This window comes from Hydractinia symbiolongicarpus, chromosome 7, assembly GCF_029227915.1.
Source record: "Hydractinia symbiolongicarpus strain clone_291-10 chromosome 7, HSymV2.1, whole genome shotgun sequence".
Lineage (NCBI taxonomy): Eukaryota > Metazoa > Cnidaria > Hydrozoa > Anthoathecata > Hydractiniidae > Hydractinia > Hydractinia symbiolongicarpus.
The window spans coordinates 29,905,905-29,977,993 of NC_079881.1; the positions used below are offsets into that span (position 1 = coordinate 29,905,905).

The 72,089-nt window shown below is 36.2% G+C and overlaps 1 protein-coding gene across 1 annotated transcript; it reads left to right on the plus strand.

Moving 5' to 3' along the window:
• Nucleotides 1–23,695: 23,695 nt before the first annotated feature.
• Nucleotides 23,696–44,355, plus strand: LOC130648649 (uncharacterized). The gene is made up of 5 exons (XM_057454705.1): nucleotides 23,696–23,738; nucleotides 23,795–24,143; nucleotides 24,342–24,535; nucleotides 42,296–43,982; nucleotides 44,088–44,355. Exons 1-5 carry the CDS (start codon nucleotides 23,696–23,698, stop codon nucleotides 44,353–44,355), a joined length of 2,541 nt encoding a protein of 846 aa, XP_057310688.1.
• Nucleotides 44,356–72,089: the final 27,734 nt, after the last annotated feature.

The following is a 72,089-nucleotide window of genomic DNA, read 5'->3' on the forward strand; positions in this document are numbered from 1 at the left end:
TACAACGCATGAGACTTGTAGTTTTTAAAAATGTTTTCATTTTTGATGAGACGCTGAATAAAAGAAGTTTAATCGCCGGCAAACAAAAATCCACGATTTCCCGTAAATCCCGGGCTTGGCCCGTATAGTCGAATGTATACAAAGAAAGTACCCAGGGAGTAAACTCATTTCCCGAACGATTTTTTAAATTATTTTTTCACCACTAAAACGCATGAGACTTGTAGTTTTCAAAAATGTTTTCATTTTTGATGAGACGCTGAATAAAAGAAGTTTAATCGCCGGCAAACGAAAACCTGCGATTTCTCGTAAATCCCGGACTCGGCCCGTATAGTCAAAAGTATCCAAAGAAAGTACCCAGGGTGTAAACTCATTTCCCGAACGATTTTTTAAATTGTTTTTTCACCACTAAAACGCATGAGACTTGTAGTTTTTAAAAATGTTTTCATTTTTGATGAGACGCTTAATAAAAGAGGTTTAATCACCGGCAAACGAAATCCCGCGATTTTCCGTAAATCCGGGGCTTGGCCCGTATAGTCGAATGTATACAAAGAAAGTACCCGGGAAGTAAACTCATTTCCCGAACGATTTTTTAAATTGTTTTTTCACCACTAAAACGCATGAGACTTGTAGTTTTTAAAAATGTTTTCATTTTTGATGAGACGCTTAATAAAAGAGGTTTAATCGCCGGCAAACGAAATCCTGCGATTTCCCGTAAATCCCGGATTCGGCCCGCATAGTCAAAAGTATACAAAGAAAGTACCCGCGGTGTAAACTCATTTCCCGAACGATTTTTTAAATTATTATCTCACAACTAAAGCCCATGAGACTTGTAGTTTTTAAAAATGTTTTCATTTTTGATGAGGCGCTTAATAAAAGAGGTTTAATCGCCGGCAAACGAAATCCCGCGATTTCCCGTAAATCCCGGGCTTGGCCCGTATAGTCGAATGTATACAAAGAAAGTACCCAGGAAGTAAACTCATTTCCCGAACGATTTTTTAAATTTTTTTTTCACCACTAAAACGCATGAGATTTGTAGTTTTCAAAAATGTTTTCATTTTTGATGAGACGCTTAATGAAAGAGGTTTAATCGCCGACAAACGAAAACCCGCGATTTCCCGTAAATCCCAGGCTTGACCCGTATAGTCAAAAGTATACAAAGATAGTACCCAGGGAGTAAACTCATTTCCCGAACGATTTTTTAATTTATTTTTTCACCACTAAAACGCATGAGACTTTTAGTTTTCAAAATTGTTTTCATTTTTGATGAGACGCTGCATAAAAGAATTTTAATCGCCGGCAAACGAAAACCTGCGATTTCCCGTAAATCCCGGACTCGGCCCGTGTAGTCAAAAGTATACAAAGAAAGTACCCAGGAAGTAAAATAATTTCCCAAACGATTTTTCAAATTATTATTTCACCACTAAAGCCCACGAGACTTGTAGTTTTTAAAAATGTTTTCATTTTTGATGAGACGCTTAATAAAAGAGGTTTAATCGCCGGCAAACGAAATCCCGCGATTTCCCGTAAATCCCGGGCTTGGCCCGTATAGTCGAATGTATACAAAGAAAGTACCCAGGAAGTAAACTCATTTCCCGAACGATTTTTTAAATTTTTTTTTCACCACTAAAACGCATGAGATTTGTAGTTTTCAAAAATGTTTTCATTTTTGATGAGACGCTTAATGAAAGAGGTTTAATCGCCGACAAACGAAAACCCGCGATTTCCCGTAAATCCCGGGCTTGACCCGTATAGTCAAAAGTATACAAAGATAGTACCCAGGGAGTAAACTCATTTCCCGAACGATTTTTTAATTTATTTTTTCCCCACTAAAACGCATGAGACTTGTAGTTTTCAAAATTGTTTTCATTTTTGATGAGACGCTGCATAAAAGAATTTTAATCGCCGGCAAACGAAAACCTGCGATTTCCCGTAAATCCCGGACTCGGCCCGTGTAGTCAAAAGTATACAAAGAAAGTACCCAGGGAGTAAACTAATTTCCCAAACGATTTTTCAAATTATTATTTCACCACTAAAGCCCATGAGACTTGTAGTTTTTAAAAATGTTTTCATTTTTGATGAGACGCTGAATAAAAGAAGTTTAATCGCCGGCAAACGAAAACCCGCGATTTCCCGTAAATCCCGGACTCGGCCGGCATAGTCAAAAGTATACAAAGAAAGTGCCCAGGGAGTAAACTCATTTCCCGAACGATTTTTTAAATTATTTTTTCACCACTACAACGCATGAGACTTGTAGTTTTTAAAAATGTTTTCATTTTTGATGAGACGCTGAATAAAAGAAGTTTAATCGCCGGCAAACAAAAATCCGCGATTTCCCGTAAATGCCGGTCTCGGCCCGTATAGTCAAAAGTATACAAGGAAAATACCCAGTGAGGAAAATCATTTCCCTAACGAATTTTAAATTATTTTTTCACCACTAAAACGCATGAGACTTGTAGTTTTTAAAAATGTTTTCATTTTTGATGAGACGCTGAATAAAAGAAGTTTAATCGCCGGCAAACGAAAACCTGCGATTTCCCGTAAATCCCGGACTCGGCCCGTATAGTCAAAAGTATACAAAGAAATTACCGGGGTGTAAACCCATTTCCCGAACGATTTTTTAAATTGTTATTTCACCACTAAAGCCCATGAGACTTGTAGTTTTTAAAAATGTTTTCATTTTTGATGAGACGCTTAATAAAAGAGTTTAATCGCCGGCAAACGAAATCTCGCGATTTCCCGTAAATCCCGGGCTTGGCCCGTATAATCGAATGTATACAAAGAAAGTACCCAGGAAGTAAACTCATTTCCCGAACGATTTTTTAAATTTTTTTTTCACCACTAAAACGCATGAGACTTGTAGTTTTCAAAAATGTTTTCATTTTTGATGAGACGCTTAATGAAAGAGGTTTAATCGCCGGCAAACGAAAACCCGCGATTTCCCGAAAATCCCGCGCTTGGCCCGTATAGTCGAATGTGTACAAAGAAAGTACCCTGTGAGTAAACTCATTTCCAGAACGATTTTTTAAATTATTTTTTCACCACTAAAACGCATAAGACTTGTAGTTTTCAAAAATGTTTTCATTTCTGATGAGACGCTGAATAAAAGAAGTTTAATCGCCGGCAAACGAAAACCCGCGATTTCCCGTAAATCCCGGTCTTGGCCCGTATAGTCAAAAGTATACAAAGATAGTACCCAGGGAGTAAACTCATTTCCTGAACGATTTTTTAATTTATTTTTTCACCACTAAAACGCATGAGACTTGTAGTTTTCAGAAATTTTTTCATTTTAGATAAGACGCTTAATGAAAGTGGTTTAATCTCTGGCAAACGAAAACCTGCGATTTCCCGTAAATCCCAGACTCGGCCCGTATAGTCAAAAGTATACAAAGAAAGAACCCAGGGTGTAAACTCATTTCGCGAACGATTTTTCAAATTATTTTTTCACCACTACAACGCATGAGACTTGTAGTTTTTAAAAATGTTTTTATTTTTGATGAGACGCTGAATAAAAGAAGTTTAATCGCCAGCAAACGAAAATCCGCGATTTCCCGTAAATCCCGGTCTCGGCCCGTATAGTCAAAAGTATACAAGGAAAGTACCCAGTGAGTAAACTCATTTGCCTAACGAAGTTTTAAATTATTTTTTCACCACTAAAACGCATGAGACTTTTAGTTTTCAAAAATGTTTTCATTTTTGATGAGACGCTGAATAAAAGAAGTTTAATCGCCGGCAAACGAAAACCTGCGATTTCCCGTAAATCCCGGACTCGGCCCGTATAGTCAAAAGTATACAAAGATAGTACCCAGGGAGTAAACTCATTTCTCGAACGATTTTTTAAATTATTTTTTCACCACTACAACGCATGAGACTTGTAGTTTTCAGAAATCTTTTCATTTTTGATGAGACGCTGAATAAAAGAAGTTTAATCGCCGGCAAACGAAAATCCGCGATTTCCCGTAAATCCCGATCTCGGCCCGTATAGTCAAAAGTATACAAAGAAAGTACCCAGGGTGTAAACTCATTTCCCGAACGATTTTCTAAATTATTTTTTCACCACTACAACGCATGAGACTTGTAGTTTTTAAAAATGTTTTCATTTTTGATGAGACGCTGAATAAAAGAAGTTTAATCGCCGGCAAACGAAAACCTGCGATTTCCCGTAAATCCCGGACTCGGCCCGTATAGTCAAAAGTATACAAAGAAAGTACCCAGGGTGTAAACTCATTTCCCGAACGATTTTTTAAATTATTTTTTCACCACTAAAACGCATGAGACTTGTAGTTTTTAAAAATGTTTTCATTTTTGATGAGACGCTGAATAAAAGAAGTTTAATCGCCGGCAAACGAAAACCTGCGATTTCTCGTAAATCCCGGACTCGGCCCGTATAGTTAAAAGTATCCGAAGAAAGTACCCAGGGTGTAAACTCATTTCCCGAACGATTTTTTAAATTGTTTTTTCACCACTAAAACGCATGAGACTTGTAGTTTTTAAAAATGTTTTCATTTTTGATGAGACGCTTAATAAAAGAGGTTTAATCGCCGGCAAACGAAATCCCTCGATTTTCCGTAAATCCGGGGCTTGGCCCGTATTGTCGAATGTATACAAAGAAAGTACCCAGGAAGTAAACTCATTTCCCGCACGATTTTTTAAATTTTTTTTTCACCACTAAAATGCATGAGACTTGTAGTTTTCAAAAATGTTTTCATTTTTGATGAGACGCTGAATAAAAGAAGTTTAATCGCCGGCAAACGAAAACCTGCGATTTCCCGTAAATCCCGGACTCAGCCCGTATGGTCAAAAGTATACAAAGAAAGAACCCAGGGTGTAAACTCATTTTGCGAACGATTTTTTAACTTATTTTTTCACCACTACAACGCATGAGACTTGTAGTTTTTAAAAATGTTTTCATTTTTGATGAGACGCTGAATAAAAGAAGTTTAATCGCCGGCAAACGAAAATCCGCGATTTCCCGTAAATCCCGGTCTCGGCCCGTATAGTCAAAAGTATACAAGAAAAGTACCCAGTGAGTAAACTCATTTGCCTAACGAAGTTTTAAATTATTTTTTCACCACTAAAACGCATGAGACTTGTAGTTTTCAAAAATGTTTTCATTTTTGATGAGACGCTGAATAAAAGAAGTTTAATCGCCGGCAAACGAAAACCTGCGATTTCCCGTAAATCCCGGACTCGGCCCGTATAGTCAAAAGTATACAAATATAGTACCCAGGGAGTAAACTCATTTCTCGAACGATTTTTTAAATTATTTTTTCACCACTACAACGCATGAGACTTGTAGTTTTCAGAAATCTTTTCATTTTTGATGAGACGCTGAATAAAAGAAGTTTAATCGCCGGCAAACGAAAATCCGCGATTTCCCGTAAATCCCGATCTCGGCCCGTATAGTCAAAAGTATACAAAGAAAGTACCCAGGGTGTAAACTCATTTCCCGAACGATTTTTTAAATTATTTTTTCACCACTACAACGCATGAGACTTGTAGTTTTTAAAAATGTTTTCATTTTTGATGAGACGCTGAATAAAAGACGTTTAATCGCCGGCAAACGAAAACCTGCGATTTCCCGTAAATCCTGGACTCGGCCCGTATAGTCAAAAGTATACAAAGAAAGTACCCAGGGTGTAAACTCATTTCCCGAACGATTTTTTAAATTATTTTTTCACCACTAAAACGCATGAGACTTGTAGTTTTTAAAAATGTTTTCATTTTTGATGAGACGCTGAATAAAAGAAGTTTAATCGCCGGCAAACGAAAACCTGCGATTTCTCGTAAATCCCGGACTCGGCCCGTATAGTCAAAAGTATCCAAAGAAAGTACCCAGGGTGTAAACTCATTTCCCGAACGATTTTTGAAATTGTTTTTTCACCACTAAAACGCATGAGACTTGTAGTTTTTAAAAATGTTTTCATTTTTGATGAGACGTTTAATAAAAGAGGTTTAATCGCCGGCAAACGAAATCCCGCGATTTTCCGTAAATCCGGGGCTTGGCCCGTATAGTCGAATGTATACAAAGAAAGTACCCAGGAAGTAAACTCATTTTCCGAACTATTTTTTAAATTTCTTTTTCACCACTAAAATGCATGAGACTTGTAGTTTTCAAAAATGTTTTCATTTTTGATGAGACGCTGAATAAAAGAAGTTTAATCGCCGGCAAACGAAAACCTGCGATTTCCCGTAAATCCCGGACTCGGCCCGTATAGTCAAAAGTATACAAAGATAGTACCCAGGGAGTAAACTCATTTCTCGAACGATTTTTTAAATTATTTTTTCACCACTACAACGCATGAGACTTGTAGTTTTCAGAAATCTTTTCATTTTTGATGAGACGCTGAATAAAAGAAGTTTAATCGCCGGCAAACGAAAATCCGCGATTTCCCGTAAATCCCGATCTCGGCCCGTATAGTCAAAAGTATACAAAGAATGTACCCAGGGTGTAAACTCATTTCCCGAACGATTTTTTAAATTATTTTTTCACCACTACAACGCATGAGACTTGTAGTTTTTAAAAATGTTTTCATTTTTGATGAGACGCTGAATAAAAGACGTTTAATCGCCGGCAAACGAAAACCTGCGATTTCCCGTAAATCCTGGACTCGGCCCGTATAGTCAAAAGTATACAAAGAAAGTACCCAGGGTGTAAACTCATTTCCCGAACGATTTTTTAAATTATTTTTTCACCACTAAAACGCATGAGACTTGTAGTTTTTAAAAATGTTTTCATTTTTGATGAGACGCTGAATAAAAGAAGTTTAATCGCCGGCAAACGAAAACCTGCGATTTCTCGTAAATCCCGGACTCGGCCCGTATAGTCAAAAGTATCCAAAGAAAGTACCCAGGGTGTAAACTCATTTCCCGAACGATTTTTTAAATTGTTTTTTCACCACTAAAACGCATGAGACTTGTAGTTTTTAAAAATGTTTTCATTTTTGATGAGACGTTTAATAAAAGAGGTTTAATCGCCGGCAAACGAAATCCCGCGATTTTCCGTAAATCCGGGGCTTGGCCCGTATAGTCGAATGTATACAAAGAAAGTACCCAGGAAGTAAACTCATTTTCCGAACTATTTTTTAAATTTCTTTTTCACCACTAAAATGCATGAGACTTGTAGTTTTCAAAAATGTTTTCATTTTTGATGAGACGCTGAATAAAAGAAGTTTAATCGCCGGCAAACGAAAACCTGCGATTTCCCGTAAATCCCGGACTCGGCCCGTATAGTCAAAAGTATACAAAGAAAGTACCCAGGGTGTAAACTCATTTCCCGAACGATTTTTTAAATTATTTTTTCACCACTAAAACGCATGAGACTTGTAGTTTTTAAAAATGTTTTCATTTTTGATGAGACGCTGAATAAAAGAAGTTTAATCGCCGGCAAACGAAAACCTGCGATTTCTCGTAAATCCCGGACTCGGCCCGTATAGTCAAAAGTATCCAAAGAAAGTACCCAGGGTGTAAACTCATTTCCCGAACGATTTTTTAAATTGTTTTTTCACCACTAAAACGCATGAGACTTGTAGTTTTTAAAAATGTTTTCATTTTTGATGAGACGTTTAATAAAAGAGGTTTAATCGCCGGCAAACGAAATCCCGCGATTTTCCGTAAATCCGGGGCTTGGCCCGTATAGTCGAATGTATACAAAGAAAGTACCCAGGAAGTAAACTCATTTTCCGAACTATTTTTTAAATTTCTTTTTCACCACTAAAATGCATGAGACTTGTAGTTTTCAAAAATGTTTTCATTTTTGATGAGACGCTGAATAAAAGAAGTTTAATCGCCGGCAAACGAAAACCTGCGATTTCCCGTAAATCCCGGACTCGGCCCGTATAGTCAAAAGTATACAAAGAAAGTACCTGGGGTGTAAACTCATTTCCCGAACGATTTTTTAAATTATTATCTCACCACTAAAGCCCATGAGACTTGTAGTTTTTAAAAATGTTTTCATTTTTGATGAGACGCTTAATAAAAGAGGTTTAATCGCCGGCAAACGAAATCCCGCGATTTCCCGTAAATCCCGGGCTTGGCCCGTATAGTCAAAAATATACAAGGAAAGTACCCAGTGAGTAAACTCATTTCCCTAACGAATTTTTAAATTATTTTTTCACCACTAAAACGCATGAGACTTGTAGTTTTCAAAAATGTTTTCATTTTTGATGAGACGCTGAATAAAAGAAGTTTAATCGCCGGCAAACGAAAACCTGCGATTTCTCGTAAATCCCGGACTCGGCCCGTATAGTCAAAAGTATTCAAAGAAAGTACCCAGGGTGTAAACTCATTTCCCGAACGATTTTTTAAATTGTTTTTTCACCACTAAAACGCGTGAGACTTGTAGTTTTTAAAAATGTTTTCATTTTTGATGAGACGCTTAATGAAAGAGGTTTAATCGCCGACAAACGAAAACTCGCGATTTCCCGTAAATCCCGGGCTTGACCCGTATAGTCAAAAGTATAAAAAGATAGTAACCAGGGAGTAAACCGATTTCCCGAACGATTTTTTAATTTATTTTTTCACCACTAAAACGCATGAGACTTGTAGTTTTCAAAATTGTTTTCATTTTTGATGAGACGCTGAATAAAAGAATTTTAATCGCCGGCAAACGAAAACCTGCGATTTCCCGTAAATCCCGGACTCGGCCCGTGTAGTCAAAAGTTTACAAAGAAAGTACCCAGGGAGTAAACTAATTTCCCAAACGATTTTTTAGATTATTATTTCACCACTAAAGCCCATGAGACTTGTAGTTTTTAAAAATGTTTTCATTTTTGATGAGACGCTGAATAAAAGAAGTTTAATCGCCGGCAAACGAAAACCCGCGATTTCCCGTAAATCCCGGACTCGGCCGGTATAGTCAAAAGTATACAAAGAAAGTACCCAGGGAGTAAACTCATTTCCCGAACGATTTTTTAAATTATTTTTTCACCACTACAACGCATGAGACTTGTAGTTTTTAAAAATGTTTTCATTTTTGATGAGACGCTGAATAAAAGAAGTTTAATCGCCGGCAAACGAAAACCCGCAATTTCCCGTAAATCCCGGTCTCGGCCCGTATAGTCAAAAGTATACAAGGAAAGTACCCAGTGAGTAAACTCATTTCCCTAACGAATTTTTAAATTATTTTTTTACCACTAAAACGCATGAGACTTGTAGTTTTCAAAAATGTTTTCATTTTTGATGAGACGCTGAATAAAAGAAGTTTAATAGCCGGCGAACGAAAACCTGCGATTTCCCGTAAATCCCCGACTCGGCCCGTATAGTCAAAAGTATGCAAAGAGAGTACCCAGGGTGTAAACTCATTTCCCGAACGATTTTTTAAATTATTTTTTCACCACTAAAACGCATGAGACTTGTAGTTTTCAAAAATGTTTTCATTTTTGATGAGACGCTGAATAAAAGAAGTTTAATCGCCGGCAAACGAAAACCTGCGATTTCCCGTAAATCCCGGACTCGGCCCGTATAGTCAAAAGTATACAAAGAAAGTACCCAGGGTGTAAACTCATTTCCCAAACGATTTTTTAAATTATTATTTCACCAGTAAAGCCCATGAGACTTGTAGTTTTTAAAAATGTTTTCATTTTTGATGAGACGCTGTATAAAAGAAGTTTAATCGCCGGCAAACGAAAACCCGCGATTTCCCGTAAATCCCGGACTCGGCCCGTATAGTCAAAACTATACAAGGAAAGTACCCAGTGAGTAAACTCATTTCCCGAACGAATTTTTAAATTATTTTTTCACCACTAAAACGCACGAGACTTGTAGTTTTCAGAAATGTTTTCATTTTTGATGAGACGCTTAATGAAAGTGATTTAATCGCCGGCAAACGAAAACCCGCAATTTCCCGTAAATCCCGGGCTTGGCCCGTATAGTCGAATGTATACAAAGAAAGTACCCTGTGAGTAAACTCATTTCCAAAACGATTTTTTAAATTATCTTTTCACCACTAAAACGCTTGAGACTTGTAGTTTTCAAAAATGTTTTCATTTTTGGTGAGACGCTAAATAAAAGAAGTTTAATCGCCGGCAAACGAAAACCCGCCATTTCCTGTAAACCCCGGACTCGGCCCGCATAGTCAAAAGTATACAAAGAAAGTACCCAGGGAGTAAACTCATTTCCCGAACGATTTTTTAAATTATTATTTCACCACTAAAGCCCATGAGACTTGTAGTATTTAAAAATATTTTCATTTTTGATGAGACGCTGAATAAAAGAAGTTTAATCGCCGGCAAACAAAAACCCGCGACTTCCCGTAAATCCCGGACTCGGCCCGTATAGTCAAAAGTATACAAAGAAAGTACCCAGGGAGTAAACCCATTTCCCGAACGATTTTTTAAATTATTTTTTCACCACTAAAACGCATGAGACTTGTAGTTTTCAAAGATGTTTTCATTTTTGATGAGACGCTGAATAAAAGAAGTATAATCGCCGGCAAACGAAAACCTGAGATTTCCCGTAAATCCTGGACTCGGCCCGTATAGTCAAAGGTATACAAAGAAAGTACCCGGGGTGTAAACTCATTTCCCGAACGATTTTTTAAATTATTATTTCACCACTAAAGCCCATGAGACTTGTAGTATTTAAAAATATTTTCATTTTTGATGAGACGCTAAATAAAAGAAGTTTAATCGCCGGCAAACGAAAACCTGCGATTTCCTGTAAATCCGGGCTTGGCCCGTATAGTCGAATGTATACAAAGAAAGTACCTAGGGTGTAAACTCATTTCCCGAACGATTTTTTAAATTATTATTTCACCACTAAAGCCCATGAGACTTGTAGTTTTTAAAAATGTTTTCATTTTTGATGAGACGCTGAATAAAAGAAGTTTAATCGCCGGCAAACGAAAACCTGCGATTTCCAGTAAATCCCGGACTCGGCCCGTATAGTCAAAAGTATACAAAGAGAGTACCCAGGGTGTAAACTCATTTCCCGAACGATTTCTTAAATTTTTTTTTCACCACTAAAACGCATGAGACTTGTAGTTTTTAAAAATGTTTTCATTTTTGATGAGACGCTGAATAAAAGAAGTTTAATCGCCGGCAAACGAAAACCCGCGATTTCCCGTAAATCCCGGACGCGGCCCGTATAGTTAAAAGTATACAAGGAAAGTACCCAGTGAGTAAACTCATTTCCCGAACGATTTTTTAAATTATCCTTTCACCACTAAAACGTATGAGACTTGTAGTTTTCAAAAATGTTTTCATTTTTGATGAGACGATGAATAAAAGAAGTTTAATCGCCGGCAAACGAAAACCTGCGATTCCCGTAAATCCCGTACTCGGCCCGTATAGTCAAAAGTATACAAAGAAAGTACCCAGGGAGTAAACTCATTTCCCGAACGATTTTTTAAATTATTATTTCACCACTAAAGCCCATGAGACTTGTAGTTTTTAAAAATGTTTTCATTTTTGATGACACGCTGAATAAAAGAAGTTTAATCGCCGGCAAACGAAAACCCGCAATTTCCCGTAAATCCCGGTCTCGGCCCGTATAGTCAAAAGTATACAAGGAAAGTACCCAGTGAGTAAACTCATTTCCCTAACGAATTTTTAAATTATTTTTTTACCACTAAAACGCATGAGACTTGTAGTTTTCAAAAATGTTTTCATTTTTGATGAGACGCTGAATAAAAGAAGTTTAATCGCCGGCAAACGAAAACCTGCGATTTCCCGTAAATCCCCGACTCGGCCCGTATAGTCAAAAGTATGCAAAGAGAGTACCCAGGGTGTAAACTCATTTCCCGAACGATTTTTTAAATTATTTTTTCACCACTAAAACGCATGAGACTTGTAGTTTTCAAAAATGTTTTCATTTTTGATGAGACGCTGAATAAAAGAAGTTTAATCGCCGGCAAACGAAAACCTGCGATTTCCCGTAAATCCCGGACTCGGCCCGTATAGTCAAAAGTATACAAAGAAAGTACCCAGGGAGTAAACTCATTTCCCAAACGATTTTTTAAATTATTATTTCACCAGTAAAGCCCATGAGACTTGTAGTTTTTAAAAATGTTTTCATATTTGATGAGACGCTGTATAAAAGAAGTTTAATCGCCGGCAAACGAAAACCCGCGATTTCCCGTAAATCCCGGACTCGGCCCGTATAGTCAAAACTATACAAGGAAAGTACCCAGTGAGTAAACTCATTTCCCGAACGAATTTTTAAATTATTTTTTCACCACTAAAACGCATGAGACTTGTAGTTTTCAGAAATGTTTTCATTTTTGATGAGACGCTTAATGAAAGTAGTTTAATCGCCGGCAAACGAAAACCCGCAATTTCCCGTAAATCCCGGGCTTGGCCCGTATAGTCGAATGTATACAAAGAAAGTACCCTGTGAGTAAACTCATTTCCAAAACGATTTTTTAAATTATCTTTTCACCACTAAAACGCTTGAGACTTGTAGTTTTTAAAAATGTTTTCATTTTTGATGAGACGCTGAATAAAAAAAGTTTAATCGCCGGCAAACGAAAACCTGCGATTTCCCGTAAATCCTGGACTCGGCCCGTATAGTCAAAAGTATACAAAGAAAGTACCCAGGGAGTAAACTCATTTCGCAAACGATTTTTTAAATTATTATTTCACCACTAAAGCCCATGAGACTTGTAGTTTTTAAAAATGTTTTCATTTTTGATGAGACGCTGAATAAAAGAAGTTTAATCGCCGGCAAACGAAAACCTGCGATTTCCCGTAAATCCCGGACTCGGCCCGTATAGTGAAAAGTATACAAAGAAAGTACCCAGTGTGTAAACTCATTTCCCGAACGATTTTTTAAATTATTATTTCACCACTAAAGCCCATGAGACTTGTAGTATTTAAAAATATTTTCATTTTTAATGAGACGCTGAATAAAAGAAGTTTAATCGCCGGCAAACAAAAACCCGCGACTTCTCGTAAATCCCGGACTCGGCCCGTATAGTCAAAATTATACAAAGAAAGTACCCAGGGAGTAAACCCATTTCCCGAACGATTTTTTAAATTATTTTTTCACCACTAAAACGCATGAGACTTGTAGTTTTTAAAGATGTTTTCATTTTTGATGAGACGCTGAATAAAAGAAGTATAATCGCCGGCAAACGAAAACCTGAGATTTCCCGTAAATCCCGGACTCGGTCCGTATAGTCAAAGGTATACAAAGAAAGTACCCGGGGTGTAAACTCATTTCCCGAACGATTTTTTAAATTATTATTTCACCACTAAAGCCCATGAGACTTGTAGTATTTAAAAATATTTTCATTTTTGATGAGACGCTAAATAAAAGAAGTTTAATCGCCGGCAAACGAAAACCTGCGATTTCCCGTAAATCCTGGACTCGGCCCGTATAGTCAAAAGTATAAAAAGAAAGTACCCGGGTTGTAAACTCATTTCCCGAACGATTTTTTAAATTATTATTTCACCACTAAAGCCCATGAGACTTGTAGTTTTTAAAAATGTTTTCATTTTTGATGAGACGCTTCATAAAAGAGGTTTAATCGCTGGCAAACGAAATCCCGCGATTTCCCGTAAATCCGGGGCTTGGCCCGTATAGTCGAATGTATACAAAGAAAGTACCCAGGAAGTAAACTCATTTCCCGAACGATTTTTTAAATTATTATTTCACCAGTAAAGCCCATGAGACTTGTAGTTTTAAAAAATGTTTTCATTTTGGATGAGACGCTGTATAAAAGAAGTTTAATCGCCGGCAAACGAAATCCCGCGATTTCCCGTAAATCCCGGACTCGGCCCGTATAGTCAAAACTATACAAGGAAAGTACCCAGTGAGTAAACTCATTTCCCGAACGAATTTTTAAATTATTTTTTCACCACTAAAACGCACGAGACTTGTAGTTTTCAGAAATGTTTTCATATTTGATGAGACGCTTAATGAAAGTGGTTTAATCGCCGGCAAACGAAAACCCGCAATTTCCCGTAAATCCCGGGCTTGGCCCGTATAGTCGAATGTATACAAAGAAAGTACCCTGTGAGTAAACTCATTTCCAAAACGATTTTTTAAATTATCTTTTCACCACTAAAACGCTTGAGACTTGTAGTTTTCAAAAATGTTTTCATTTTTGGTGAGACGCTAAATAAAAGAAGTTTAATCGCCGGCAAACGAAAACCCGCCATTTCCTGTAAACCCCGGACTCGGCCCGCATAGTCAAAAGTATACAAAGAAAGTACCCAGGGAGTAAACTCATTTCCCGAACGATTTTTTAAATTATTTTTGCACCACTAAAACGCATGAGACTTGTAGTTTTCAAAAATGTTTTCATTTTTGATGAGACGCTGAATAAAAGAAGTTTAATCGCCGGCAAACGAAAACCTGCGATTTCCCGTAAATCCCGGACTCAGCCCGTATAGTGAAAAGTATACAAAGAAAGTACCCAGTGTGTAAACTCATTTCCCGAACGATTTTTTAAATTATTATTTCACCACTAAAGCCCATGAGACTTGTAGTATTTAAAAATATTTTCATTTTTGATGAGACGCTGAATAAAAGAAGTTTAATCGCCGGCAAACAAAAACCCGCGACTTCCCGTAAATCCCGGACTCGGCCCGTATAGTCAAAATTATACAAAGAAAGTACCCAGGGAGTAAACCCATTTCCCGAACGATTTTTTAAATTATTATTTCACCAGTAAAGCCCATGAGACTTGTAGTTTTTAAAAATGTTTTCATTTTTGATGAGACGCTGTATAAAAGAAGTTTAATCGCCGGCAAACGAAAACCCGCGATTTCCCGTAAACCCCGGACTCGGCCCGCATAGTCAAAAGTATACAAAGAAAGTACCCAGTGTGTAAACTCATTTCCCGAACGATTTTTTAAGTTATTTTTTCACCACTAAAACGCATGAGACTTGTAGTTTTCAAAGATGTTTTCATTTTTGATGAGACGCTGAATAAAAGAAGTATAATCGCCGGCAAACGAAAACCTGAGATTTCCCGTAAATCCCGGACTCGGCCCGTATAGTCAAAGGTATACAAAGAAAGTACCCGGGGTGTAAACTCATTTCCCGAACGATTTTTTAAATTATTATTTCACCACTAAAGCCCATGAGACTTGTAGTATTTAAAAATATTTTCATTTTTGATGAGACGCTAAATAAAAGAAGTTTAATCGCCGGCAAACGAAAACCTGCGATTTCCCGTAAATTCCGGACTCGGCCCGTATAGTCAAAAGTATAAAAAGAAAGTACCCGGGTTGTAAACTCATTTCCCGAACGATTTTTTAAATTATTATTTCACCACTAAAGCCCATGAGACTTGTAGTTTTTAAAAATGTTTTCATTTTTGATGAGACGCTTAATAAAAGAGGTTTAATCGCTGGCAAACGAAATCCCGCGACTTCCCGTAAATCCGGGGCTTGGCCCGTATAGTCGAATGTATACAAAGAAAGTACCCAGGAAGTAAACTCATTTCCCGAACGATTTTTTAAATTATTATTTCACCAGTAAAGCCCATGAGACTTGTAGTTTTTAAAAATGTTTTCATTTTTGATGAGACGCTGTATAAAAGAAGTTTAATCGCCGGCAAACGAAAACCCGCGATTTCCCGTAAATCCCGGACTCGGCCCGTATAGTCAAAACTATACAAGGAAAGTACCCAGTAAGTAAACTCATTTCCCGAACAAATTTTTAAATTATTTTTTCACCACTAAAACGCACGAGACTTGTAGTTTTCAGAAATGTTTTCATTTTTGATGAGACGCTTAATGAAAGTGGTTTAATCGCCGGCAAACGAAAACCCGCAATTTCCCGTAAATCCCGGGCTTGGCCCGTATAGTCGAATGTATACAAAGAAAGTACCCTGTGAGTAAACTCATTTCCAAAACGATTTTTTAAATTATCTTTTCACCACTAAAACGCTTGAGACTTGTAGTTTTCAAAAATGTTTTCATTTTTGGTGAGACGCTAAATAAAAGAAGTTTAATCGCCGGCAAACGAAAACCCGCCATTTCCTGTAAACCCCGGACTCGGCCCGCATAGTCAAAAGTATACAAAGAAAGTACCCAGGGAGTAAACTCATTTCCCGAACGATTTTTTAAATTATTTTTGCACCACTAAAACGCATGAGACTTGTAGTTTTCAAAAATGTTTTCATTTTTGATGAGACTCTGAATAAAAGAAGTTTAATCGCCGGCAAACGAAAACCTGCGATTTCCCGTAAATCCCGGACTCAGCCCGTATAGTGAAAAGTATACAAAGAAAGTACCCAGTGTGTAAACTCATTTCCCGAACGATTTTTTAAATTATTATTTCACCACTAAAGCCCATGAGACTTGTAGTATTTAAAAATATTTTCATTTTTGATGAGACGCTGAATAAAAGAAGTTTAATCGCCGGCAAACAAAAACCCGCGACTTCCCGTAAATCCCGGACTCGGCCCGTATAGTCAAAAGTATACAAAGAAAGTACCCAGGGAGTAAACCCATTTCCCGAACGATTTTTTAAATTATTTTTTCACCACTAAAACGCATGAGACTTGTAGTTTTCAAAGATGTTTTCATTTTTGATGAGACGCTGAATAAAAGAAGTATAATCGCCGCAAACGAAAACCTGAGATTTCCCGTAAATCCCGGACTCGGCCCGTATAGTCAAAGGTATACAAAGAAAGTACCCGGGGTGTAAACTCATTTCCCGAACGATTTTATAAATTATTATTTCACCACTAAAGCCCATGAGACTTGTAGTATTTAAAAATGTTTTCATTTTTGATGAGACGCTAAATAAAAGAAGTTTAATCGCCGGCAAACGAAAACCTGCGATTTCCCGTAAATCCGGGGCTTGGCCCGTATAGTCGAATGTATACAAAGAAAGTACCTAGGGTGTAAACTCATTTCCCGAACGATTTTTTAAATTATTATTTCACCACTAAAGCCCATGAGACTTGTAGTTTTTAAAAATGTTTTCATTTTTGATGAGACGCTGAATAAAAGAAGTTTAATCGCCGGCAAACGAAAACCTGCGATTTCCAGTAAATCCCGGACTCGGCCCGTATAGTCAAAAGTATACAAAGAGAGTACCCAGGGTGTAAACTCATTTCCCGAACGATTTCTTAAATTTTTTTTTCACCACTAAAACGCATGAGACTTGTAGTTTTTAAAAATGTTTTCATTTTTGATGAGACGCTGAATAAAAGAAGTTTAATCGCCGGCAAACGAAAACCTGCGATTTCACGTAAATCCTGGACTCGGCCCGTATAGTCAAAAGTATACAAAGAAAGTACCCAGGGAGTAAACTCATTTCGCAAACGATTATTTAAATTATTATTTCACCACTAAAGCCCATGAGACTTGTAGTTTTTAAAAATGTTTTCATTTTTGATGAGACGCTGAATAAAAGAAGTTTAATCGCCGGCAAACGAAAACCCGCGATTTCCCGTAAATCCCGGACTCGGCCCGTATAGTTAAAAGTATACAAGGAAAGTACCCAGTGAGTAAACTCATTTCCCGAACGATTTTTTAAATTATCTTTTCACCACTAAAACGTATGAGACTTGTAGTTTTCAAAAATGTTTTCATTTTTGATGAGACGCTGAATAAAAGAAGTTTAATCGCCGGCAAACGAAAACCTGCGATTTCCCGTAAATCCCGGACTCGGCCCGTATAGTCAAAAGTATACAAAGAAAGTACCCAGGGTGTAAACTCATTTCCCGAACGATTTTTTAAATTATTTTTTCACCACTAAAACGCATGAGACGTGAAGTTTTCAAAAAGTTTTCATTTTTGATGAGACGATGAATAAAAGAAGTTTAATCGCCGGCAAACGAAAACCTGCGATTCCCGTAAATCCCGTACTCGGCCCGTATAGTCAAAAGTATACAAAGAAAGTACCCAGGGAGTAAACTCATTTCCCGAACGATTTTTTAAATTATTATTTCACCACTAAAGCCCATGAGACTTGTAGTTTTCAAAAATGTTTTCATTTTTGATGAGACGCTGAATAAAAGAAGTTTAATCGCCGGCAAACGAAAACCTGCGATTTCCCGTAAATCCCGGACTCGGCCCGTATAGTCAAAAGTATACAAAGAAAGTACCCAGGGAGTAAACTCATTTCCTAAACGATTTTTTAAATTATTATTTCACCAGTAAAGCCCATGAGACTTGTAGTTTTTAAAAATGTTTTCATATTTGATGAGATGCTGTATAAAAGAAGTTTAATCGCCGGCAAACGAAAACCCGCGATTTCCCGTAAATCCAGGACTCGGCCCGTATAGTCAAAACTATACAAGGAAAGTACCCAGTGAGTAAACTCATTTCCCGAACGAATTTTTAAATTATTTTTTCACCACTAAAACGCATGAGACTTGTAGTTTTCAGAAATGTTTTCATTTTTGATGAGACGCTTACTGAAAGTGGTTTAATCGCCGGCAAACGAAAACCCGCAATTTCCCGTAAATCCCGGGCTTGGCCCGTATAGTCGAATGTATACAAAGAAAGTACCCTGTGAGTAAACTCATTTCCAAAACGATTTTTTAAATTATCTTTTCACCACTAAAACGCTTGAGACTTGTAGTTTTCAAAAATGTTTTCATTTTTGGTGAGACGCTAAATAAAAGAAGTTTAATCGCCGGAAAACGAAAACCCGTCATTTCCTGTAAACCCCGGACTCGGTCCGCATAGTCAAAAGTATACAAAGAAAGTACCCAGGGAGTAAACTCATTTCCCGAACGATTTTTTAAATTATTTTTTCACCACTAAAACGCATGAGACTTGTAGTTTTCAAAAATGTTTTCATTTTTGATGAGACGCTGAATAAAAGAAGTTTAATCGCCGGCAAACGAAAACCTGCGATTTCCCGTAAATCCCGGACTCGGCCCGTATAGTGAAAAGTATACAAAGAAAGTACCCAGTGTGTAAACTCATTTCCCGAACGATTTTTTAAATTATTATTTCACCACTAAAGCCCATGAGACTTGTAGTATTTAAAAATATTTTCATTTTTCATAAAAATTACGACACGTTTTATTTTTGACATGTTTCGACTTTACCAAAGTCATCTTCAGAATATTATACAAAAGTTGATACATACACTCTTTATACAAAAATTTTTTCGAAAGTTATTTAAATATTTCCCAAAAGTACAATTTATATGAATTATACACAAGCTAATACATGTTGACAAAATAATATTAGATAAACTAACAAAAGTTAGTTAAATAAAATTTATATACACAATTTGTTTAAGACAATTAAATATTTCCCAAAAGTACAATTTTTTAATTTATTAAATGAATTTAAAATGCTAAATCAATATCTGAGTAACAAAAACGATATTGAACAAGCGGCTAATACAAAACATAAAATTAAACGGATAAATTGATGATGCAATGCTTAACTTGTTTATTGAGGTCTGGTTTCAACCAAGAAATATGCATACCCTCTTTGAGTTTCCTCTCCCAATCAGTGTCTGCATGATCCAAAATAGAAAAACAATTTTCGTTACATAGTAATTTGCAGTTAAGATTTGACTGCATATGCTTAAATATTTGTGAGTTTTTATCAGTTTTCAAATGTTCTTTAACTCTACTAGAAATGTGCCTGGTGGTTTCACCCACATAGCTAGCATTACAACTAGCACAAACAAATTTATACACAAGTCCAGATTTAAAAGATTCAGGAACTCGGTCCTTGCAAGAAAAATAATCTTTAATTTTACACGACTTAAAAACGAGGCACACATTGATTTCTTTACACATCTTATTGACAAGTTGATTGACTTTTTCTTAGGCAGTAATAGAGTACTTGCCAATAAAAGGCAATTTAAAATACCTCTTTTCTAATACATTAGTTGTCTCTGTAGTGACAAGTGTTGAAAAAAGTATTAGAAAATGCATTTTTACCCAAGAGAAGAAACTTAGAGGTCTAACTAAAAACGTCGCACCACCGTTTACAGCAGACGAAATTGTCACCAATTTATCTTCGTACAATTTGCTTGATGATGAGAGTGAAATTTTAAAAAATGGTCTGTCTTTTGCCATTCCACCACTAACACTTAGGAAAACAGATGTGTTTGTTTCGTTTGAAATGATTTATCGATTTATGTCCTCAAATTTGAAAGATAAAAATGATGATAATCTTTTAAAGTCCAGCCTATCACATATTGCGAACAGTTATTACCACGATTACCGACCCAGTCGGGAAGTTATCAAAAAACATGGTATCCTGAAAAAGTTGAAGAAAAACAATATTGTTATTTTAAAGCCGGACAAGGGAAATGGGGTAGTAATCTTAGACAGAAAGGATTATGAAAAAGGCATCTTGGATATCATTTTAGATACTACTAAATTTAAAAAACTCGACGAAGATCCAACATTGAAGAGAGAAGGACAGTTACAACGTTTTCTTAGGAATTTAAAGAAAAAAGGTTTTTTTAGTGACAAAGTGTACAACGATATATATCCCAGTGGTTCTCAACCGGCCAGAATATACGGCCTTCCTAAAATGCATAAATCTTTTGAAAATTTACCTAAATTTAGGCCCATTATATCTTCTATAGGCACATGCAACTATCAACTTGCCAAGTTTTTAGGTGGTTTATTATCTGATGTAATTCCCAAGGATTACTGTACTGCAGATACTTTCACTTTCGTTGAGGAATTAAAAAAGGTGAGTAAATACGACAAGTTTATGGTTTCTTTTGATGTTTGTAGTCTTTTCACGAACATACCATTGAATGAAACATTAGATCTTGCAGTTCAACTTGTAATTGCCGGAAATCGTAAACTCAAAATCACAAAATCTGAACTAAAACAATTATTCGTTTTTGCAACGTCATCCTCGAATTTTTTGTTCAATAATGAAATGTATGAACAGGTCGATGGTGTTGCCATGGGCTCGCCGCTGGCACCTATTTTAGCGAATCTTTTCATGGGCGTTAAAGAAAAGGAATGGATAAAAAATTACTCGGGTTGTGGCCCAACATACTACCGTAGATATGTGGATGACATCTTTGCTTTATTTAACGATGAAAGTGAAGCGTTGGCCTTTTTTGAATACTTGAATCAGAGACACCCTAATATAAAATTTACCTTAGAAAAACAAGTTAATGGTAAACTTCCTTTTCTTGACATTTTAATTGAGAACACCAGTGACAAATTTTATACTTCTGTGTTCCATAAGTCAACCTATAGTGGCCTTTTAACTAATTATTTTAGTTTCACTCCCAAAATATATAAAATAGGTCTCATTAAAACACTAATTGACAGGACTTTCAAAATTAACAACAGTTGGAAACACTTTGACATTAATATTAAGGCTCTGACTGAAATTTTGAGAAAAAACTTTTTTCCTACAAAACTGGTAAACCGCCATATTTCAAATTACCTTGATAAGAATTTTTCTACAGCTGTCACTACAGAGACAACTAATGTATTAGAAAAGAGGTATTTTAAATTGCCTTTTATTGGCAAGTACTCTATTACTGCCAAAGAAAAAGTCAATCAACTTGTCAATAAGATGTGTAAAGAAATCAATGTGTGCCTCGTTTTTAAGTCGTGTAAAATTAAAGATTATTTTTCTTGCAAGGACCGAGTTCCTGAATCTTTTAAATCTGGACTTGTGTATAAATTTGTTTGTGCTAGTTGTAATGCTAGCTATGTGGGTGAAACCACCAGGCACATTTCTAGTAGAGTTAAAGAACATTTGAAAACTGATAAAAACTCACAAATATTTAAGCATATGCAGTCAAATCTTAACTGCAAATTACTATGTAACGAAAATTGTTTTTCTATTTTGGATCATGCAGACACTGATTGGGAGAGGAAACTCAAAGAGGGTATGCATATTTCTTGGTTGAAACCAGACCTCAATAAACAAGTTAAGCATTGCATCATCAATTTATCCGTTTAATTTTATGTTTTGTATTAGCCGCTTGTTCAATATCGTTTTTGTTACTCAGATATTGATTTAGCATTTTAAATTCATTTAATAAATTAAAAAATTGTACTTTTGGGAAATATTTAATTGTCTTAAACAAATTGTGTATATAAATTTTATTTAACTAACTTTTGTTAGTTTATCTAATATTATTTTGTCAACATGTATTAGCTTGTGTATAATTCATATAAATTGTACTTTTGGGAAATATTTAAATAACTTTCGAAAAAATTTTTGTATAAAGAGTGTATGTATCAACTTTTGTATAATATTCTGAAGATGACTTTGGTAAAGTCGAAACATGTCAAAAATAAAACGTGTCGTAATTTTTATGAAAATACTTTGCAATCTTGTGTTGCTACGAAGTTTTGGAAATATAATATTTGATATTGCGCACAAGTATAACGGACAGCTTACAGTCGGAGACTTACGTAAGTACGAAAAGTTATCACACAAAGTTGAAAAGAAGAATTTGGATTTAACTTTCTTAAGAAACTGTCAGTCATTTAATGTTACACCGAAGTTTTTATGTTTTAATTTACCACACACCAATTTTAATGATGGGCGATTAATACGTAAACGCTTACTGAAAAGTGCCATTCACAAAGGAGAAAAAGAACGAATCAAGTTAGGAAAAGATTATGTAAATCACGTCCAATCTCTTAGTGATACCTTGAATTCTATAGATTTCTATATTTTACGGAAAGCAGCCGAGAAAAGTGTTGAAAAAAGTATTAGAAAATGCATTTTTACCCAAGAGAAGAAACTTAGAGGTCTAACTAAAAACGTCGCACCACCGTTTACAGCAGACGAAATTGTCACCAATTTATCTTCGTACAATTTGCTTGATGATGAGAGTGAAATTTTAAAAAATGGTCTGTCTTTTGCCATTCCACCACTAACACTTAGGAAAACAGATGTGTTTGTTTCGTTTGAAATGATTTATCGATTTATGTCCTCAAATTTGAAAGATAAAAATGATGATAATCTTTTAAAGTCCAGCCTATCACATATTGCGAACAGTTATTACCACGATTACCGACCCAGTTGGGAAGTTATCAAAAAACATGGTATCCTGAAAAAGTTGAAGAAAAACAATATTGTTATTTTAAAGCCGGACAAGGGAAATGGGGTAGTAATCTTAGACAGAAAGGATTATGAAAAAGGCATCTTGGATATCATTTTAGATACTACTAAATTTAAAAAACTCGACGAAGATCCAACATTGAAGAGAGAAGGACAGTTACAACGTTTTCTTAGGAATTTAAAGAAAAAAGGTTTTTTTAGTGACAAAGTGTACAACGATATATATCCCAGTGGTTCTCAACCGGCCAGAATATACGGCCTTCCTAAAATGCATAAATCTTTTGAAAATTTACCTAAATTTAGGCCCATTATATCTTCTATAGGCACATGCAACTATCAACTTGCCAAGTTTTTAGGTGGTTTATTATCTGATGTAATTCCCAAGGATTACTGTACTGCAGATACTTTCACTTTCGTTGAGGAATTAAAAAAGGTGAGTAAATACGACAAGTTTATGGTTTCTTTTGATGTTTGTAGTCTTTTCACGAACATACCATTGAATGAAACATTAGATCTTGCAGTTCAACTTGTAATTGCCGGAAATCGTAAACTCAAAATCACAAAATCTGAACTAAAACAATTATTCGTTTTTGCAACGTCATCCTCGAATTTTTTGTTCAATAATGAAATGTATGAACAGGTCGATGGTGTTGCCATGGGCTCGCCGCTGGCACCTATTTTAGCGAATCTTTTCATGGGCGTTAAAGAAAAGGAATGAATAAAAAATTACTCGGGTTGTGGCCCAACATACTACCGTAGATATGTGGATGACATCTTTGCTTTATTTAACGATGAAAGTGAAGCGTTGGCCTTTTTTGAATACTTGAATCAGAGACACCCTAATATAAAATTTACCTTAGAAAAACAAGTTAATGGTAAACTTCCTTTTCTTGACATTTTAATTGAGAACACCAGTGACAAATTTTATACTTCTGTGTTCCATAAGTCAACCTATAGTGGCCTTTTAACTAATTATTTTAGTTTCACTCCCAAAATATATAAAATAGGCCTCATTAAAACACTAATTGACAGGACTTTCAAAATTAACAACAGTTGGAAACACTTTGACATTAATATTAAGGCTCTGACTGAAATTTTGAAAAAAAACTTTTTTCCTACAAAACTGGTAAACCGCCATATTTCAAATTACCTTGATAAGAATTTTTCTACAGCTGTCACTACAGAGACAACTAATGTATTAGAAAAGAGGTATTTTAAATTGCCTTTTATTGGCAAGTACTCTATTACTGCCAAAGAAAAAGTCAATCAACTTGTCAATAAGATGTGTAAAGAAATCAATGTGTGCCTCGTTTTTAAGTCGTGTAAAATTAAAGATTATTTTTCTTGCAAGGACCGAGTTCCTGAATCTTTTAAATCTGGACTTGTGTATAAATTTGTTTGTGCTAGTTGTAATGCTAGCTATGTGGGTGAAACCACCAGGCACATTTCTAGTAGAGTTAAAGAACATTTGAAAACTGATAAAAACTCACAAATATTTAAGCATATGCAGTCAAATCTTAACTGCAAATTACTATGTAACGAAAATTGTTTTTCTATTTTGGATCATGCAGACACTGATTGGCAGAGGAAACTCAAAGAGGGTATGCATATTTCTTGGTTGAAACCAGACCTCAATAAACAAGTTAAGCATTGCATCATCAATTTATCCGTTTAATTTTATGTTTTGTATTAGCCGCTTGTTCAATATCGTTTTTGTTACTCAGATATTGATTTAGCATTTTAAATTCATTTAATAAATTAAAAAATTGTACTTTTGGGAAATATTTAATTGTCTTAAACAAATTGTGTATATAAATTTTATTTAACTAACTTTTGTTAGTTTATCTAATATTATTTTGTCAACATGTATTAGCTTGTGTATAATTCATATAAATTGTACTTTTGGGAAATATTTAAATAACTTTCGAAAAAATTTTTGTATAAAGAGTGTATGTATCAACTTTTGTATAATATTCTGAAGATGACTTTGGTAAAGTCGAAACATGTCAAAAATAAAACGTGTCGTAATTTTTATGAAAATACTTTGCAATCTTGTGTTGCTACGAAGTTTTGGAAATTTTCATTTTTAATGAGACGCTGAATAAAAGAAGTTTAATCGCCGGCAAACAAAAACCGGCGACTTCCCGTAAATCCCGGACTCGGCCCGTATAGTCAAAAGTATACAAAGAAAGTACCCGGGGTGTAAACTCATTTCCCGAACGATTTTTTAAGTTATTATTTCACCACTAAAACGCATGAGACTTGTAGTTTTTAAAAATGTTTTCATTTTTGATGAGACGCTTAATAAAAGAGGTTTAATCGCCGGCAAACGAAATCCCGCGATTTCCCGTAAATCCGGGGCTTGGCCCGTATAGTCGAATGTATACAAAGAAAGTACCCAGGAAGTAAACTCATTTCCCGAACGATTTTTTAAATTATTATTTCACCACTAAAGCCCATGAGACTTGTATTTTTAAAAATGTTTTCATTTTTGATGAGACGCTTAATAAAAGAGGTTTAATCGCCGGCAAACGAAATCCCGCGATTTCCCGTAAATCCCGGGCTTGGCCCGTATAGTCGAATGTATAAAAGAAAGTACCCAGGAAGTAAACTCATTTCCCGAACGATTTTTTAAATTTTTTTTTCACCACTAAAACGCATGAGACTTGTAGTTTTCAAAAATGTTTTCATTTTTGATGAGACGCTGAATAAAAGAAGTTTAATCGCCGGCAAACGAAAACCTGCGATTTCCCGTAAATCCCGGACTCGGCCCGTATAGTCAAAAGTATACAAAGAAAGTACCCAGGGTGTAAACTCATTTCCCGAACGATTTTTTAACTTATTTTTTCACCACTAAAACGCATGAGACGTGTAGTTTTCAAAAATGTTTTCATTTTTGATGAGACGCTGAATAAAAGAAGTTTAATCGCCGGCAAACGAAAACCCGCGATTTCCCGTAAATCCCGGACTCGGCCCGTATAGTTAAAAGTATACAAGGAAAGTACCCAGTGAGTAAACTCATTTCCCGAACGAATTTTTAAATTATCTTTTCACCACTAAAACGTATGAGACTTGTAGTTTTCAAAAATGTTTTCATTTTTGATGAGACGCTGAATAAAAGAAGTTTAATCGCCGGCAAACGAAAACCTGCGATTTCCCGTAAATCCCGGACTCGGCCCGTATAGTCAAAAGTATACAAAGAAAGTACCCAGGGTGTAAACTCATTTCCCGAACGATTTTTTAAATTATTTTTTCACCACTAAAACGCATGAGACGTGTAGTTTTCAAAAATGTTTTCATTTTTGATGAGACGATGAATAAAAGAAGTTTAATCGCCGGCAAACGAAAACCTGCGATTTCCCGTAAATCCCGTACTCGGCCCGTATAGTCAAAAGTATACAAAGAAAGTACCCAGGGAGTAAACTCATTTCCCGAACGATTTTTTAAATTATTATTTCACCACTAAAGCCCATGAGACTTGTAGTTTTTAAAAATGTTTTCATTTTTGATGAGACGCTGAATAAAAGAAGTTTAATCGCCGGCAAACGAAAACCCGCAATTTCCCGTAAATCCCGGTCTCGGCCCGTATAGTCAAAAGTATACAAGGAAAGTACCCAGTGAGTAAACTCATTTCCCTAACGAATTTTTAAATTATTTTTTTACCACTAAAACGCATGAGACTTGTAGTTTTCAAAAATGTTTTCATTTTTGATGAGACGCTGAATAAAAGAAGTTTAATCGCCGGCAAACGAAAACCTGCGATTTCCCGCAAATCCCCGACTCGGCCCGTATAGTCAAAAGTATGCAAAGAGAGTACCCAGGGTGTAAACTCATTTCCCGAACGATTTTTTAAATTATTTTTTCACCACTAAAACGCATGAGACTTGTAGTTTTCAAAAATGTTTTCATTTTTGATGAGACGCTGAATAAAAGAAGTTTAATCGCCGGCAAACGAAAACCTGCGATTGCCCGTAAATCCCGGACTCGGCCCGTATAGTCAAAAGTATACAAAGAAAGTACCCAGGGAGTAAACTCATTTCCCAAACGATTTTTTAAATTATTATTTCACCAGTAAAGCCCATGAGACTTGTAGTTTTTAAAAATGTTTTCATTTTTGATGAGACGCTGAATAAAAGAAGTTTAATCGCCGGCAAACGAAAACCCGCGATTTCCCGTAAATCCCGGACTCGGCCCGTATAGTCAAAACTATATAAGGAAAGTACCCAGTGAGTAAACTCATTTCCCGCACGAATTTTTAAATTATTTTTTCACCACTAAAACGCATGAGACTTGTAGTTTTCAAAAATGTTTTCATTTTTGGTGAGACGCTAAATAAAAGAAGTTTAATCGCCGGCAAACGAAAACCTGCGATTTCCCGTAAATCCCGGACTCGGCCCGTATAGTGAAAAGTATACAAAGAAAGTACCCAGGGTGTAAACTCATTTCCCGAACGATTTTTTAAATTATTATTTCACCACTAAAGCCCATGAGACTTGTAGTATTTAAAAATATTTTCATTTTTGATAAGACGCTGAATAAAAGAAGTTTAATCGCCGGCAAACAAAAACCCGCGACTTCCCGTAAATCCCGGACTCGGCCCGTATAGTCAAAAGTATACAAAGAAAGTACCCAGGGAGTAAACTCATTTCCCGAACGATTTTTTAAATCATTTTTTCACCACTAAAACGCATGAGACTTGTAGTTTTCAAAGATGTTTTCATTTTTGATGAGACGCTGAATAAAAGAAGTATAATCGCCGGCAAACGAAAACCTGAGATTTCCCGTAAATCCCGGACTCGGCCCGTATAGTCAAAGGTATACAAAGAAAGTACCCGGGGTGTAAACTCATTTCCCGAACGATTTTTTAAATTATTATTTCACCACTAAAGCCCATGAGACTTGTAGTATTTAAAAATATTTTCATTTTTGATGAGACGCTAAATAAAAGAAGTTTAATCGCCGGCAAACGAAAACCTGCGATTTCCCGTAAATCCCGGACTCGGCCCGTATAGTCAAAAGTATACAAAGAGAGTACCCAGGGTGTAAACTCATTTCCCGAACGAATTTTTAATTTATTTTTTCACCACTAAAACGCATGAGACTTGTAGTTTTCAAAAATGTTTTCATTTTTGATGAGACGCTGAATAAAAGAAGTTTAATCGCCGGCAAACGAAAACCTGAGATTTCCCGTAAATCCCGGACTCGGCCCGTATAGTCAAATGTATAAAAGAAAGTACCCAGGAAGTAAACACATTTCCCGAACGATTTTTTAAATTTTTTTTTCACCACTAAAACGCATGAGACTTGTAGTTTTCAAAAATGTTTTCATTTTTGATGAGAAGCTGAATAAAAGAAGTTAATCGCCGGCAAACGAAAACCTGCGATTTCCCGTAAATCCCGGACTCGGCCCGTATAGTCAAAAGTATACAAAGAGAGTACCCAGGGTGTAAACTCATTTCCCGAACGAATTTTTAATTTATTTTTTCACCACTAAAACGCATGAGACTTGTAGTTTTCAAAAATGTTTTCATTTTTGATGAGACGCTGAATAAAAGAAGTTTAATCGCCGGCAAACGAAAACCTGCGATTTTCCGTAAATCCCGGACTCGGCCCGTATAGTCAAAAGTATACAAAGAAAGTACCCAGGGAGTAAACTCATTTCCCAAACGATTTTTTAAATTATTAATTCACCAGTAAAACGCATGAGACTTGTAGTTTTTAAAAATGTTTTCATTTTTGATGAGACGCTGAATAAAAGAAGTTTAATCGCCGGCAAACGAAAACCCGCGATTTCCCGTAAATCCCGGACTCGGCCCGTATAGTTAAAAGTATACAAGGAAAGTACCCAGTGAGTAAACTCATTTCCCGAACGATTTTTTAAATTATCTTTTCACCACTAAAACGTATGAGACTTGTAGTTTTCAAAAATGTTTTCATTTTTGATGAGACGCTGAATAAAAGAAGTTTAATCGCCGGCAAACGAAAACCTGCGATTTCCCGTAAATCCCGGACTCGGCCCGTATAGTCAAAGGTATACAAAGAAAGTACCCGGGGTGTAAACTCATTTCCCGAACGATTTTTTAAATTATTATTTCACCACTAAAGCCCATGAGACTTGTAGTATTTAAAAATATTTTCATTTTTGATGAGACGCTAAATAAAAGAAGTTTAATCGCCGGCAAACGAAAACCTGCGATTTCCCGTAAATCCCGGACTCGGCCCGTATAGTCAAAAGTATACAAAGAGAGTACCCAGGGTGTAAACTCATTTCCCGAACGAATTTTTAATTTATTTTTTCACCACTAAAACGCATGAGACTTGTAGTTTTCAAAAATGTTTTCATTTTTGATGAGACGCTGAATAAAAGAAGTTTAATCGCCGGCAAACGAAAACCTGAGATTTCCCGTAAATCCCGGACTCGGCCCGTATAGTCAAATGTATAAAAGAAAGTACCCAGGAAGTAAACACATTTCCCGAACGATTTTTTAAATTTTTTTTTCACCACTAAAACGCATGAGACTTGTAGTTTTCAAAAATGTTTTCATTTTTGATGAGAAGCTGAATAAAAGAAGTTAATCGCCGGCAAACGAAAACCTGCGATTTCCCGTAAATCCCGGACTCGGCCCGTATAGTCAAAAGTATACAAAGAGAGTACCCAGGGTGTAAACTCATTTCCCGAACGAATTTTTAATTTATTTTTTCACCACTAAAACGCATGAGACTTGTAGTTTTCAAAAATGTTTTCATTTTTGATGAGACGCTGAATAAAAGAAGTTTAATCGCCGGCAAACGAAAACCTGCGATTTTCCGTAAATCCCGGACTCGGCCCGTATAGTCAAAAGTATACAAAGAAAGTACCCAGGGAGTAAACTCATTTCCCAAACGATTTTTTAAATTATTAATTCACCAGTAAAACGCATGAGACTTGTAGTTTTTAAAAATGTTTTCATTTTTGATGAGACGCTGAATAAAAGAAGTTTAATCGCCGGCAAACGAAAACCCGCGATTTCCCGTAAATCCCGGACTCGGCCCGTATAGTTAAAAGTATACAAGGAAAGTACCCAGTGAGTAAACTCATTTCCCGAACGATTTTTTAAATTATCTTTTCACCACTAAAACGTATGAGACTTGTAGTTTTCAAAAATGTTTTCATTTTTGATGAGACGCTGAATAAAAGAAGTTTAATCGCCGGCAAACGAAAACCTGCGATTTCCCGTAAATCCCGGACTCGGCCCGTATAGTCAAAAGTATACAAAGAAAGTACCCAGGGTGTAAACTCATTTCCCGAACGATTTTTTAAATTATTTTTTCACCACTAAAACGCATGAGACGTGTAGTTTTCAAAAAGTTTTCATTTTTGATGAGACGATGAATAAAAGAAGTTTAATCGCCGGCAAACGAAAACCTGCGATTCCCGTAAATCCCGTACTCGGCCCGTATAGTCAAAAGTATACAAAGAAAGTACCCAGGGAGTAAACTCATTTCCCGAACGATTTTTTAAATTATTATTTCACCACTAAAGCCCATGAGACTTGTAGTTTTTAAAAATGTTTCCATTTTTGATGACACGCTGAATAAAAGAAGTTTAATCGCCGGCAAACGAAAACCTGAGATTTCCCGTAAATCCCGGACTCGGCCCGTATAGTCAAATGTATAAAAGAAAGTACCCAGGAAGTAAACACATTTCCCGAACGATTTTTTAAATTTTTTTTTCACCACTAAAACGCATGAGACTTGTAGTTTTCAAAAATGTTTTCATTTTTGATGAGAAGCTGAATAAAAGAAGTTAATCGCCGGCAAACGAAAACCTGCGATTTCCCGTAAATCCCGGACTCGGCCCGTATAGTCAAAAGTATACAAAGAGAGTACCCAGGGTGTAAACTCATTTCCCGAACGAATTTTTAATTTATTTTTTCACCACTAAAACGCATGAGACTTGTAGTTTTCAAAAATGTTTTCATTTTTGATGAGACGCTGAATAAAAGAAGTTTAATCGCCGGCAAACGAAAACCTGCGATTTTCCGTAAATCCCGGACTCGGCCCGTATAGTCAAAAGTATACAAAGAAAGTACCCAGGGAGTAAACTCATTTCCCAAACGATTTTTTAAATTATTAATTCACCAGTAAAACGCATGAGACTTGTAGTTTTTAAAAATGTTTTCATTTTTGATGAGACGCTGAATAAAAGAAGTTTAATCGCCGGCAAACGAAAACCCGCGATTTCCCGTAAATCCCGGACTCGGCCCGTATAGTTAAAAGTATACAAGGAAAGTACCCAGTGAGTAAACTCATTTCCCGAACGATTTTTTAAATTATCTTTTCACCACTAAAACGTATGAGACTTGTAGTTTTCAAAAATGTTTTCATTTTTGATGAGACGCTGAATAAAAGAAGTTTAATCGCCGGCAAACGAAAACCTGCGATTTCCCGTAAATCCCGGACTCGGCCCGTATAGTCAAAAGTATACAAAGAAAGTACCCAGGGTGTAAACTCATTTCCCGAACGATTTTTTAAATTATTTTTTCACCACTAAAACGCATGAGACGTGTAGTTTTCAAAAAGTTTTCATTTTTGATGAGACGATGAATAAAAGAAGTTTAATCGCCGGCAAACGAAAACCTGCGATTCCCGTAAATCCCGTACTCGGCCCGTATAGTCAAAAGTATACAAAGAAAGTACCCAGGGAGTAAACTCATTTCCCGAACGATTTTTTAAATTATTATTTCACCACTAAAGCCCATGAGACTTGTAGTTTTTAAAAATGTTTTCATTTTTGATGACACGCTGAATAAAAGAAGTTTAATCGCCGGCAAACGAAAACCCGCAATTTCCCGTAAATCCCGGTCTCGGCCCGTATAGTCAAAAGTATACAAGGAAAGTACCCAGTGAGTAAACTCATTTCCCTAACGAATTTTTAAATTATTTTTTTACCACTAAAACGCATGAGACTTGTAGTTTTCAAAAATGTTTTCATTTTTGATGAGACGCTGAATAAAAGAAGTTTAATCGCCGGCAAACGAAAACCTGCGATTTCCCGTAAATCCCCGACTCGGCCCGTATAGTCAAAAGTATGCAAAGAGAGTACCCAGGGTGTAAACTCATTTCCCGAACGATTTTTTAAATTATTTTTTCACCACTAAAACGCATGAGACTTGTAGTTTTCAAAAATGTTTTCATTTTTGATGAGACGCTGAATAAAAGAAGTTTAATCGCCGGCAAACGAAAACCTGCGATTTCCCGTAAATCCCGGACTCGGCCCGTATAGTCAAAAGTATACAAAGAAAGTACCCAGGGAGTAAACTCATTTCCCAAACGATTTTTTAAATTATTATTTCACCAGTAAAGCCCATGAGACTTGTAGTTTTTAAAAATGTTTTCATATTTGATGAGACGCTGTATAAAAGAAGTTTAATCGCCGGCAAACGAAAACCCGCGATTTCCCGTAAATCCCGGACTCGGCCCGTATAGTCAAAACTATACAAGGAAAGTACCCAGTGAGTAAACTCATTTCCCGAACGAATTTTTAAATTATTTTTTCACCACTAAAACGCATGAGACTTGTAGTTTTCAGAAATGTTTTCATTTTTGATGAGACGCTTAATGAAAGTGGTTTAATCGCCGGCAAACGAAAACCCGCAATTTCCCGTAAATCCCGGGCTTGGCCCGTATAGTCGAATGTATACAAAGAAAGTACCCTGTGAGTAAACTCATTTCCAAAACGATTTTTTAAATTATCTTTTCACCACTAAAACGCTTGAGACTTGTAGTTTTTAAAAATGTTTTCATTTTTGATGAGACGCTGAATAAAAGAAGTTTAATCGCCGGCAAACGAAAACCTGCGATTTCCCGTAAATCCTGGACTCGGCCCGTATAGTCAAAAGTATACAAAGAAAGTACCCAGGGAGTAAACTCATTTCGCAAACGATTTTTTAAATTATTATTTCACCACTAAAGCCCATGAGACTTGTAGTTTTTAAAAATGTTTTCATTTTTGATGAGACGCTGAATAAAAGAAGTTTAATCGCCGGCAAACGAAAACCTGCGATTTCCCGTAAATCCCGGACTCGGCCCGTATAGTTAAAAGTATACAAGGAAAGTACCCAGTGAGTAAACTCATTTCCCGAACGATTTTTTAAATTATCTTTTCACCACTAAAACGTATGAGACTTGTAGTTTTCAAAAATGTTTTCATTTTTGATGAGACGCTGAATAAAAGAAGTTTAATCGCCGGCAAACGAAAACTTGCGATTTCCCGTAAATCCCGGACTCGGCCCGTATAGTCAAAAGTATACAAAGAAAGTACCCAGGGTGTAAACTCATTTCCCGAACGATTTTTTAAATTATTTTTTCACCACTAAAACGCATGAGACGTGTAGTTTTCAAAAAGTTTTCATTTTTGATGAGACGATGAATAAAAGAAGTTTAATCGCCGGCAAACGAAAACCTGCGATTCCCGTAAATCCCGTACTCGGCCCGTATAGTCAAAAGTATACAAAGAAAGTACCCAGGGAGTAAACTCATTTCCCGAACGATTTTTTAAATTATTATTTCACCACTAAAGCCCATGAGACTTGTAGTTTTTAAAAATGTTTTCATTTTTGATGACACGCTGAATAAAAGAAGTTTAATCGCCGGCAAACGAAAACCCGCAATTTTCCGTAAATCCCGGTCTCCGCCCGTATAGTCAAAAGTATACAAGGAAAGTACCCAGTGAGTAAACTCATTTCCCTAACGAATTTTTAAATTATTTTTTTACCACTAAAACGCATGAGACTTGTAGTTTTCAAAAATGTTTTCATTTTTGATGAGACGCTGAATAAAAGAAGTTTAATCGCCGGCAAACGAAAACCTGCGATTTCCCGTAAATCCCCGACTCGGCCCGTATAGTCAAAAGTATGCAAAGAGAGTACCCAGGGTGTAAACTCATTTCCCGAACGATTTTTTAAATTATTTTTTCACCACTAAAACGCATGAGACTTGTAGTTTTCAAAAATGTTTTCATTTTTGATGAGACGCTGAATAAAAGAAGTTTAATCGCCGGCAAACGAAAACCTGCGATTTCCCGTAAATCCCGGACTCGGCCCGTATAGTCAAAAGTATACAAAGAAAGTACCCAGGGAGTAAACTCATTTCCCAAACGATTTTTTAAATTATTATTTCACCAGTAAAGCCCATGAGACTTGTAGTTTTTAAAAATGTTTTCATATTTGATGAGACGCTGTATAAAAGAAGTTTAATCGCCGGCAAACGAAAACCCGCGATTTCCCGTAAATCCCGGACTCGGCCCGTATAGTCAAAACTATACAAGGAAAGTACCCAGTGAGTAAACTCATTTCCCGAACGAATTTTTAAATTATTTTTTCACCACTAAAACGCACGAGACTTGTAGTTTTCAGAAATGTTTTCATTTTTGATGAGACGCTTAATGAAAGTGGCTTAATAGCCGGCAAACGAAAACCCGCAATTTCCCGTAAATCCCGGGCTTGGCCCGTATAGTCGAATGTATACAATGAAAGTACCCTGTGAGTAAACTCATTTCCAAAACGATTTTTTAAATTATCTTTTCACCACTAAAACGCTTGAGACTTGTAGTTTTCAAAAATGTTTTCATTTTTGGTGAGACGCTAAATAAAAGAAGTTTAATCGCCGGCAAACGAAAACCCGCCATTTCCTGTAAACCCCGGACTCGGCCCGCATAGTCAAAAGTATACAAAGAAAGTACCCAGGGAGTAAACTCATTTCCCGAACGATTTTTTAAATTATTTTTTCACCACTAAAACGCATGAGACTTGTAGTTTTCAAAAATGTTTTCATTTTTGATGAGACGCTGAATAAAAGAAGTTTAATCGCCGGCAAACGAAAACCTGCGATTTCCCGTAAATCCCGGACTCGGCCCGTATAGTGAAAAGTATACAAAGAAAGTACCCAGTGTGTAAACTCATTTCCCGAACGATTTTTTAAATTATTATTTCACCACTAAAGCCCATGAGACTTGTAGTATTTAAAAATATTTTCATTTTTAATGAGACGCTGAATAAAAGAAGTTTAATCGCCGGCAAACAAAAACCCGCGACTTCCCGTAAATCCCGGACTCGGCCCGTATAGTCAAAATTATACAAAGAAAGTACCCAGGGAGTAAACCCATTTCCCGAACGATTTTTTAAATTATTTTTTCACCACTAAAACGCATGAGACTTGTAGTTTTCAAAGATGTTTTCATTTTTGATGAGACGCTGAATAAAAGAAGTATAATCGCCGGCAAACGAAAACCTGAGATTTCCCGTAAATCCCGGACTCGGTCCGTATAGTCAAAGGTATACAAAGAAAGTACCCGGGGTGTAAACTCATTTCCCGAACGATTTTTTAAATTATTATTTCACCACTAAAGCCCATGAGACTTGTAGTATTTAAAAATATTTTCATTTTTGATGAGACGCTAAATAAAAGAAGTTTAATCGCCGGCAAACGAAAACCTGCGATTTCCCGTAAATCCTGGACTCGGCCCGTATAGTCAAAAGTATAAAAAGAAAGTACCCGGGTTGTAAACTCATTTCCCGAACGATTTTTTAAATTATTATTTCACCACTAAAGCCCATGAGACTTGTAGTTTTTAAAAATGTTTTCATTTTTGATGAGACGCTTAATAAAAGAGGTTTAATCGCTGGCAAACGAAATCCCGCGATTTCCCGTAAATCCGGGGCTTGGCCCGTATAGTCGAATGTATACAAAGAAAGTACCCAGGAAGTAAACTCATTTCCCGAACGATTTTTTAAATTATTATTTCACCAGTAAAGCCCATGAGACTTGTAGTTTTAAAAAATGTTTTCATTTTTGATGAGACGCTGTATAAAAGAAGTTTAATCGCCGGCAAACGAAATCCCGCGATTTCCCGTAAATCCCGGACTCGGCCCGTATAGTCAAAACTATACAAGGAAAGTACCCAGTGAGTAAACTCATTTCCCGAACGAATTTTTAAATTATTTTTTCACCACTAAAACGCACGAGACTTGTAGTTTTCAGAAATGTTTTCATTTTTGATGAGACGCTTAATGAAAGTGGTTTAATCGCCGGCAAACGAAAACCCGCAATTTCCCGTAAATCCCGGGCTTGGCCCGTATAGTCGAATGTATACAAAGAAAGTACCTTGTGAGTAAACTCATTTCCAAAACGATTTTTTAAATTATCTTTTCACCACTAAAACGCTTGAGACTTGTAGTTTTCAAAAATGTTTTCATTTTTGGTGAGACGCTAAATAAAAGAAGTTTAATCGCCGGCAAACGAAAACCCGCCATTTCCTGTAAACCCCGGACTCGGCCCGCATAGTCAAAAGTATACAAAGAAAGTACCCAGGGAGTAAACTCATTTCCCGAACGATTTTTTAAATTATTTTTGCACCACTAAAACGCATGAGACTTGTAGTTTTCAAAAATGTTTTCATTTTTGATGAGACGCTGAATAAAAGAAGTTTAATCGCCGGCAAACGAAAACCTGCGATTTCCCGTAAATCCCGGACTCAGCCCGTATAGTGAAAAGTATACAAAGAAAGTACCCAGTGTGTAAACTCATTTCCCGAACGATTTTTTAAATTATTATTTCACCACTAAAGCCCATGAGACTTGTAGTATTTAAAAATATTTTCATTTTTGATGAGACGCTGAATAAAAGAAGTTTAATCTCCGGCAAACAAAAACCCGCGACTTCCCGTAAATCCCGGACTCGGCCCGTATAGTCAAAATTATACAAAGAAAGTACCCAGGGAGTAAACCCATTTCCCGAACGATTTTTTAAATTATTATTTCACCAGTAAAGCCCATGAGACTTGTAGTTTTTAAAAATGTTTTCATTTTTGATGAGACGCTGTATAAAAGAAGTTTAATCGCCGGCAAACGAAAACCCGCGATTTCCCGTAAACCCCGGACTCGGCCCGCATAGTCAAAAGTATACAAAGAAAGTACCCAGGGAGTAAACTCATTTCCCGAACGATTTTTTAAATTATTTTTGCACCACTAAAACGCATGAGACTTGTAGTTTTCAAAAATGTTTTCATTTTTGATGAGACGCTGAATAAAAGAAGTTTAATCGCCGGCAAACGAAAACCTGCGATTTCCCGTAAATCCCGGACTCAGCCCGTATAGTGAAAAGTATACAAAGAAAGTACCCAGTGTGTAAACTCATTTCCCGAACGATTTTTTAAATTATTATTTCACCACTAAAACGCATGAGACTTGTAGTTTTCAAAGATGTTTTCATTTTTGATGAGACGCTGAATAAAAGAAGTATAATCGCCGGCAAACGAAAACCTGAGATTTCCCGTAAATCCCGGACTCGGCCCGTATAGTCAAAGGTATACAAAGAAAGTACCCGGGGTGTAAACTCATTTCCCGAACGATTTTTTAAATTATTATTTCACCACTAAAGCCCATGAGACTTGTAGTATTTAAAAATATTTTCATTTTTGATGAGACGCTAAATAAAAGAAGTTTAATCGCCGGCAAACGAAAACCTGCGATTTCCCGTAAATTCCGGACTCGGCCCGTATAGTCAAAAGTATAAAAAGAAAGTACCCGGGTTGTAAACTCATTTCCCGAACGATTTTTTAAATTATTATTTCACCACTAAAGCCCATGAGACTTGTAGTTTTTAAAAATGTTTTCATTTTTGATGAGACGCTTAATAAAAGAGGTTTAATCGCTGGCAAACGAAATCCCGCGACTTCCCGTAAATCCGGGGCTTGGCCCGTATAGTCGAATGTATACAAAGAAAGTACCCAGGAAGTAAACTCATTTCCCGAACGATTTTTTAAATTATTATTTCACCAGTAAAGCCCATGAGACTTGTAGTTTTTAAAAATGTTTTCATTTTTGATGAGACGCTGTATAAAAGAAGTTTAATCGCCGGCAAACGAAAACCCGCGATTTCCCGTAAATCCCGGACTCGGCCCGTATAGTCAAAACTATACAAGGAAAGTACCCAGTAAGTAAACTCATTTCCCGAACGAATTTTTAAATTATTTTTTCACCACTAAAACGCACGAGACTTGTAGTTTTCAGAAATGTTTTCATTTTTGATGAGACGCTTAATGAAAGTGGTTTAATCGCCGGCAAACGAAAACCCGCAATTTCCCGTAAATCCCGGGCTTGGCCCGTATAGTCGAATGTATACAAAGAAAGTACCCTGTGAGTAAACTCATTTCCCGAACGAATTTTTAAATTATTTTTTCACCACTAAAACGCACGAGACTTGTAGTTTTCAGAAATGTTTTCATTTTTGATGAGACGCTTAATGAAAGTGGTTTAATCGCCGGCAAACGAAAACCCGCAATTTCCCGTAAATCCCGGGCTTGGCCCGTATAGTCGAATGTATACAAAGAAAGTACCCTGTGAGTAAACTCATTTCCAAAACGATTTTTTAAATTATCTTTTCACCACTAAAACGCTTGAGACTTGTAGTTTTCAAAAATGTTTTCATTTTTGGTGAGACGCTAAATAAAAGAAGTTTAATCGCCGGCAAACGAAAACCCGCCATTTCCTGTAAACCCCGGACTCGGCCCGCATAGTCAAAAGTATACAAAGAAAGTACCCAGGGAGTAAACTCATTTCCCGAACGATTTTTTAAATTATTTTTGCACCACTAAAACGCATGAGACTTGTAGTTTTCAAAAATGTTTTCATTTTTGATGAGACTCTGAATAAAAGAAGTTTAATCGCCGGCAAACGAAAACCTGCGATTTCCCGTAAATCCCGGACTCAGCCCGTATAGTGAAAAGTATACAAAGAAAGTACCCAGTGTGTAAACTCATTTCCCGAACGATTTTTTAAATTATTATTTCACCACTAAAGCCCATGAGACTTGTAGTATTTAAAAATATTTTCATTTTTGATGAGACGCTGAATAAAAGAAGTTTAATCGCCGGCAAACAAAAACCCGCGACTTCCCGTAAATCCCGGACTCGGCCCGTATAGTCAAAAGTATACAAAGAAAGTACCCAGGGAGTAAACCCATTTCCCGAACGATTTTTTAAATTATTTTTTCACCACTAAAACGCATGAGACTTGTAGTTTTCAAAGATGTTTTCATTTTTGATGAGACGCTGAATAAAAGAAGTATAATCGCCGGCAAACGAAAACCTGAGATTTCCCGTAAATCCCGGACTCGGCCCGTATAGTCAAAGGTATACAAAGAAAGTACCCGGGGTGTAAACTCATTTCCCGAACGATTTTATAAATTATTATTTCACCACTAAAGCCCATGAGACTTGTAGTATTTAAAAATGTTTTCATTTTTGATGAGACGCTAAATAAAAGAAGTTTAATCGCCGGCAAACGAAAACCTGCGATTTCCCGTAAATCCGGGGCTTGGCCCGTATAGTCGAATGTATACAAAGAAAGTACCTAGGGTGTAAACTCATTTCCCGAACGATTTTTTAAATTATTATTTCACCACTAAAGCCCATGAGACTTGTAGTTTTTAAAAATGTTTTCATTTTTGATGAGACGCTGAATAAAAGAAGTTTAATCGCCGGCAAACGAAAACCGGCGATTTCCAGTAAATCCCGGACTCGGCCCGTATAGTCAAAAGTATACAAAGAGAGTACCCAGGGTGTAAACTCATTTCCCGAACGATTTCTTAAATTTTTTTTTCACCACTAAAACGCATGAGACTTGTAGTTTTTAAAAATGTTTTCATTTTTGATGAGACGCTGAATAAAAGAAGTTTAATCGCCGGCAAACGAAAACCTGCGATTTCCCGTAAATCCTGGACTCGGCCCGTATAGTCAAAAGTATACAAAGAAAGTACCCAGGGAGTAAACTCATTTCGCAAACGATTATTTAAATTATTATTTCACCACTAAAGCCCATGAGACTTGTAGTTTTTAAAAATGTTTTCATTTTTGATGAGACGCTGAATAAAAGAAGTTTAATCGCCGGCAAACGAAAACCCGCGATTTCCCGTAAATCCTGGACTCGGCCCGTATAGTTAAAAGTATACAAGGAAAGTACCCAGTGAGTAAACTCATTTCCCGAACGATTTTTTAAATTATCTTTTCACCACTAAAACGTATGAGACTTGTAGTTTTCAAAAATGTTTTCATTTTTGATGAGACGCTGAATAAAAGAAGTTTAATCGCCGGCAAACGAAAACCTGCGATTTCCCGTAAATCCCGGACTCGGCCCGTATAGTCAAAAGTATACAAAGAAAGTACCCAGGGTGTAAACTCATTTCCCGAACGATTTTTTAAATTATTTTTTCACCACTAAAACGCATGAGACGTGAAGTTTTCAAAAAGTTTTCATTTTTGATGAGACGATGAATAAAAGAAGTTTAATCGCCGGCAAACGAAAACCTGCGATTCCCGTAAATCCCGTACTCGGCCCGTATAGTCAAAAGTATACAAAGAAAGTACCCAGGGAGTAAACTCATTTCCCGAACGATTTTTTAAATTATTATTTCACCACTAAAGCCCATGAGACTTGTAGTTTTCAAAAATGTTTTCATTTTTGATGAGACGCTGAATAAAAGAAGTTTAATCGCCGGCAAACGAAAACCTGCGATTTCCCGTAAATCCCGGACTCGACCCGTATAGTCAAAAGTATACAAAGAAAGTACCCAGGGAGTAAACTCATTTCCCAAACGATTTTTTAAATTATTATTTCACCAGTAAAGCCCATGAGACTTGTAGTTTTTAAAAATGTTTTCATATTTGATGAGATGCTGTATAAAAGAAGTTTAATCGCCGGCAAACGAAAACCCGCGATTTCCCGTAAATCCAGGACTCGGCCCGTATAGTCAAAACTATACAAGGAAAGTACCCAGTGAGTAAACTCATTTCCCGAACGAATTTTTAAATTATTTTTTCACCACTAAAACGCATGAGACTTGTAGTTTTCAGAAATGTTTTCATTTTTGATGAGACGCTTACTGAAAGTGGTTTAATCGCCGGCAAACGAAAACCCGCAATTTCCCGTAAATCCCGGGCTTGGCCCGTATAGTCGAATGTATACAAAGAAAGTACCCTGTGAGTAAACTCATTTCCAAAACGATTTTTTAAATTATCTTTTCACCACTAAAACGCTTGAGACTTGTAGTTTTCAAAGATGTTTTCATTTTTGGTGAGACGCTAAATAAAAGAAGTTTAATCGCCGGAAAACGAAAACCCGCCATTTCCTGTAAACCCCGGACTCGGCCCGCATAGTCAAAAGTATACAAAGAAAGTACCCAGGGAGTAAACTCATTTCCCGAACGATTTTTTAAATTATTTTTTCACCACTAAAACGCATGAGACTTGTAGTTTTCAAAAATGTTTTCATTTTTGATGAGACACTGAATAAAAGAAGTTTAATCGCCGGCAAACGAAAACCTGCGATTTCCCGTAAATCCCGGACTCGGCCCGTATAGTGAAAAGTATACAAAGAAAGTACCCAGTGTGTAAACTCATTTCCCGAACGATTTTTTAAATTATTATTTCACCACTAAAGCCCATGAGACTTGTAGTATTTAAAAATATTTTCATTTTTCATAAAAATTACGACACGTTTTATTTTTGACATGTTTCGACTTTACCAAAGTCATCTTCAGAATATTATACAAAAGTTGATACATACACTCTTTATACAAAAATTTTTTCGAAAGTTATTTAAATATTTCCCAAAAGTACAATTTATATGAATTATACACAAGCTAATACATGTTGACAAAATAATATTAGATAAACTAACAAAAGTTAGTTAAATAAAATTTATATACACAATTTGTTTAAGACAATTAAATATTTCCCAAAAGTACAATTTTTTAATTTATTAAATGAATTTAAAATGCTAAATCAATATCTGAGTAACAAAAACGATATTGAACAAGCGGCTAATACAAAACATAAAATTAAACGGATAAATTGATGATGCAATGCTTAACTTGTTTATTGAGGTCTGGTTTCAACCAAGAAATATGCATACCCTCTTTGAGTTTCCTCTGCCAATCAGTGTCTGCATGATCCAAAATAGAAAAACAATTTTCGTTACATAGTAATTTGCAGTTAAGATTTGACTGCATATGCTTAAATATTTGTGAGTTTTTATCAGTTTTCAAATGTTCTTTAACTCTACTAGAAATGTGCCTGGTGGTTTCACCCACATAGCTAGCATTACAACTAGCACAAACAAATTTATACACAAGTCCAGATTTAAAAGATTCAGGAACTCGGTCCTTGCAAGAAAAATAATCTTTAATTTTACACGACTTAAAAACGAGGCACACATTGATTTCTTTACACATCTTATTGACAAGTTGATTGACTTTTTCTTTGGCAGTAATAGAGTACTTGCCAATAAAAGGCAATTTAAAATACCTCTTTTCTAATACATTAGTTGTCTCTGTAGTGACAAGTGTTGAAAAAAGTATTAGAAAATGCATTTTTACCCAAGAGAAGAAACTTAGAGGTCTAACTAAAAACGTCGCACCACCGTTTACAGCAGACGAAATTGTCACCAATTTATCTTCGTACAATTTGCTTGATGATGAGAGTGAAATTTTAAAAAATGGTCTGTCTTTTGCCATTCCACCACTAACACTTAGGAAAACAGATGTGTTTGTTTCGTTTGAAATGATTTATCGATTTATGTCCTCAAATTTGAAAGATAAAAATGATGATAATCTTTTAAAGTCCAGCCTATCACATATTGCGAACAGTTATTACCACGATTACCGACCCAGTCGGGAAGTTATCAAAAAACATGGTATCCTGAAAAAGTTGAAGAAAAACAATATTGTTATTTTAAAGCCGGACAAGGGAAATGGGGTAGTAATCTTAGACAGAAAGGATTATGAAAAAGGCATCTTGGATATCATTTTAGATACTACTAAATTTAAAAAACTCGACGAAGATCCAACATTGAAGAGAGAAGGACAGTTACAACGTTTTCTTAGGAATTTAAAGAAAAAAGGTTTTTTTAGTGACAAAGTGTACAACGATATATATCCCAGTGGTTCTCAACCGGCCAGAATATACGGCCTTCCTAAAATGCATAAATCTTTTGAAAATTTACCTAAATTTAGGCCCATTATATCTTCTATAGGCACATGCAACTATCAACTTGCCAAGTTTTTAGGTGGTTTATTATCTGATGTAATTCCCAAGGATTACTGTACTGCAGATACTTTCACTTTCGTTGAGGAATTAAAAAAGGTGAGTAAATACGACAAGTTTATGGTTTCTTTTGATGTTTGTAGTCTTTTCACGAACATACCATTGAATGAAACATTAGATCTTGCAGTTCAACTTGTAATTGCCGGAAATCGTAAACTCAAAATCACAAAATCTGAACTAAAACAATTATTCGTTTTTGCAACGTCATCCTCGAATTTTTTGTTCAATAATGAAATGTATGAACAGGTCGATGGTGTTGCCATGGGCTCGCCGCTGGCACCTATTTTAGCGAATCTTTTCATGGGCGTTAAAGAAAAGGAATGGATAAAAAATTACTCGGGTTGTGGCCCAACATACTACCGTAGATATGTGGATGACATCTTTGCTTTATTTAACGATGAAAGTGAAGCGTTGGCCTTTTTTGAATACTTGAATCAGAGACACCCTAATATAAAATTTACCTTAGAAAAACAAGTTAATGGTAAACTTCCTTTTCTTGACATTTTAATTGAGAACACCAGTGACAAATTTTATACTTCTGTGTTCCATAAGTCAACCTATAGTGGCCTTTTAACTAATTATTTTAGTTTCACTCCCAAAATATATAAAATAGGTCTCATTAAAACACTAATTGACAGGACTTTCAAAATTAACAACAGTTGGAAACACTTTGACATTAATATTAAGGCTCTGACTGAAATTTTGAGAAAAAACTTTTTTCCTACAAAACTGGTAAACCGCCATATTTCAAATTACCTTGATAAGAATTTTTCTACAGCTGTCACTACAGAGACAACTAATGTATTAGAAAAGAGGTATTTTAAATTGCCTTTTATTGGCAAGTACTCTATTACTGCCAAAGAAAAAGTCAATCAACTTGTCAATAAGATGTGTAAAGAAATCAATGTGTGCCTCGTTTTTAAGTCGTGTAAAATTAAAGATTATTTTTCTTGCAAGGACCGAGTTCCTGAATCTTTTAAATCTGGACTTGTGTATAAATTTGTTTGTGCTAGTTGTAATGCTAGCTATGTGGGTGAAACCACCAGGCACATTTCTAGTAGAGTTAAAGAACATTTGAAAACTGATAAAAACTCACAAATATTTAAGCATATGCAGTCAAATCTTAACTGCAAATTACTATGTAACGAAAATTGTTTTTCTATTTTGGATCATGCAGACACTGATTGGGAGAGGAAACTCAAAGAGGGTATGCATATTTCTTGGTTGAAACCAGACCTCAATAAACAAGTTAAGCATTGCATCATCAATTTATCCGTTTAATTTTATGTTTTGTATTAGCCGCTTGTTCAATATCGTTTTTGTTACTCAGATATTGATTTAGCATTTTAAATTCATTTAATAAATTAAAAAATTGTACTTTTGGGAAATATTTAATTGTCTTAAACAAATTGTGTATATAAATTTTATTTAACTAACTTTTGTTAGTTTATCTAATATTATTTTGTCAACATGTATTAGCTTGTGTATAATTCATATAAATTGTACTTTTGGGAAATATTTAAATAACTTTCGAAAAAATTTTTGTATAAAGAGTGTATGTATCAACTTTTGTATAATATTCTGAAGATGACTTTGGTAAAGTCGAAACATGTCAAAAATAAAACGTGTCGTAATTTTTATGAAAATACTTTGCAATCTTGTGTTGCTACGAAGTTTTGGAAATTTTCATTTTTAATGAGACGCTGAATAAAAGAAGTTTAATCGCCGGCAAACAAAAACCGGCGACTTCCCGTAAATCCCGGACTCGGCCCGTATAGTCAAAAGTATACAAAGAAAGTACCCGGGGTGTAAACTCATTTCCCGAACGATTTTTTAAGTTATTATTTCACCACTAAAACGCATGAGACTTGTAGTTTTTAAAAATGTTTTCATTTTTGATGAGACGCTTAATAAAAGAGGTTTAATCGCCGGCAAACGAAATCCCGCGATTTCCCGTAAATCCGGGGCTTGGCCCGTATAGTCGAATGTATACAAAGAAAGTACCCAGGAAGTAAACTCATTTCCCGAACGATTTTTTAAATTATTATTTCACCACTAAAGCCCATCAGACTTGTATTTTTAAAAATGTTTTCATTTTTGATGAGACGCTTAATAAAAGAGGTTTAATCGCCGGCAAACGAAATCCCGCGATTTCCCGTAAATCCCGGGCTTGGCCCGTATAGTCGAATGTATAAAAGAAAGTACCCAGGAAGTAAACTCATTTCCCGAACGATTTTTTAAATTTTTTTTTCACCACTAAAACGCATGAGACTTGTAGTTTTCAAAAATGTTTTCATTTTTGATGAGACGCTGAATAAAAGAAGTTTAATCGCCGGCAAACGAAAACCTGCGATTTCCCGTAAATCCCGGACTCGGCCCGTATAGTCAAAAGTATACAAAGAAAGTACCCAGGGTGTAAACTCATTTCCCGAACGATTTTTTAACTTATTTTTTCACCACTAAAACGCATGAGACGTGTAGTTTTCAAAAATGTTTTCATTTTTGATGAGACGCTGAATAAAAGAAGTTTAATCGCCGGCAAACGAAAACCCGCGATTTCCCGTAAATCCCGGACTCGGCCCGTATAGTTAAAAGTATACAAGGAAAGTACCCAGTGAGTAAACTCATTTCCCGAACGAATTTTTAAATTATCTTTTCACCACTAAAACGTATGAGACTTGTAGTTTTCAAAAATGTTTTCATTTTTGATGAGACGCTGAATAAAAGAAGTTTAATCGCCGGCAAACGAAAACCTGCGATTTCCCGTAAATCCCGGACTCGGCCCGTATAGTCAAAAGTATACAAAGAAAGTACCCAGGGTGTAAACTCATTTCCCGAACGATTTTTTAAATTATTTTTTCACCACTAAAACGCATGAGACGTGTAGTTTTCAAAAATGTTTTCATTTTTGATGAGACGATGAATAAAAGAAGTTTAATCGCCGGCAAACGAAAACCTGCGATTTCCCGTAAATCCCGTACTCGGCCCGTATAGTCAAAAGTATACAAAGAAAGTACCCAGGGAGTAAACTCATTTCCCGAACGATTTTTTAAATTATTATTTCACCACTAAAGCCCATGAGACTTGTAGTTTTTAAAAATGTTTTCATTTTTGATGAGACGCTGAATAAAAGAAGTTTAATCGCCGGCAAACGAAAACCCGCAATTTCCCGTAAATCCCGGTCTCGGCCCGTATAGTCAAAAGTATACAAGGAAAGTACCCAGTGAGTAAACTCATTTCCCTAACGAATTTTTAAATTATTTTTTTACCACTAAAACGCATGAGACTTGTAGTTTTCAAAAATGTTTTCATTTTTGATGAGACGCTGAATAAAAGAAGTTTAATCGCCGGCAAACGAAAACCTGCGATTTCCCGCAAATCCCCGACTCGGCCCGTATAGTCAAAAGTATGCAAAGAGAGTACCCAGGGTGTAAACTCATTTCCCGAACGATTTTTTAAATTATTTTTTCACCACTAAAACGCATGAGACTTGTAGTTTTCAAAAATGTTTTCATTTTTGATGAGACGCTGAATAAAAGAAGTTTAATCGCCGGCAAACGAAAACCTGCGATTGCCCGTAAATCCCGGACTCGGCCCGTATAGTCAAAAGTATACAAAGAAAGTACCCAGGGAGTAAACTCATTTCCCAAACGATTTTTTAAATTATTATTTCACCACTAAAGCCCATGAGACTTGTAGTTTTTAAAAATGTTTTCATTTTTGATGAGACGCTGAATAAAAGAAGTTTAATCGCCGGCAAACGAAAACCCGCGATTTCCCGTAAATCCCGGACTCGGCCCGTATAGTCAAAACTATATAAGGAAAGTACCCAGTGAGTAAACTCATTTCCCGCACGAATTTTTAAATTATTTTTTCACCACTAAAACGCATGAGACTTGTAGTTCTCAAAAATGTTTTCATTTTTGGTGAGACGCTAAATAAAAGAAGTTTAATCGCCGGCAAACGAAAACCTGCGATTTCCCGTAAATCCCGGACTCGGCCCGTATAGTGAAAAGTATACAAAGAAAGTACCCAGGGTGTAAACTCATTTCCCGAACGATTTTTTAAATTATTATTTCACCACTAAAGCCCATGAGACTTGTAGTATTTAAAAATATTTTCATTTTTGATAAGACGCTGAATAAAAGAAGTTTAATCGCCGGCAAACAAAAACCCGCGACTTCCCGTAAATCCCGGACTCGGCCCGTATAGTCAAAAGTATACAAAGAAAGTACCCAGGGAGTAAACTCATTTCCCGAACGATTTTTTAAATCATTTTTTCACCACTAAAACGCATGAGACTTGTAGTTTTCAAAAATGTTTTCATTTTTGATGAGACGCTGAATAAAAGAAGTTTAATCGCCGGCAAACGAAAACCTGCGATTTCCCGCAAATCCCCGACTCGGCCCGTATAGTCAAAAGTATGCAAAGAGAGTACCCAGGGTGTAAACTCATTTCCCGAACGATTTTTTAAATTATTTTTTCACCACTAAAACGCATGAGACTTGTAGTTTTCAAAAATGTTTTCATTTTTGATGAGACGCTGAATAAAAGAAGTTTAATCGCCGGCAAACGAAAACCTGCGATTGCCCGTAAATCCCGGACTCGGCCCGTATAGTCAAAAGTATACAAAGAAAGTACCCAGGGAGTAAACTCATTTCCCAAACGATTTTTTAAATTATTATTTCACCACTAAAGCCCATGAGACTTGTAGTTTTTAAAAATGTTTTCATTTTTGATGAGACGCTGAATAAAAGAAGTTTAATCGCCGGCAAACGAAAACCCGCGATTTCCCGTAAATCCCGGACTCGGCCCGTATAGTCAAAACTATATAAGGAAAGTACCCAGTGAGTAAACTCATTTCCCGCACGAATTTTTAAATTATTTTTTCACCACTAAAACGCATGAGACTTGTAGTTTTCAAAAATGTTTTCATTTTTGGTGAGACGCTAAATAAAAGAAGTTTAATCGCCGGCAAACGAAAACCTGCGATTTCCCGTAAATCCCGGACTCGGCCCGTATAGTGAAAAGTATACAAAGAAAGTACCCAGGGTGTAAACTCATTTCCCGAACGATTTTTTAAATTATTATTTCACCACTAAAGCCCATGAGACTTGTAGTATTTAAAAATATTTTCATTTTTGATAAGACGCTGAATAAAAGAAGTTTAATCGCCGGCAAACAAAAACCCGCGACTTCCCGTAAATCCCGGACTCGGCCCGTATAGTCAAAAGTATACAAAGAAAGTACCCAGGGAGTAAACTCATTTCCCGAACGATTTTTTAAATCATTTTTTCACCACTAAAACGCATGAGACTTGTAGTTTTCAAAGATGTTTTCATTTTTGATGAGACGCTGAATAAAAGAAGTATAATCGCCGGCAAACGAAAACCTGAGATTTCCCGTAAATCCCGGACTCGGCCCGTATAGTCAAAGGTATACAAAGAAAGTACCCGGGGTGTAAACTCATTTCCCGAACGATTTTTTAAATTATTATTTCACCACTAAAGCCCATGAGACTTGTAGTATTTAAAAATATTTTCATTTTTGATGAGACGCTAAATAAAAGAAGTTTAATCGCCGGCAAACGAAAACCTGCGATTTCCCGTAAATTCCGGACTCGGCCCGTATAGTCAAAAGTATACAAAGAGAGTACCCAGGGTGTAAACTCATTTCCCGAACGAATTTTTAATTTATTTTTTCACCACTAAAACGCATGAGACTTGTAGTTTTCAAAAATGTTTTCATTTTTGATGAGACGCTGAATAAAAGAAGTTTAATCGCCGGCAAACGAAAACCTGAGATTTCCCGTAAATCCCGGACTCGGCCCGTATAGTCAAATGTATAAAAGAAAGTACCCAGGAAGTAAACACATTTCCCGAACGATTTTTTAAATTTTTTTTTCACCACTAAAACGGATGAGACTTGTAGTTTTCAAAAATGTTTTCATTTTTGATGAGAAGCTGAATAAAAGAAGTTAATCGCCGGCAAACGAAAACCTGCGATTTCCCGTAAATCCCGGACTCGGCCCGTATAGTCAAAAGTATACAAAGAGAGTACCCAGGGTGTAAACTCATTTCCCGAACGAATTTTTAATTTATTTTTTCACCACTAAAACGCATGAGACTTGTAGTTTTCAAAAATGTTTTCATTTTTGATGAGACGCTGAATAAAAGAAGTTTAATCGCCGGCAAACGAAAACCCGCAATTTCCCGTATATCCCGGTCTCGGCCCGTATAGTAAAACGTATACAAGGAAAGTACCCAGTGAGTAAACTCATTTCCCTAACGAATTTTTAAATTATTAATTCACCAGTAAAGCCCATGAGACTTGTAGTTTTTAAAAATGTTTTCATTTTTAATAAGACGCTGAATAAAAGAAGTTTAATCGCCGGCAAACGAAAACCTGCGATTTCCAGTAAATCAAAGAGACTACCCAGGGTGTAAACTCATTTCCCAAACGATTTTTTAAATTTTTTTTTCACCACTAAAACGCATGAGACTTGTAGTTTTTAAAAATGTTTTCTTTTTTGATGAGACGCTGAATAAAAGAAGTTTAATCGCGGGCAAACGAAAACCTGCGATTTCCCGTAAATCCTGGACTCGGCCCGTATAGTCAAAAGTATACAAAGAAAGTACCCAGGGAGTAAACTCATTTCCCAAACGATTTTTTAAATTATTATTTCACCACTAAAGCCCATGAGACTTGTAGTTTTTAAAAATGTTTTCTTTTTTGATGAGACGCTGAATAAAAGAAGTTTAATCGCCGGCAACCGAAAACCCGCGATTTCCCGTAAATCCCGGACTCGGCCCGTATAGTTAAAAGTATACAAGGAAAGTACCCAGTGAGTAAACTTATTTCCCGAACGATTTTTTAAATTATTTTTTCACCACTAAAACGCATGAGACGTGTAGTTTTCAAAAATGTTTTCATTTTTGATGAGACGATGAATAAAAGAAGTTTAATCGCCGGCAAACGAAAACCTGCGATTTCCCGTAAATCCCAGACTCGGCCAGTATATTCAAAAGTATACAAAGAAAATACCCAGGGTGTAAACTCATTTCCCGAACGATTTTTTAAATTATTTTTTCACCACTAAAACGCATGAGACGTGTAGTTTTCAAAAATGTTTTCATTTTTGATGAGACGATGAATAAAAGAAGTTTAATCGCCGGCAAACGAAAACCTGCAATTTCCCGTAAATCCCGTACTCGGCCAGTATATTCAAAAGTATACAAAGAAAGTACCCAGGGTGTAAACTCATTTCCCGAACGATTTTTTAAATTATTTTTTCACCACTAAAACGCATGAGACGTGTAGTTTTCAAAAATGTTTTCATTTTTGATGAGACGATGAATAAAAGAAGTTTAATCGCCGGCAAACGAAAACCTGCGATTTCCCGTAAATCCCGTACTCGGCCCGTATAGTCAAAAGTATACAAAGAAAGTGCCCAGGAAGTAAACTCATTTCCCAAACGATTTTTTAAATTATTATTTCACCACTAAAGCCCATGAGACTTGTAGTTTTTAAAAATGTTTTCATTTTTGATGAGACGCTGAATAAAAGAAGTTTAATCGCCGGCAAACGAAAACCTGCGATTTCCCGTAAATCCCGGACTCGGCCCGTATAGTCAAAAGTATACAAGGAAAGTACCCAGTGAGTAAACTCATTTCCCTAACGAATTTTTAAATTATTTTTTTACCACTAAAACGCATGAGACTTGTAGTTTTCAAAAATGTTTTCATTTTTCATGAGACGCTGAATAAAAGAAGTTTAATCGCCGGCAAACGAAAACCCGCGATTTCCCGTAAATCCCGGACTCGGCCCGTATAGTCAAAAGTATACAAGGAGAGTACCCAGGGTGTAAACTCATTTCCCGAACGATTTTTTAAATTATTTTTTCACCACTAAAACGAATGAGACTTGTAGTTTTCAAAAATGTTTTCATTTTTGATGAGACGCTGAATAAAAGAAGTTTAATCGCCGGCAAACGAAAACCTGCGTTTTCCCGTAAATCCCGGACTCGGCCCGTATAGTCAAAAGTATACAAGGAAAGTACCCAGTGAGTAAACTCATTTCCCTAACGAATTTTTAAATTATTTTTTCACCACTAAAACGCATGAGACTTGTAGTTTTCAAAAATGTTTTCATTTTTGATGAGACGCTGAATAAAAGAAGTTTAATCGCTGGCAAACGAAAACCTGCGATTTCCTGTAAATCCCGGACTCGGCCCGTATAGTCAAAAGTATACAAAGAAGGTACCCAGGGTGTAAACTCATTTCCCGAACGATTTTTTAAATTATTATTTCACCACTAAAGCCCATGAGACTTGTAGTTTTTAAAAATGTTTTCATTTTTGATGAGACGCTGAATAAAAGAAGTTTAATCGCCGGCAAACGAAAACCTGCGATTTCCAGTAAATCCCGGACTCGGCCCGTATAGTCAAAAGTATACAAAGAGAGTACCCAGGGTGTAAACTCATTTCCCGAACGATTTTTAAAAATTTTTTTTCACCACTAAAACGCATGAGACTTCTAGTTTTTAAAAATGTTTTCATTTTTGATGAAACGCTGAATAAAAGAAGTTTAATCGCCGGCAAACGAAAACCTGCGATTTCCCGTAAGTCCTGGACTCGGCCCGTATAGTCAAAAGTATACAAAGAAAGTACCCAGGGAGTAAACTCATTTCGCAAACGATTTTTTAAATTATTATTTCACCACTAAAGCCCATGAGACTTGTAGTTTTTAAAAATGTTTTCATTTTTGATGAGACGCTGAATAAAAGAAGTTTAATCGCCGGCAAACGAAAACCTGCGATTTCCCGTAAATCCCGGACTCGGCCCGTATAGTCAAAAGTATACAAAGAAAGTACCCAGGGTGTAAACTCAATTCCCGAACGATTTTTTAAATTATTTTTTTACCACTAAAACGCATGAGACTTGTAGTTTTCAAAAATGTTTTCATTTTTGATGAGACGCTGAATAAAAGAAGCTTAATCGCCGGCAAACGAAAACCTGCGATTTCCCGTAAATCCCGGACTCGGCCCGTATAGTCAAAAGTATACAAAGAGAGTACCCAGGGTGTAAACTCATTTCCCGAACGATTTTTTAAATTATTTTTTCACCACTAAAACGCATGAGACTTGTAATTTTCAAAAATGTTTTCATTTTTGATGAGACGCTAAATAAAAGAAGTTTAATCGCCGGCAAACGAAAACCTGCGATTTCCCGTAAATCCCGGACTCGGCCCGTATAGTCAAAAGTATACAAAGAAAGTACCCAGGGAGTAAACTCATTTCCCAAACGATTTTTTAAATTATTAATTTACCAGTAAAGCCCATGAGACTTGTAGTTTTTAAAAATGTTTTCATTTTTGATGAGACGCTGAATAAAAGAAGTTTAATCGCCGGCAAACGAAAACCCGCAATTTCCCGTATATCCCGGTCTCGGCCCGTATAGTAAAACGTATACAAGGAAAGTACCCAGTGAGTAAACTCATTTCCCTAACGAATTTTTAAATTATTTTTTCACCACTAAAGCCCATGAGACTTGTAGTTTTTAAAAATGTTTTCATTTTTAATAAGACGCTGAATAAAAGAAGTTTAATCGCCGGCAAACGAAAACCTGCGATTTCCAGTAAATCAAAGAGACTACCCAGGGTGTAAACTCATTTCCCAAACGATTTTTTAAATTTATTTTTCACCACTAAAACGCATGAGACTTGTAGTTTTTAAAAATGTTTTCTTTTTTGATGAGACGCTGAATAAAAGAAGTTTAATCGCGGGCAAACGAAAACCTGCGATTTCCCGTAAATCCTGGACTCGGCCCGTATAGTCAAAAGTATACAAAGAAAGTACCCAGGGAGTAAACTCATTTCCCAAACGATTTTTTAAATTATTATTTCACCACTAAAGCCCATGAGACTTGTAGTTTTTAAAAATGTTTTCATTTTTGATGAGACGCTGAATAAAAGAAGTTTAATCGCCGGCAAACGAAAACCCGCGATTTCCCGTAAATCCCGGACTCGGCCCGTATAGTTAAAAGTATACAAGGAAAGTACCCAGTGAGTAAACTTATTTCCCGAACGATTTTTTAAATTATTTTTTCACCACTAAAACGCATGAGACGTGTAGTTTTCAAAAATGTTTTCATTTTTGATGAGACGATGAATAAAAGAAGTTTAATCGCCGGCAAACGAAAACCTGCGATTTCCCGTAAATCCCAGACTCGGCCCGTATTTTCAAAAGTATACAAAGAAAGTACCCAGAGTGTAAACTCATTTCACGAACGATTTTTTAAATTATTTTTTCACCACTAAAACGCATGAGACGTGTAGTTTTCAAAAATGTTTTCATTTTTGATGAGACGATGAATAAAAGAAGTTTAATCGCCGGCAAACGAAAACCTGCGATTTCCAGTAAATCAAGGAGACTACCCAGGGTGTAAACTCATTTCCCAAACGATTTTTTAATTTTTTTTTTCACCACTAAAACGCATGAGACTTGTAGTTTTTAAAAATGTTTTCTTTTTTGATGAGACGCTGAATAAAAGAAGTTTAATCGCGGGCAAACGAAAACCTGCGATTTTCCGTAAATCCTGGACTCGGCCCGTATAGTCAAAAGTATACAAAGAAAGTACCCAGGGAGTAAACTCATTTCCCAAACGATTTTTTAAATTATTATTTCACCACTAAAGCCCATGAGACTTGTAGTTTTTAAAAATGTTTTCATTTTTGATGAGACGCTGAATAAAAGAAGTTTAATCGCCGGCAAACGAAAACCGCGATTTCCCGTAAATCCCGGACTCGGCCCGTATAGTTAAAAGTATACAAGGAAAGTACCCAGTGAGTAAACTTATTTCCCGAACGATTTTTTAAATTATTTTTTCACCACTAAAACGCATGAGACGTGTAGTTTTCAAAAATGTTTTCATTTTTGATGAGACGATGAATAAAAGAAGTTTAATCGCCGGCAAACGAAAACCTGCGATTTCCCGTAAATCCCAGACTCGGCCCGTATATTCAAAAGTATACAAAGAAAGTACCCAGGGTGTAAACTCATTTCACGAACGATTTTTTAAATTATTTTTTCACCACTAAAACGCATGAGACGTGTAGTTTTCAAAAATGTTTTCATTTTTGATGAGACGATGAATAAAAGAAGTTTAATCGCCGGCAAACGAAAACCTGCGATTTCCCGTAAATCCCAGACTCGGCCCGTATATTCAAAAGTATACAAAGAAAGTACCCAGGGTGTAAACTCATTTCCCGAACGATTTTTTAAATTATTTTTTCACCACTAAAACGCATGAGACGTGTAGTTTTCAAAATTGTTTTCATTTTTGATGAGACGATGAATAAAAGAAGTTTAATCGCCGGCAAACGAAAACCTGCAATTTCCCGTAAATCCCGTACTCGGCCCGTATAGTCAAAAGTATACAAAGAAAGTACCCAGGGAGTAAACTCATTTCCCGAACGATTTTTTAAATTATTTTTTCACCACTAAAACGCATGAGACGTGTAGTTTTCAAAAATGTTTTCATTTTTGATGAGACGATGAATAAAAGAAGTTTAATCGCCGGCAAACGAAAACCTGCGATTTCCCGTAAATCCCGTACTCGGCCCGTATAGTCAAAAGTATACAAAGAAAGTACCCAGGGAGTAAACTCATTTCCCAAACGATTTTTTAAATTATTATTTCACCACTAAAGCCCATGAGACTTGTAGTTTTTAAAAATGTTTTCATTTTTGATGAGACGCTGAATAAAAGAAGTTTAATCGCCGGCAAACGAAAACCTGCGATTTCCCGTAAATCCCGGACTCGGCCCGTATAGTCAAAAGTATACAAGGAAAGTACCCAGTGAGTAAACTCATTTCCCTAACGAATTTTTAAATTATTTTTTTACCACTAAAACGCATGAGACTTGTAGTTTTCAAAAATGTTTTCATTTTTCATGAGACGCTGAATAAAAGAAGTTTAATCGCCGGCAAAGGAAAACCCGCGATTTCCCGTAAATCCCGGACTCGGCCCGTATAGTCAAAAGTATACAAGGAGAGTACCCAGGGTGTAAACTCATTTCCCGAACGATTTTTTAAATTATTTTTTCACCACTAAAACGAATGAGACTTGTAGTTTTCAAAAATGTTTTCATTTTTGATGAGACGCTGAATAAAAGAAGTTTAATCGCCGGCAAACGAAAACCTGCGTTTTCCCGTAAATCCCGGACTCGGCCCGTATAGTCAAAAGTATACAAGGAAAGTACCCAGTGAGTAAATTCATTTCCCTAACGAATTTTTAAATTATTTTTTCACCACTAAAACGCATGAGACTTGTAGTTTTCAAAAATGTTTTCATTTTTGATGAGACGCTGAATAAAAGAAGTTTAATCGCTGGCAAACGAAATCCTGCGATTTCCTGTAAATCCCGGACTCGGCCCGTATAGTCAAAAGTATACAAAGAAGGTACCCAGGGTGTAAACTCATTTCCCGAACGATTTTTTAAATTATTATTTCACCACTAAAGCCCATGAGACTTGTAGTTTTTAAAAATGTTTTCATTTTTGATGAGACGCTGAATAAAAGAAGTTTAATCGCCGGCAAACGAAAACCTGCGATTTCCAGTAAATCCCGGACTCGGCCCGTATAGTCAAAAGTATACAAAGAGAGTACCCAGGGTGTAAACTCATTTCCCGAACGATTTTTAAAATTTTTTTTTCACCACTAAAACGCATGAGACTTCTAGTTTTTAAAAATGTTTTCATTTTTGATGAAACGCTGAATAAAAGAAGTTTAATCGCCGGCAAACGAAAACCTGCGATTTCCCGTAAGTCCTGGACTCGGCCCGTATAGTCAAATGTATACAAAGAAAGTACCCAGGGAGTAAACTCATTTCGCAAACGATTTTTTAAATTATTATTTCACCACTAAAGCCCATGAGACTTGTAGTTTTTAAAAATGTTTTCATTTTTGATGAGACGCTGAATAAAAGAAGTTTAATCGCCGGCAAACGAAAACCTGCGATTTCCCGTAAGTCCCGGACTCGGCCCGTATAGTCAAAAGTATACAAAGAAAGTACCCAGGGTGTAAACTCAATTCCCGAACGATTTTTTAAATTATTTTTTTACCACTAAAACGCATAAGACTTGTAGTTTTCAAAAATGTTTTCATTTTTGATGAGACGCTGAATAAAAGAAGCTTAATCGCCGGCAAACGAAAACCTGCGATTTCCCGTAAATCCCGGACTCGGCCCGTATAGTCAAAAGTATACAAAGAGAGTACCCAGGGTGTAAACTCATTTCCCGAACGATTTTTTAAATTATTTTTTCACCACTAAAACGCATGAGACTTGTAGTTTTCAAAAATGTTTTCATTTTTGATGAGACGCTGAATAAAAGAAGTTTAATCGCCGGCAAACGAAAACCTGCGATTTCCAGTAAATCAAAGAGACTACCCAGGGTGTAAACTCATTTCCCAAACGATTTTTTAAATTTTTTTTTCACCACTAAAACGCATGAGACTTGTAGTTTTTAAAAATGTTTTCTTTTTTGATGAGACGCTGAATAAAAGAAGTTTAATCGCGGGCAAACGAAAACCTGCGATTTCCCGTAAATCATGGACTCGGCCCGTATAGTCAAAAGTATACAAAGAAAGTACCCAGGGAGTAAACTCATTTCCCAAACGATTTTTTAAATTATTATTTCACCACTAAAGCCCATGAGACTTGTAGTTTTTAAAAATGTTTTCATTTTTGATGAGACGCTGAATAAAAGAAGTTTAATCGCCGGCAAACAAAAACCCGCGATTTCCCGTAAATCCCGGACTCGGCCCGTATAGTTAAAAGTATACAAGGAAAGTACCCAGTGAGTAAACTTATTTCCCGAACGATTTTTTAAATTATTTTTTCACCACTAAAACGCATGAGACGTGTAGTTTTCAAAATGTTTTCATTTTTGATGAGACGATGAATAAAAGAAGTTTAATCGCCGGCAAACGAAAACCTGCGATTTCCCGTAAATCCCAGACTCGGCCCGTATATTCAAAAGTATACAAAGAAAGTACCCAGGGTGTAAACTCATTTCACGAACGATTTTTTAAATTATATTTTCACCACTAAAACGCATGAGACGTGTAGTTTTCAAAAATGTTTTCATTTTTGATGAGACGATGAATAAAAGAAGTTTAATCGCCGGCAAACGAAAACCTGCGATTTCCAGTAAATCAAAGAGACTACCCAGGGTGTAAACTCATTTCCCAAACGATTTTTTAAATTTTTTTTTCACCACTAAAACGCATGAGACTTGTAGTTTTTAAAAATGTTTTCTTTCTTGATGAGACGCTGAATAAAAGAAGTATAATCGCCGGCAAACGAAAACCTGCGATTTCCCGTAAATCAAAGAGACTACCCAGGGTGTAAACTCATTTCCCAAACGATTTTTTAAATTTTTTTTTCACCACTAAAACGCATGAGACTTGTAGTTTTTAAAAATGTTTTCTTTTTTGATGAGACGCTGAATAAAAGAAGTTTAATCGCGGGCAAACGAAAACCTGCGATTTCCCGTAAATCATGGACTCGGCCCGTATAGTCAAAAGTATACAAAGAAAGTACCCAGGGAGTAAACTCATTTCCCAAACGATTTTTTAAATTATTATTTCACCACTAAAGCCCATGAGACTTGTAGTTTTTAAAAATGTTTTCATTTTTGATGAGACGCTGAATAAAAGAAGTTTAATCGCCGGCAAACAAAAACCCGCGATTTCCCTTAAATCCCGGACTCGGCCCGTATAGTTAAAAGTATACAAGGAAAGTACCCAGTGAGTAAACTTATTTCCCGAACGATTTTTTAAATTATTTTTTCACCACTAAAACGCATGAGACGTGTAGTTTTCAAAATGTTTTCATTTTTGATGAGACGATGAATAAAAGAAGTTTAATCGCCGGCAAACGAAAACCTGCGATTTCCCGTAAATCCCAGACTCGGCCCGTATATTCAAAAGTATACAAAGAAAGTACCCAGGGTGTAAACTCATTTCACGAACGATTTTTTAAATTATATTTTCACCACTAAAACGCATGAGACGTGTAGTTTTCAAAAATGTTTTCATTTTTGATGAGACGATGAATAAAAGAAGTTTAATCGCCGGCAAACGAAAACCTGCGATTTCCAGTAAATCAAAGAGACTACCCAGGGTGTAAACTCATTTCCCAAACGATTTTTTAAATTTTTTTTTCACCACTAAAACGCATGAGACTTGTAGTTTTTAAAAATGTTTTCTTTTTTGATGAGACGCTGAATAAAAGAAGTATAATCGCCGGCAAACGAAAACCTGCGATTTCCCGTAAATCAAAGAGACTACCCAGGGTGTAAACTCATTTCCCAAACGATTTTTTAAATTTTTTTTTCACCACTAAAACGCATGAGACTTGTAGTTTTTAAAAATGTTTTCTTTTTTGATGAGACGCTGAATAAAAGAAGTTTAATCGCGGGCAAACGAAAACCTGCGATTTCCCGTAAATCATGGACTCGGCCCGTATAGTCAAAAGTATACAAAGAAAGTACCCAGGGAGTAAACTCATTTCCCAAACGATTTTTTAAATTATTATTTCACCACTAAAGCCCATGAGACTAGTAGTTTTTAAAAATGTTTTCATTTTTGATGAGACGCTGAATAAAAGAAGTTTAATCGCCGGCAAACAAAAACCCGCGATTTCCCTTAAATCCCGGACTCGGCCCGTATAGTTAAAAGTATACAAGGAAAGTACCCAGTGAGTAAACTTATTTCCCGAACGATTTTTTAAATTATTTTTTCACCACTAAAACGCATGAGACGTGTAGTTTTCAAAATGTTTTCATTTTTGATGAGACGATGAATAAAAGAAGTTTAATCGCCGGCAAACGAAAACCTGCGATTTCCCGTAAATCCCAGACTCGGCCCGTATATTCAAAAGTATACAAAGAAAGTACCCAGGGTGTAAACTCATTTCACGAACGATTTTTTAAATTATATTTTCACCACTAAAACGCATGAGACGTGTAGTTTTCAAAAATGTTTTCATTTTTGATGAGACGATGAATAAAAGAAGTTTAATCGCCGGCAAACGAAAACCTGCGATTTCCAGTAAATCAAAGAGACTACCCAGGGTGTAAACTCATTTCCCAAACGATTTTTTAAATTTTTTTTTCACCACTAAAACGCATGAGACTTGTAGTTTTTAAAAATGTTTTCTTTTTTGATGAGACGCTGAATAAAAGAAGTATAATCGCGGGCAAACGAAAACCTGCGATTTCCCGTAAATCCTGGACTCGGTCCGTATAGTCAAAAGTATACAAAGAAAGTACCCAGGGAGTAAACTCATTTCCCAAACGATTTTTTAAATTATTATTTCACCACTAAAGCCCATGAGACTTGTAGTTTTTAAAAATGTTTTCATTTTTGATGAGACGCTGAATAAAAGAAGTTTAATCGCCGGCAAACGAAAACCCGCGATTTCCCGTAAATCCCGGACTCGGCCCGTATAGTTAAAAGTATACAAGGAAAGTACCCAGTAAGTAAACTTGTTTCCCGAACGATTTTTTAAATTATTTTTTCACCACTAAAACGCATGAGACGTGTAGTTTTCAAAAATGTTTTCATTTTTGATGAGACGATGAATAAAAGAAGTTTAATCGCCGGCAAACGAAAACCTGCGATTTCCCGTAAATCCCAGACTCGGCCCGTATATTCAAAGGTATACAAAGATAGTACCCAGGGTGTAAACTCATTTCACGAACGATTTTTTAAATTATTTTTTCACCACTAAAACGCATGAGACTTGTAGTTTTTAAAAATGTTTTCTTTTTTGATGAGACGCTGAATAAAAGAAGTTTAATCGCGGGCAAACGAAAACCTGCGATTTCCCGTAAATCCTGGACTCGGCCCGTATAGTCAAAAGTATACAAAGAAAGTACCCAGGGAGTAAACTCATTTCCCAATCGATTTTTTAAATTATTATTTCACCACTAAAGCCCATGAGACTTGTAGTTTTTAAAAATGTTTTCATTTTTGATGAGACGCTGAATAAAAGAAGTTTAATCGCCGGCAAACAAATACCCGCGATTTCCCGTAAATCCCGGACTCGGCCCGTATAGTTAAAAGTATACAAGGAAAGTACCCAGTGAGTAAACTTATTTCCCGAACGATTTTTTAAATTATTTTTTCACCACTAAAACGCATGAGACGTGTAGTTTTCAAAAATGTTTTCATTTTTGATGAGACGATGAATGAAAGAAGTTTAATCGCCGGCAAACGAAAACCTGCGATTTCCCGTAAATCCCAGACTCGGCCCGTATATTCAAAAGTATACAAAGAAAGTACCCAGGGTGTAAACTCATTTCACGAACGATTTTTTAAATTATTTTTTCACCACTAAAACGCATGAGACGTGTAGTTTTCAAAAATGTTTTCATTTTTGATGAGACGATGAATAAAAGAAGTTTAATCGCCGGCAAACGAAAACCTGCGATTTCCAGTAAATCAAAGAGACTACCCAGGGTGTAAACTCATTTCCCAAACGATTTTTTAAATTTTTTTTTCACCACTAAAACGCATGAGACTTGTAGTTTTTAAAAATGTTTTCTTTTTTGATGAGACGCTGAATAAAAGAAGTTTAATCGCGGGCAAACGAAAACCTGCGATTTCCCGTAAATCCTGGACTCGGCCCGTATAGTCAAAAGTATACAAAGAAAGTACCCAGGGAGTAAACTCATTTCCCAAACGATTTTTTAAATTATTATTTCACCACTAAAGCCCATGAGACTTGTAGTTTTTAAAAATGTTTTCATTTTTGATGAGACGCTGAATAAAAGAAGTTTAATCGCCGGCAAACGAAAACCCGCGATTTCCCGTAAATCCCGGACTCGGCCCGTATAGTTAAAAGTATACAAGGAAAGTACCCAGTGAGTAAACTTGTTTCCCGAACGATTTTTTAAATTATTTTTTCACCACTAAAACGCATGAGACGTGTAGTTTTCAAAAATGTTTTCATTTTTGATGAGACGATGAATAAAAGAAGTTTAATCGCCGGCAAACGAAAACCTGCGATTTCCCGTAAATCCCAGACTCGGCCCGTATATTCAAAGGTATACAAAGAAAGTACCCAGGGTGTAAACTCATTTCACGAACGATTTTTTAAATTATTTTTTCACCACTAAAACGCATGAGACGTGTAGTTTTCAAAAATGTTTTCATTTTTGATGAGACGATGAATAAAAGAAGTTTAATCGCCGGCAAACGAAAACCTGCGATTTCCCGTAAATCCCGTACTCGGCCCGTATAGTCAAAAGTATACAAAGAAAGTACCCAGGGAGTAAACTCATTTCCCGAACGATTTTTTAAATTATTTTTTCACCACTAAAACGCATGAGACGTGTAGTTTTCAAAAATGTTTTCATTTTTGATGAGACGATGAATAAAAGAAGTTTAATCGCCGGCAAACGAAAACCTGCGATTTCCCGTAAATCCCGTACTCGGCCCGTATAGTCAAAAGTATACAAAGAAAGTACCCAGGGAGTAAACTCATTTCCCAAACGATTTTTTAAATTATTATTTCACCACTAAAGCCCATGAGACTTGTAGTTTTTAAAAATGTTTTCATTTTTGATGAGACGCTGAATAAAAGAAGTTTAATCGCCGGCAAACGAAAACCTGCGATTTCCCGTAAATCCCGGACTCGGCCCGTATAGTCAAAAGTATACAAGGAAAGTACCCAGTGAGAAAACTCATTTCCCTAACGAATTTTTAAATTATTTTTTTACCACTAAAACGCATGAGACTTGTAGTTTTCAAAAATGTTTTCATTTGTCATGAGACGCTGAATAAAAGAAGTTTAATCGCCGGCAAACGAAAACCTGCGATTTCCCGTAAATCCCGTACTCGGCCCGTATAGTCAAAAGTATACAAAGAAAGTACCCAGGGAGTAAACTCATTTCCCAAACGATTTTTTAAATTATTATTTCACCACTAAAGCCCATGAGACTTGTAGTTTTTAAAAATGTTTTCATTTTTGATGAGACGCTGAATAAAAGAAGTTTAATCGCCGGCAAACGAAAACCTGCGATTTCCCGTAAATCCCGGACTCGGCCCGTATAGTCAAAAGTATACAAGGAAAGTACCCAATGAGTAAACTCATTTCCCTAACGAATTTTTAAATTATTTTTTTACCACTAAAACGCATGAGACTTGTAGTTTTCAAAAATGTTTTCATTTTTCATGAGACGCTGAATAAAAGAAGTTTAATCGCCGGTAAACGAAAACCCGCGATTTCCCGTAAATCCCGGACTCGGCCCGTATAGTCAAAAGTATACAAGGAGAGTACCCAGGGTGTAAACTCATTTCCCGAACGATATTTTAAATTATTTTTTCACCACTAAAACGGATGAGACTTGTAGTTTTCAAAAATGTTTTCATTTTTGATGAGACGCTAATTAAAAGAAGTCTAATCGCCGGCAAACGAAAACCTGCGTTTTCCCGTAAATCCCGAACTCGGCCCGTATAGTCAAAAGTATACAAGGAAAGTACCCAGTGAGTAAACTCATTTCCCTAACGAATTTTTAAATTATTTTTTCACCACTAAAACGCATGAGACTTGTAGTTTTCAAAAATGTTTTCATTTTTGATGAGACGCTGAATAAAAGAAGTTTAATCGCTGGCAAACGAAAACCTGCGATTTCCTGTAAATCCCGGACTCGGCCCGTATAGTCAAAAGTATACAAAGAAGGTACCCAGGGTGTAAACTCATTTCCCGAACGATTTTTTAAATTATTATTTCACCACTAAAGCCCATGAGACTTGTAGTTTTTATAAATGTTTTCATTTTTGATGAGACGCTGAATAAAAGAAGTTTAATCGCCGGCAAACGAAAACCTGCGATTTCCAGTAAATCCCGGACTCGGTCCGTATAGTCAAAAGTATACAAAGAGAGTACCCAGGGTGTAAACTCATTTCCCGAACGATTTTTAAAATTTTTTTTTCACCACTAAAACGCATGAGACTTCTAGTTTTTAAAAATGTTTTCATTTTTGATGAAACGCTGAATAAAAGAAGATTAAAGCGCCGGCAAACGAAAACCTGCGATTTCCCGTAAATCCCGTACTCGGCCCGTATAGTCAAAAGTATACAAAGAAAGTACCCAGGGAGTAAACTCATTTCCCGAACGATTTTTTAAATTATTTTTTCACCACTAAAACGCATGAGACGTGTAGTTTTCAAAAATGTTTTCATTTTTGATGAGACGATGAATAAAAGAAGTTTAATCGCCGGCAAACGAAAACCTGCGATTTCCCGTAAATCCCGTACTCGGCCCGTATAGTCAAAAGTATACAAAGAAAGTACCCAGGGAGTAAACTCATTTCCAAAACGATTTTTTAAATTATTATTTCACCACTAAAGCCCATGAGACTTGTAGTTTTTAAAAATGTTTTCATTTTTGATGAGACGCTGAATAAAAGAAGTTTAATCGCCGGCAAACGAAAACCTGCGATTTCCCGTAAATCCCGGACTCGGCCCGTATAGTCAAAAGTATACAAGGAAAGTACCCAGTGAGTAAACTCCTTTCCCTAACGAATTTTTAAATTATTTTTTTACCACTAAAACGCATGAGACTTGTAGTTTTCAAAAATGTTTTCATTTTTCATGAGACGCTGAATAAAAGAAGTTTAATCGCCGGTAAACGAAAACCCGCGATTTCCCGTAAATCCCGGACTCGGCCCGTATAGTCAAAAGTATACAAGGAAAGTACCCAATGAGTAAACTCATTTCCCTAACGAATTTTTAAATTATTTTTTTACCACTAAAACGCATGAGACTTGTAGTTTTCAAAAATGTTTTCATTTTTCATGAGACGCTGAATAAAAGAAGTTTAATCGCCGGTAAACGAAAACCTGCGATTTCCTGTAAATCCCGGACTCGGCCCGTATAGTCAAAAGTATACAAGGAAAGTACTCAGTGAGTAAACTCATTTCCCTAACGAATTTTTAAATTATTTTTTCACCAATAAAACGCATGAGACTTGTAGTTTTTAAAAATGTTTTCATTTTTGATGAGACGCTGAATAAAAGAAGTTTAATCGCTGGCAAACGAAAACCTGCGATTTCCTGTAAATCCCGGACTCGGCCCGTATAGTCAAAAGTATACAAAGAAGGTACCCAGGGTGTAAACTCATTTCCCGAACGATTTTTTAAATTATTATTTCACCACTAAAGCCCATGAGACTTGTAGTTTTTAAAAATGTTTTCATTTTTGATGAGACGCTGAATAAAAGAAGTTTAATCGCCGGCAAACGAAAACCTGCGATTTCCAGTAAATCCCGGACTCGGTCCGTATAGTCAAAAGTATACAAAGAGAGTACCCAGGGTGTAAACTTATTTCCCGAACGATTTTTAAAATTTTTTTTTTCACCACTAAAACGCATGAGACTTCTAGTTTTTAAAAATGTTTTCATTTTTGATGAAACGCTGAATAAAAGAAGTTTAATCGCCGGCAAACGAAAACCTGCGATTTCCCGTAAGTCCTGGACTCGGCCCGTATAGTCAAAAGTATACAAAGAAAGTACCCAGGGAGTAAACTCATTTCGCAAACGATTTTTTAAATTATTATTTCACCACTAAAGCCCATGAGACTTGTAGTTTTTAAAAATGTTTTCATTTTTGATGAGACGCTGAATAAAAGAAGTTTAATCGCCGGCAAACGAAAACCTGCGATTTCCCGTAAATCCCGGACTCGGCCCGTATAGTCAAAAGTATACAAAGAAAGTACCCAGGGTGTAAACTCAATTCCCGAACGATTTTTTAAATTATTTTTTTACCACTAAAACGCATGAGACTTGTAGTTTCCAAAAATGTTTTCAATTTTGATGAGACGCTGAATAAAAGAAGTTTAATCGCCGGGAAACGAAAAGCTGCGATTTCCCGTAAATCCCCGACTCGGCCCGTATAGTCAAATGTATACAAAGAGAGTACCCAGGGTGTAAACTCATTTCCCGAACGATTTTTTAAATTATTTTTTCACCACTAAAACGCATGAGACTTGTAGTTTTCAAAAATGTTTTCATTTTTGATGAAACGCTGAATAAAAAAAGTTTAATCGCGGGCAAACAAAAACCTGCGATTTCCCGTAAATCCTGGACTCGGCCCGTATAGTCAAAAGTATACAAAGAAAGTACCCAGGGAGTAAACTCATTTCCCAAACGATTTTTTAAATTATTATTTCACCACTAAAGCCCATGAGACTTGTAGTTTTTAAAAATGTTTTCATTTTTGATGAGACGCTGAATAAAAGAAGTTTAATCGCCGGCAAACGAAAACCCGCGATTTCCCGTAAATCCCGGACTCGGCCCGTATAGTTAAAAGTATACAAGGAAAGTACCCAGTGAGTAAACTTATTTCCCGAACGATTTTTTAAATTATTTTTTCACCACTAAAACGCATGAGACGTGCAGTTTTCAAAAATGTTTTCATTTTTGATGAGACGATGAATAAAAGAAGTTTAATCGCCGGCAAACGAAAACCTGCGATTTCCCGTAAATCCCAGACTCGGCCCGTATATTCAAAAGTATACAAAGAAAGTACCCAGGGTGTAAACTCATTTCCCGAACGATTTTTTAAATTATTTTTTCACCACTAAAACGCATGAGACGTGTAGTTTTCAAAAATGTTTTCATTTTTGATGAGACGATGAATAAAAAAAGTTTAATCGCGGGCAAACGAAAACCTGCGATTTCCCGTGAATCCTGGACTCGGCCCGTATAGTCAAAAGTATACAAAGAAAGTACCCAGGGAGTAAACTCATTTCCCAAACGATTTTTTAAATTATTATTTCACCACTAAAGCCCATGAGACTTGTAGTTTTTAAAAATGTTTTCATTTTTGATCAGACGCTGAATAAAAGAAGTTTAATCGCCGGCAAACGAAAACCCGCGATTTCCCGTAAATCCCGGACTCGGCCCGTATAGTTAAAAGTATACAAGGAAAGTACCCAGTGAGTAAACTTATTTCCCGAACGATTTTTTAAATTATTTTTTCACCACTAAAACGCATGAGACGTGTAGTTTTCAAAAATGTTTTCATTTTTGATGAAACGATGAATAAAAGAAGTTTAATCGCCGGCAAACGAAAACCTGCGATTTCCCGTAAATCCCAGACTCGGCCCGTATATTCAAAAGTATACAAAGAAAGTACCCATGGTGTAAACTCATTTCCCGAACGATTTTTTAAATTATTTTTTCACCACTAAAACGCATGAGACGTGTAGTTTTCAAAAATGTCTTCATTTTTGATGAGACGATGAATAAAAGAAGTTTAATCGCCGGCAAACGAAAACCTGCGATTTCCCGTAAATCCCGTACTCGGCCCGTATAGTCAAAAGTATACAAAGAAAGTACCCAGGGAGTAAACTCATTTCGCAAACGATTTTTTAATTTATTTTTTCACCACTAAAACGCATGAGACTTGTAGTTTTTAAAAATGTTTTCATTTTTGATGAGACGCTGAATAAAAGAAGTTTAATCGCCGGCAAACGAAAACCCGCGATTTCCCGTAAATCCCGGACTCGGCCCGTATAGTTAAAAGTATACAAGGAAAGTACCCAGTGAGTAAACTCATTTCCCGAACGATTTTTTAAATTATCTTTTCACCACTAAAACGTATGAGACTTGTAGTTTTCAAAAATGTTTTCATTTTTGATGAGACGCTGAATAAAAGAAGTTTAATCGCCGGCAAACGAAAACCTGCGATTTCCCGTAAATCCCGGACTCGGCCCGTATAGTCAAAAGCATACAAAGAAAGTACCCATGGTGTAAACTCATTTCCCGAACGATTTTTTAAATTATTTTTTCACCACTAAATCGCATGAGACGTGTAGTTTTCAAAAAGTTTTCATTTTTGATGAGACGATGAATAAAAGAAGTTTAATCGCCGGCAAACGAAAACCTGCGATTTCCCGTAAATCCCGTACTCGGCCCGTATAGTCAAAAGTATACAAAGAAAGTACCCAGGGAGTAAACTCATTTCCTGAACGATTTTTTAAATTATTATTTAACCACTAAAGCCCATGAGACTTGTAGTTTTTAAAAATGTTTTCATTTTTGATGAGACGCTGAATAAAAGAAGTTTAATCGCCGGCAAACGAAAACCCGCAATTTCCCGTAAATCCCGGTCTCGGCCCGTATAGTCAAAAGTATACAAGGAAAGTACCCAGTGAGTAAACTCATTTCCCTAACGAATTTTTAAATTATTTTTTTACCACTAAAACGCATGAGACTTGTAGTTTTCAAAAATGTTTTCATTTTTGATGAGACGCTGAATAAAAGAAGTTTAATCGCCGGCAAACGAAAACCTGCGATTTCCCGTAAATCCCCGACTCGGCCCGTATAGTCAAAAGTATGCAAAGAGAGTACCCAGGGTGTAAACTCATTTCCCAAACGATTTTTTAAATTATTTTTTCACCACTAAAACGCATGAGACGTGTAGTTTTCAAAAAGTTTTCATTTTTGATGAGACGATGAATAAAAGAAGTTTAATCGCCGGCAAACGAAAACCTGCGATTTCCCGTAAATCCCGTACTCGGCCCGTATAGTCAAAAGTATACAAAGAAAGTACCCAGGGAGTAAACTCATTTCCCGAACGATTTTTTAAATTATTATTTAACCACTAAAGCCCATGAGACTTGTAGTTTTTAAAAATGTTTTCATTTTTGATGAGACGCTGAATAAAAGAAGTTTAATCGCCGGCAAACGAAAACCCGCAATTTCCCGTAAATCCCGGTCTCGGCCCGTATAGTCAAAAGTATGCAAAGAGAGTACCCAGGGTGTAAACTCATTTCCCAAACGATTTTTTAAATTATTTTTTCACCACTAAAACGCATGAGACGTGTAGTTTTTAAAAAGTTTTCATTTTTGATGAGACGATGAATAAAAGAAGTTTAATCGCCGGCAAACGAAAACCTGCGATTTCCCGTAAATCCCGTACTCGGCCCGTATAGTCAAAAGTATACAAAGAAAGTACCCAGGGAGTAAACTCATTTCCCGAACGATTTTTTAAATTATTATTTAACCACTAAAGCCCATGAGACTTGTAGTTTTTAAAAATGTTTTCATTTTTGATGAGACGCTGAATAAAAGAAGTTTAATCGCCGGCAAACGAAAACCCGCAATTTCCCGTAAATCCCGGTCTCGGCCCGTATAGTCAAAAGTATACAAGGAAAGTACCCAGTGAGTAAACTCATTTTCCTAACGAATTTTTAAATTATTTTTTTACCACTAAAACGCATGAGACTTGTAGTTTTCAAAAATGTTTTCATTTTTGATGAGACGCTGAATAAAAGAAGTTTAATCGCCGGCAAACGAAAACCTGCGATTTCCCGTAAATCCCCGACTCGGCCCGTATAGTCAAAAGTATGCAAAGAGAGTACCCAGGGTGTAAACTCATTTCCCAAACGATTTTTTAAATTATTTTTTCACCACTAAAACGCATGAGACTTGTAGTTTTCAAAAATGTTTTCATTTTTGATGAGACGCTGAATAAAAGAAGTTTAATCGCCGGCAAACGAAAACCTGCAATTTCCCGTAAATCCCGGACTCGGCCCGTATAGTCAAAAGTATACAAAGAAAGTACCCAGGGTGTAAACTCATTTCCCAAACGATTTTTTAAATTATTATTTCACCAGTAAAGCCCATGAGACTTGTAGTTTTTAAAAATGTTTTCATTTTTGATGAGACGCTGTATAAAAGAAGTTTAATCGCCGGCAAACGAAAACCCGCGATTTCCCGTAAATCCCGGACTCGGCCCGTATAGTCAAAACTATACAAGGAAAGTACCCAGTGAGTAAACTCATTTCCCGAACGAATTTTTAATTTATTTTTTCACCACTAAAACGCACGAGACTTGTAGTTTTCAGAAATGTTTTCATTTTTGATGAGACGCTTAATGAAAGTGGTTTAATCGCCGGCAAACGAAAACCCGCAATTTCCCGTAAATCCCGGGCTTGGCCCGTATAGTCGAATGTATACAAAGAAAGTACCCTGTGAGTAAACTCATTTCAAAAACGATTTTTTAAATTATCTTTTCACCACTAAAGCCCATGAGACTTGTAGTATTTAAAAATATTTTCATTTTTGATGAGACGCTGAATAAAAGAAGTTTAATCGCCGGCAAACAAAAACCCGCGACTTCCCGTAAATCCCGGACTCGGCCCGTATAGTCAAAAGTATACAAAGAAAGTACCCAGGGAGTAAACCCATTTCCCGAACGATTTTTTAAATTATTTTTTCACCACTAAAACGCATGAGACTTGTAGTTTTCAAAGATGTTTTCATTTTTAATGAGACGCTGAATAAAAGAAGTATAATCGCCGGCAAACAAAAACCTGAGATTTCCCGTAAATCCCAGACTCGGCCCGTATAGTCAAAGGTATACAAAGAAAGTACCCGGGGTGTAAACTCATTTCCCGAACGATTTTTTAAATTATTATTTCACCACTAAAGCCCATGAGACTTGTAGTATTTAAAAATATTTTCATTTTTGATGAGACGCTAAATAAAAGAAGTTTAATCGCCGGCAAACGAAAACCTGCGATTTCCCGTAAATCCGGGGCTTGGCCCGTATAGTCGAATGTATACAAAGAAAGTACCTAGGGTGTAAACTCATTTTCCGAACGATTTTTTAAATTATTATTTCACCACTAAAGCCCATGAGACTTGTAGTTTTTAAAAATGTTTTCATTTTTGATGAGACGCTGAATAAAAGAAGTTTAATCGCCGGAAAACGAAAACCTGCGATTTCCAGTAAATCCCGGACTCGGCCCGTATAGTCAAAAGTATACAAAGAGAGTACCCAGGGTGTAAACTCATTTCCCGAACGATTTCTTAAATTATTTTTTCACCACTAAAACGCATGAGACTTGTAGTTTTCAAAGATGTTTTCATTTTTAATGAGACGCTGAATAAAAGAAGTATAATCGCCGGCAAACAAAAACCTGAGATTTCCCGTAAATCCCAGACTCGGCCCGTATAGTCAAAGGTATACAAAGAAAGTACCCGGGGTGTAAACTCATTTCCCGAACGATTTTTTAAATTATTATTTCACCACTAAAGCCCATGAGACTTGCAGTATTTAAAAATATTTTCATTTTTGATGAGACGCTAAATAAAAGAAGTTTAATCGCCGGCAAACGAAAACCTGCGATTTCCCGTAAATCCGGGGCTTGGCCCGTATAGTCGAATGTATACAAAGAAAGTACCTAGGGAGTAAACTCATTTCCCGAACGATTTTTTAAATTATTATTTCACCACTAAAGCCCATGAGACTTGTAGTTTTTAAAAATGTTTTCATTTTTGATGAGACGCTGAATAAAAGAAGTTTAATCGCCGGCAAACGAAAACCTGCGATTTCCAGTAAATCCCGGACTCGGCCCGTATAGTCAAAAGTATACAAAGAGAGTACCCAGGGTGTAAACTCATTTCCCGAACGATTTCTTAAATTATTTTTTCACCACTAAAACGCATGAGACTTGTAGTTTTTAAAAATGTTTTCATTTTTGATGAGACGCTGAATAAAAGAAGTTTAATCGCCGGCAAACGAAAACCTGCGATTTCCCGTAAATCCTGGACACGGCCCGTATAGTCAAAAGTATACAAAGAAAGTACCCAGGGAGTAAACTCATTTCGCAAACGATTTTTTAAATTATTTTTTCACCACTAAAACGCATGAGACGTGTAGTTTTCAAAAAGTTTTCATTTTTGATGAGACGATGAATAAAAGAAGTTTAATCGCCGGCAAACGAAAACCTGCGATTCCTGTGAATCCCGTACTCGGCCCGTATAGTCAAAAGTATACAAAGAAAGTACCCAGGGAGTAAACTCATTTCCCGAACGATTTTTTAAATTATTATTTCACCACTAAAGCCCATGAGACTTGTAGTTTTTAAAAATGTTTTCATTTTTGATGAGACGCTGAATAAAAGAAGTTTAATCGCCGGCAAACGAAAACCCGCAATTTCCCGTAAATCCTGGTCTCGGCCCGTATAGTCAAAAGTATACAAGGAAAGTATCCAGTGAGTAAACTCATTTCCCTAACAAATTTTTAAATTATTTTTTTACGACTAAAACGCATGAGACTTGTAGTTTTCAAAAATGTTTTCATTTTTGATGAGACGCTGAATAAAAGAAGTTTAATCGCCGGCAAACGAAAACCTGCGATTTCCCGTAAATCCCCGACTCGGCCCGTATAGTCAAAAGTATGCAAAGAGAGTACCCAGGGTGTAAACTCATTTCCCGAACGATTTTTTAAATTATTTTTTCACCACTAAAACGCATGAGACTTGTAGTTTTCAAAAATGTTTTCATTTTTGATGAGACGCTGAATAAAAGAAGTTTAATCGCCGGCAAACGAAAACCTGCGATTTCCCGTAAATCCCGGACTCGGCCCTTATAGTCAAAAGTATACAAAGAAAGTACCCAGGGAGTAAACTCATTTCCCAAACGATTTTTTAAATTATTATTTCACCAGTAAAGCCCATGAGACTTGTAGTTTTTAAAAATGTTTTCATATTTGGTGAGACGCTGTATAAAAGAAGTTTAATCGCCGGCAAACGAAAACCCGCGATTTCCCGTAAATCCAGGACTCGGCCCGTATAGTCAAAACTATACAAGGAAAGTACCCAGTGAGTAAACTCATTTCCCGAACGAATTTTTAAATTATTTTTTCACCACTAAAACGCATGAGACTTGTAGTTTTCAGAAATGTTTTCATTTTTGATGAGACGCTTAATGAAAGTGGTTTAATCGCCGGCAAACGAAAACCCGCAATTTCCCGTAAATCCCGGGCTTGGCCCGTATAGTCGAATGTATACAAAGAAAGTAGCCTGTGAGTAAACTCATTTCCAAAACGATTTTTTAAATTATCTTTTCACCACTAAAACGCTTGAGACTTGTAGTTTTCAAAAATGTTTTCATTTTTGGTGAGACGCTAAATAAAAGAAGTTTAATCGCCG

Bases quoted from the DNA above. Each gene is read 5' to 3' on its own strand.
- LOC130648649 (XM_057454705.1), top strand. From the start codon at position 23,696: ATGTGGATGACATCTTTGCTTTATTTAACGATGAAAGTGAAGC. The intron at 23,739-23,794 runs GTTGGCCTTTTT...AATTTACCTTAG, and splicing joins TTTAACGATGAAAGTGAAGC to AAAAACAAGTTAATGGTAAA. The intron at 43,983-44,087 runs GTGCCTCGTTTT...TGTTTGTGCTAG, and splicing joins ATGTGTAAAGAAATCAATGT to TTGTAATGCTAGCTATGTGG.